General features: G+C 33.1%; 1 protein-coding gene and 2 long non-coding RNA genes across 4 annotated transcripts; 2 read left to right on the top strand and 1 right to left on the bottom strand.

Moving 5' to 3' along the window:
• Positions 1-4,591: 4,591 nt before the first annotated feature.
• so (sine oculis) lies at positions 4,592-42,485 on the bottom strand. The gene is made up of 6 exons (XM_070107983.1): positions 42,112-42,485; positions 41,815-42,025; positions 41,555-41,682; positions 40,567-40,671; positions 38,590-38,645; positions 4,592-6,475 (listed from the first exon to the last, which is right to left on the bottom strand). The coding sequence occupies exons 1-6, from the start codon at positions 42,418-42,420 to the stop codon at positions 5,830-5,832; spliced, it is 1,455 nt and encodes a 484-aa protein (XP_069964084.1). The 5' UTR covers positions 42,421-42,485; the 3' UTR covers positions 4,592-5,829.
• On the top strand, positions 14,461-53,204 carry LOC118683250 (uncharacterized). Of its 2 annotated transcripts, XR_011395903.1 has the most exons (4): positions 14,461-14,905; positions 15,617-15,822; positions 15,924-16,114; positions 52,914-53,204. It is a non-coding gene; the product is annotated as an uncharacterized lncRNA (long non-coding RNA). The 2 variants fall into 2 exon arrangements; XR_004979185.2 differs by lacking the exon at positions 52,914-53,204 and having other exon boundaries at positions 14,466-14,905; positions 15,924-16,384.
• Positions 42,325-42,672, top strand: LOC118683252 (uncharacterized). Its single transcript, XR_004979188.2, has 2 exons — positions 42,325-42,406; positions 42,463-42,672. It is a non-coding gene; the product is annotated as an uncharacterized lncRNA (long non-coding RNA).
• Positions 53,205-54,082: the final 878 nt, after the last annotated feature.

Raw genomic sequence — 54,082 nt, 5'->3', positions numbered from 1 at the left:
GAGTTGTTATAGAGAGCATTAAAGTTTTGAAATCTGATGTAAAAAATATATCAAACAGATATAAATAAATATAGTTAACAAAAAAAACTAAAAAACACACTTTTAAAGCTCTTTAAACTAAAAAGTATAAAATAATTTCTTATATAAGCTGAGAGTTATATTTACCGAAAAATACTTGTATTATTGTGAGAAAAATGTGGTATGCTCGATATACGAAAAATATGTTTTTTATTTTATCATTTTTTTGTTTAACTTTATTTATTTTTCATTTTAATTTTCACAGTGCGTGATTGGAATGACTGGGTAACCTCACATACCATATTTGGTTGAAATTGGTCGGATAGTTCTTGAGATATACGGTTCCATCCAAAGGTTGGTGGTGCCACACCCGTTATAAGTTTCAAGTTTCATTAAGATAACATATCTCAATTTATATTCCAGTTATCGCTTGCGCAGAAAAAAGTTACTAATATACAGGTGCAGATTATAAAATAAAAAATTTCTATAAAACCCTTCTCCTTCCTTAAAAAGATCAGTAGGACTTTGAAACTATAAGTAATAAAATTTTTCACAATGTGTCGTGTCTTTTTTCCGTCGCAGATTAATTGGTGAGCTAACGGGAAATTCTCAGATAAGCAGGCGTCTTCAAGGGGAATAAATTCTTAGTAATCAAATATTTAAATTACCCAAAAGTTCTACCAGCCATACAAGAGTGTAGCAAAATCAAAGAAAGCTTGAAACCTGTTGTACAAAAACTCTTTCTAAATGAGTGGCGGAGCAAGAAACCCCACTCATGTATTCATTCATCAGTTCCAAACGTCTGTTCGGTGTTAATTAATCCGCCAACCAAAGTCAAAATATTATGAAATGTGATACAAAATGATGCAAAGTGCAATAGCGAACACAGCTTTCGCGCGGAGGGGGAAGGCGCAAACGATGCGTGCGGCGGCGGTGCTGACACAGGCGGCTGTTTGTCTGCACGTGTCTGGCATTAGGCGGCCGTTGATACATTCGTCAAAATAACCGTACGTTTGTAAAAAGTCTCAAATGGACCAACAGCAACAAATAACACCCTCTAAGCAGTCCCAACGATGCGTGAGATTGAGTGGTTGGCAACGCGACAAAGCGCTGTCAGCCAACCAGCGTGCCGTATTTGGCACATGGGTTAACGGGATAATGATGATGAAAAGGTATACACAATCGACCACTAAGCTCGCAAAATGCGGCAGTGATGAATAATAACCACATAATAACAGTCAACAAAGAGAGACATTATGTCTAAAAATTCCAGCGAGATTTGCACTCCTGATGGGTGTTGCCAAGGACGAAAAATCTTGTGCCTTTGGCTGTATGTATGTATCTATTGTACTGAATTCCCGTTTTAGATAGTGATTTTATTGTTGTTTCTGTGTATTGTTGGCATGAGCCTATAACGAATACGAGCCGTTTCCTAGCAACTTCTTAATGAGATTTTTAACGCCGCTCAGAACATATTGAATATTAAGCGGATGTGTGGGAAATTTGAGTTGTGCATTTTAATATATTATTTCAGTTGATTTAATTATACACTAACTACCCATAAAAATATGCAGTAAGCTATTTTAACGCGTTTGTGCAGATCACCTCGGCCAACACCTGTCTAACACCTACCTATGTACACCTCAAAGGATATAATAATAATTAGTAGATAAATATAGGTATGTATATATGGTCACCGTTTCTTTGTTGCATAATTATGCATATTGATACATCTAGACGTCTGCGAATTTATAAACCTTAATAGTATTTGGGCTACCCATTAGCGTCGGCGATGCGTCTGGCACGTGATGAACATGATGCAGCGGTGTTGATTTGGGATAAGGTAGGTAATTCACTGTATAACAGATACATATTGTAGAAATAAATGATTTTGTTTTCAAAATTCTGAGAAACTTTGCATCCGGTGTTTTTCGAGGTTTGCCTATCAGCTAGTTGTGTAGCAATAACGGATCGGTTAGACGTTAGGAATATCTAAGTTCCGTTTTTTCTCTACAAAATAAATCTTTGTAACTTTCTTCTTTTGCTTCCAGACGTTAGCGAATATAACTATTTTTCCATCTAATAAGAAATGAATCTTAACTTGAAAAAAAAAGTGTAAAATTCCTCATACCACTGAATGTAAAGGTCTCGAACTTAATCGATACTTTTCCAGTGTCGTAAAAATCGAACGAGGATCAGAAGTAGATCCATCTAATTCCTAAAGCGGAGGTATTCGAATCGAACAAAAAAATTAGTTTCTATCTCATTTCATCGCGGAGCTGGCGTGGTTGTTCATACATATCTAACTTAATGTACAAGTATGTAAGTATGTATTTATAGATATACTTGTACATAGTAACCAATTTTAAAGCAGCACAATCTAATTCCCGGTATTTCATAAAACCTGTATACTTTCTTTCTTTATAGGTCATTCATATATCGTTTAATTCATATTTTTCATCACTCTCCAGTTTACTTTTTTTTATTATGTTATTGTTGTTTAAAAATATATTTCGACATCTTTTTGTTTTGGGTTTCCATTTTATTTTTGAAGTTTTATTACATTTTTGTTGTAAAAAATACTCGCACAAATTTTTCAGCCAAAGTCTCCTATTTTAAATACATACAAATGTACGTATGGTATATATTATATTATAAAAATGTTAGTTTAATAGTTAATATATGGAGCCTAGTTTTGACAATTGGGATACAAAGCCATTAGTATATCTGTAGATTAGTAAAACTTTCTTGCCTCAAAATCGACGACCATAATTATTTTTACTACGTCCACAGCAAATCGATTGACGTTAAGTCACGGAACCTCTGAGTCTGATGTACAGTTACCAGTTTTCTTAAAGGCAGAAAAAATATTTTAGATTTGAATTGATGGGGACATTTATTCACCACCAGCCTCCTACGATCTTCTACTTGTGTTTTCGGTAAGCCGATTCTTAAAAATTTTAGAATTGTGCAGAATATTGCAGAAAAGGATTAAAAGTAAAAAATCCTATTTCTTATAATAATTTTGCTAATGAATGAACCAAAGCAACACTTTATTCATCACAAACATTAATTGTTTATTTATAATAAGCCACACACAAAAAAGTATGACAAAAAGACAAAATAAGGCCATAAGTAGGTGTTAAGTGGAAGAAAATCCGCTTAGTGGATAAATTAACATTGATGGAAAATAGTAGGGAGAAAGGGTCAGCCCTTCTACACATGCGAGTATTCATTTTGTATGTTGTATGATTAGACCTCTCACACATTGGCATGCTTCCACACGATTAGTTGGGATTATAGTCGAGAGAGTAGCGTGAATGTTCATTTGAATGAGTGACTCGCGTTGATTTTTTCTGTCACATACATAGTATGTATGTATGTATGTACATACGAGTATAAAAATATGTATGTTTATAATGCTTTCGGATGTATACATAGTTTCACATGTTTTGTTTGTGTTAATATAATAAAAAATCGGTTTGGCTCGCAGGTTATTTGAAATATTACCTTTAGATGTCTATAGTGCCAAAAAAGGTTACTGATTTTTGAGGATTCCACAGACTATATGTCAAATAAAAAATACAATTTTTAATAGAATTACTATTTACCATTATTTATATGCAGATACAAATATTTAAATAAGAAATATTCAGATCTCTGTCGTTATTAATATATCTTTCTGCCGAGTGCACGTTTAGCAATTTAATTGATTATTTAATTTGAATTAATACCCCCTATTACCAAATCGATTTCATTGAATAATATTTTTACACAGGTGACAACCGTTTCCAAAAATATTTTTAATCTAAGCTTAATTTCCTCAGTGTGATACACGTATTGTGGTACTTTTCATCTTCCATTTTAAATTGTCTTGTGTTTTTAATTCGAAAGATCTTTGACCTTTTTGTTTTTAGTAATAAGAGAATTCAAAAAATTAATTGAGAAAATGTATTCAAATTGACTCAGCCTTCCCTATTGTAGCGCTTTTTATACTGCGACCTAGTTTACTACCGTGCATAAAGAATCTTCACTTCAAAAATATTGCTATAGCTACATATAACAGACGATTTTCTTCAGGCGATACCTCTGATTGAAAAGGAAATGAGTTGCAAGGAGTACTCTGAAAATTTTACTACTTGCTGAAATAAAAGTTTTCCGTAATTGAGCTTATATCTGCTGAATTGTTGTCTACTTAATATTGTTATTACTGTGTTCTAATTTTTGAAGAATCGAAGTTTCCATTGAACAAACCATAAAATACCAGGACAACTCATCTTTGGTTTCATATTTTCTTAATATTGTTATTACTGTGTTCTAATTTTTGAAGAATCGAAGTTTCCATTGAACAAACCATAAAATACCAGGACAACTCATCTTTGGTTTCATATTTTCGAACTGGAATTATAAATTTTTCTATAAGTAAGTCTTATATAAATTAGTCTAATATAAATTAATGAATTTTCGTAAAGGCTTGGATGTTAAATATTTGTATCATGTAATATTCAACACTAAATGCATTTTTACATCAATTAAAACCAATTTGCAACTTTTTTATAATTTAAGTTTTTATTATTATATTTCAATTTTTGAATTTTTTATAATTTCATTTTTTGTATATATGGATTTTTTTAATTTTCATGAATTTAGTTTTGAACGTGTTTTTATGTTATCATATAATAACCTTTAAATAATTTAAAATGTTCGATAGTTTAACAAAAACTAAAAGCTACTATGTATGTATGTATGTACAACTAAGAAAATATATGATTTAAATTTGCACATATTTGATTTTATGTTTTTTCTCTTAATATATTTTGAATTGCAGCTATTTACAATATTAATAAAATATTAATTATAATGATATATTACAATTATTTAAATATTTTTAATATTTTTTTGTTTCGCTAATTAAAAGTTATTTTCGATCATTAATGCGGCGATTTTTTACAATTTATATGCTATCGATATATTTTAATTTTCATTTCCGTCTATATTTGCTATACAATAACATAATATATTGAGTAACTATTATTTTATTTTCGTAATATGTATGTATTGCTAAAAAATTGCATGCAATATTATTTTCATTTTGTTTTTCACTATTGGGCAAGTTTGCAGTAGTATGTAGTATGTTAGATTAATAAAATGCTCTACTGATTTTAGTGCGAGTTTAACGCCACTGTTTCTTTCGTTCACTTATCTAAATGACAGGACAGCTGATATTTGTTTACATTTTTGGTGGATTTGCTTACAATTATTCAAAAATTTAATTGTAATTTTGATAAAAAGAAAATTCTTCAATATCTACTAGAAATAACAGTGAAATATTAACTTCTTATTGTTAAAAAAAAATGTTAGAAAAGATATATTTAAAGTCAGAAAAATACTATTTAACAACAAGCGGAATAATACTACCACAATGAAGACCAAACTTTCTTTTTTAAATTTAATTAATATCTAACTACTGCCACGTAATACAATGCAGGATGTGTAGAAAATTTCACTTTAATAGCAGCCGTGTAATTATCATTCCCATCAAAGCCTCATGCTTATAAGTGTTTAAATTTGCGCTATTTAAAAGTTTTCATCTCACTGGTTCGCTCTAAGCACAAACTCGAATAATTTCGTTTAATAATAGAAATTTGTCGATTGTTGCAATTCCTGGCGCATAGCCGCCACTGCTGTTTCTGCCGCCGTTATACCCGCCTCATTGGCCATTGCTGTATGCTCAGTGCATACAGTCGACGTCGCCGTAGCGGCTGCTGCTGCTGCATTGGCCATCCACTCTGCTGACGTTTCCAACTAAAATCATAAATGCTGATATTCACTCATATCGTAGATGGGTATCGAACCCATGACGCTGTGCAGGTGTGGATATGCGACCGATAGTGGTGCCATTTGTCCAGCTGCCGCCGCCGCCGCCGCTGCAGCAGCAGCAGCATTATTGCCATTTTTACTACTCGACGAGGCAGCGGCAGCAGCGGCCGCAGCTGCAACGGCTGCTGTGGTGAGACCACCGCCGGCACCACCCGAACCACCACTGCCGCCCGAGGTGGGTGAGAGTCCTACCAATTGTGTGGCATTCAAGCTATGCGGGTGTTGATGATGTGCCTGTTCCATACTCGCCGCTGCGCTGGCATGGTGTGTTTGTGGTAATTGTGCGGCAACGGCAGCTGCAGCTGCAGCAGCGGCAGCGGCATGGTGATGGTGATGATGATGATGATGGTGATTGTGATTGTTGTGTGTCGTAGTTGGTGATAACTGTTGTGCTTGCTGTTGCTGTGATTGCGTATGCGCGGTGGGGTGTTGTTGATGATGTGGCGATTGATGCTGATGCACTTGCTGTTGCTGGTGATGATGATTGTTATTGGCTACATTATGCGTTTGTTGCAGTAGAGAACCCTCCATCTCGGAATCACTGGACGAATCCAAATGTTGTTTGTCCGATGCGCCGCTGTAATGAATAGAGAGACACGGAGAATTTAAAATTTAATTTAAAAATCTCAATAACATAAGTGTTAAAAGTGTCAGCAGTAATTTAGTTTATTGCATAACCTAAAAAATTAACTTTGACAGTTACATTTCAAAAATTGTTCATATTTTTGTTTTGTTATTTTTGGAGCATGTAAATAGGTTTTCAAGTTCCGTTGACAGAGCGTGCGCTATGAGATCAAATCTCTGTGAAAGAAGAATCTTTAGAAAATAAATTATAGTTTGAAAAACTAAAAAAACACGCTTTAAAGGAATTTTTAAACCTCCTCCTATAAATCCTATTCCCTCTTTTATTGTATTATATTTTAACATAACTGTTATATGGGGAGTGGGCGTGGTTATTATCTGATTTCTCAGCGCATGAAAAAGTTCTAAATGGACTTCCTCTCAGCAAATTTGGTTGAGTTAGCTTTAGCGGTTTGGAAGATATATACATTAAACCATTTTAAGTCGGGGTGACACCCACCTTTAAAGTAATAGAAAGGATAGAACAATGCTTTAATATGCCAAGTCATTAACCGATTCGACCCCGTATTGAAAAAAAGCGGTCGCTTTTGGCAAAGAAAAATATGGTTTATTAATAAATTGTTATCTCTTTGGTCTGACTTCTCATTGAGTAAAAAATTTCAAACTAGCCAGAAATCGATTTGCCTGGCGTTTAAATAGGAGCCGTACAACAAATTTCTTCACACAACGCTTTCAATGAATAATTTCGTCGCTGTTAAAACCAATCAAATTGTTGCCGTTAAACAGAAAATTGCTGATGGCAATGCTTTGATAAAATCCATAGAAATGATATCTAACTTCAACATCCTTGCAACAACAAATAAACGACTTAACCACAACTACGTCGCACGTAGAGCTCCCCTGCATTCGGAATATCCCGTCTAGCATGCCATTAACAACCCATTTATCAGAAATGTATAAATATGTATGTATCAGCATGTATACATACATACGTGTATATGTACATATGTATGTACGTAAAATGAGCATACTGTAGCTGTTGTTGTTGTTTGCTTTATATGTATTCGTCAGTTTGGTTCGTAGTTAATGCTGCCGTTGCTGCTGTTTCTGCTGCTCTTTTCAGGATATCAAATTTCACACTACAATAAGAAGTATACAACAACAACAACAACACTAAACAAACCAACAACGACAGTAAACAGTCTCGGCCTCGCTTCAGCTCCGACTATGGAGACGGCTACGGCTATGGCTACGGTTGAGATGATATTATTGCCTGAACCACTGTGTTGAGTAATGGGACACAACGAGCAAACGCGAAACATTCATTCGTTTATTGCTGTTAAATTTGTTCTTGTTGTTTTTGCAGTTAACGCTACTGTGGAGTACATAATGATAATGCGGTTGACGATGACGATGCCGCCGATGCAGCGAAGAAGATGTGCCATTCTGAAGTAGGTACTCCATACAACTCTACATAGCTATACATACATACATACATACATATGTACATATCTAAATTTGTACGCATTCTCGATAATGTCAGTACTGTTTTTGATTCGCTTCTGATTGCGATTGCTTTCTGTTCTCATACAAGATCAACGACAAGCTGGCTGGCTAATCAACGTGTTGATCATCTGATCATCTGATGATCTGTGATGCGACGACAAAAGGCCCTATAACATAGTTGTCGGCGTAAATAACTAGATCTGGGTCATCAGCCAAAATATCAAGTATATGAACATTTGTATGTACATACATACAGATGTGCGTGTTTTTAATGCACTTGTAAATTGTATGTTTATATATAACAAATACATTTGAAAATTCGGAGTAATCCAAAAGAATGCAATTTGAAAGCTGCAAAACCCCTTGATCTTTTTTGAAAATCTGATTCATCGAGATTCCAAAAAATAATTACAGTGGTGGTGAATAAAGAAGTAATTCAAGGTTGCAAATATAATATGACATTTTTCCTCCAAGTAAAAGATAAATAACATAAAGTTTGCTGGAATCTGCTGACGTTGTTGTTTTAGGAGTTTATGGATAACACAAAAGACGAATATCTGTCCAAGTGAGATACATCGATATTGAATCAACCCCACGACCTAACCTACCTTACGACTGTTCATAGGTTAGGATACACCCATTATAGATATTTTCTAACTTGTGAATAGGCTTTCGATAGAACAATTGATTTTCACTTCAGTCACGACAAATTTCCAGCGATCATTCCTTTATGTCTGACAACATGACAAAGGATGGAGAGCAAGCATTTGGTGTATGAGTAAGTAATTCAAAGCCCAATTTATGCAATTTTTTGTTGTGAGTTGGTGCAGTACACATTTTGTACATAACTTTCGCATATGCATATTTTCATGAATATTTAGACGTGTTGGAAATATTTTCCTCAGATATCTCTATATTGTCGCTTATCACGATCAATCTCATTAACAGCCATTCAAAACTGGGCTTTTTGATGTTTTCGTCCGTACCGGTTTCTTTTGGAGACTGCGTTTATGAGATGTATAGAATGTACCATTTACGAATGCTTGCTTCTCCTGTCGTAGAGCTCAGATGATAAGTAATAATCAAACGCTTTATCATCATTTTTTTATTCAACTCCAGAAGAGGTTTGAAGGTGGCTTACTACAAGAACTGAAAAGTATTTGGTCTGTTTTTCATACTGTGCATTAATACTTTTTGCCATGTAGTCAATGAAAATATAATAATTTCATGGGAATCCCAAAAAAATACTGACCTAAATCGCAGAGGCTGTGTTGACGACTGTTGTGTTTGTGGGTGTTTTGGGCGATTTGCACTGGGTAACAACAATTCAGCGGACATATTTTACTAATTGCCTCAAAAAGAAAACCTTGTCACATAGGACCTTTGTTGGATAAGTACTAGATACATACCAAATAAATAAGGAGTACATCATGAATATTTAAGATTACGAAATCAGCGTTATTCAAAAATAAGAAAGTAACACTTTTATGAGAAAATGTAAAAATTAAAAAGCATACCTACTCCACGAAAGTTTTTATATCTTATCGTTCTACTCTTTGCATTAACATAAAAATACTCGAAACCTCATTTATTTCAAAATACAATAACTATCACATAAACAAAGCGACTTAAATTGGAGTAAAAGCGGACACTGGAAGAAAATTGGAGATTTCGAATACACGCTGCACTTGGACGATCCACAACCGCAAAAGGTAATGCTACATACCATATCTACACACTTATGAATTCAAGTACAGAGGTAATGAAGACATCACCATAACAGGAAAGCAAAAAGTCAAAAGTCTGGCGGAAATGGTCAACTATTTCTGAGTATGGCACGAGGCAGCTAGATTACACAGATGCGTTTCAAATTTAAAATCCCTCAGAGAGTTGGCTGTGAGAGTAAGTCTTGTTGGGGGTGTCACAGCAGCAGTTCACGTACCTGCATACTTACATATGGATGTACATTTAATCGACCCAAACACTTAGCAAAAGGCAGGGGAATACGAGAGCATCCACTTTAGGTGTACAATTGCAATATGCGGGAGAAGCGCTAATCGCATTTTAACGCGAGAGTGTCGAATTTGACTTTTATACGCAGAGGCCAATTTTTGTGTGTATTATTGATATCAACATATGTTTGGTTGGTGGGAGTGGTGGTGATGATATGTTTATATGTGAGGGTGTAAAAATATTTGACAAATGCTGCTGTATGGAATTTCACTTTGGGGAATTGGGACGTTATGTTTATATTACTGGAAGCAGTTAATTGTAATTGTCGTAGCGGACGTTATTGTTGCAGATGATGGTTGTTGATAGATATAAGTGGTTTTTCGGTTAATGTCTGTATTTCTGTGGAATGTGTGAAGATGTAAATACTCTAGAGACAGCAAAAGACAGATAAGCAACAGCTGAGATCTTGGTGTGATTTGAACTGTAGTTATGCATATCTAAATATACTACTGTACTGGAATGATATATTATGCTTGCTATGCTAATATGTTTTTAATGCAAATATTCAATAATTTTGTATATGAAATTTTTAAGTAGCTGAAATTTAATAAGTAAGTTAGTGATCATGAGCTTCTAAACACAAGCTGGATAAAATTAAAACAATTTTTTTTGTAATTTTATAATTTAAGTTATTTGAAGGTCAATTAGTCTAAATGATTTCTCTACTAAATTCGACTTAAGTGTCTTAAAGAAATAATCAGAGAAATGTTAGAAGTGAAATGCTTCAATACACTTCGAGGCAGATTTTAGGATTTTTAATGCATGTCTTGAAGCCCATATTAAGTAAACGTTACAGCGTCAAAGGTTCGGTGGTTAGAATAATCATCAGCTAGTTTTTATCAAAAAACCAAAAAACAAGAAAAAACGTTACCTTCGGCTGCATAGAAGTTACAATACTCTTCACAGGTGCTTTTTTGATAGCAACTCTATATGTATAACTAAATCTGAAAACGTAACTGGATAAGGGTATGCATTCAACCGAAAAGGTATTGCTAGCTATTTCTAGCCACGTTGTTTGATATAAATAGCCCTTAAGCCGAATTACTTTAAGCCGGTTACTTAATAAGGAAAAGGATCTTTTATGATTTTGATCGGTCAGTTTGAATGGCAGCTATATGGTATAGTGGTCTGATCTGAACAATTTATTCGGAGACTATAGCGTTGGGCAATAATACCTGCCAAGTTTCGTGAAGATATCTTGTTCAATAAAAAGTTTTCAAAACAAGGACATGAGTTTGATCAGTCAGTTTGTATGGTAGCTTTATTTTATAGTCTGCAGTTCTGACAAATGAACCACTTCGTGGGGAGAAAAAGACATACATGTGAAGAATGTCAGATCGATATCTCAAAAACTGAGGGACTAGTTCGCGTATATGTATGGTACATAGACAGACGGATATGCCTAAATTGACTCAGCTCGTCGCGCTTTGGTGCGAAGCAATAATGTCAAAAATGTTTACTATTCTATAGGACTAATGTATGGAATGACCACTATATGGCGGAATTAGAATATGAATGCACTGTCCGACTAAGTAGACAAAGGCTGCATTCGAGATCCGCTTACTAAGAGTGCTCTATTATTTTTATGTAACCCACCTTTTCAGCCTTCAGGATAAAGACCTAATCACACACACATTACACAACTCAAAACATGTATGTAAATATATGTAGATACATTACGATAATATGATGCTATATGTTCACTCATAAATAAATTTTAACCACCATCCAATTTTTTTTTAATTAAACAAAAATAATTTATTTGCAACAAATTTTGCTGCTAGCTAGGTAATTTAATATTTCAACAGGACCACCCACACTTGTCCCCCATAAATTTGCGAAGGTAAATTCGCTTACATACAAATATGTATATGCATCCATACATATATATGTATGTAAAAACTTAAATGTAAATTAAAACGCGTCGCGTCTCCACCACCACTTGACACTCGGCGTACGCGTCATTGCAGTCGTCATTGCTTACTTACATATTTCTCCCCCGCAACACTGACGCCACACAGCGCGCCGTCAAACATTACGCTGGCGTTCGTGAGGAAAGCGTCCATGCCACAAATTACCGACCAATTCTGTTTATTGTTGCTTTGCTTTATCGAGTTTTATTATACTCTCGCAACCTGTTGCTACAGAGTATAATAGTTTTGTTCACCTAACGGTTGTTTGTATCACCTAAAACTAATCGAGTTAGATATAAGGTTATATATATATAAATGATCAGGATGAAGAGACGAGTTGAAATCCGGGTGACTGTCTGTCCGTCCGTCCGTCCGTGCAAGCTCTAACTTGAGTAAAAATTGAGATATCTTTATGAAACTTGGTAGACATGTTTCTTGGTACCGTGAGACGGTTGGTATTGCAGATGGGCGTAATCGGACCACTGCCACGCCCACAAAACGCCATTAATCAAAAACAAATAACTTGCCATAACTAAGCTCCGCAATAAGATACAAGACTGTTATTTGGTACACAGGATCACATTACGGAGGGGCATCTGCAGTTAAAACTTTTTTTTAAAGTGGGCGTGGTCCCGCCTCTAATAGGTTTAATGTGCATATCTCCTAAGCCGCTAGTGCTATAATAACTAAATTCACTAGAAGCAAATGTTTTTAGCACTTCTATTGACGGTGTGAAAATAGTTGAAATCGGGTGGCAACTCCGCCCACTCCCAATATAACGGTACTGTTAAAAACTACTAAAAGCGCGATAAATCAAGCACTAAACACGCCAGAGACATTAAATTTTATCTCTGAGATGGTATAAATTGGCCTTATAGGAACCGCGTTCAAAATTAGTCAGTGGGCGTGGCACAGCCCACTTTTAGGTGAAAACCCATATCTTGAGATCTGCTTAACCGATTTCAACCAAATTCGGTGCATAAAGTTCTTTTCATGTTTCTATGTCATAGTGCGAAAATGGGCGAAATCGGACTACAATCACGCTTACTTCCCATGTAACACCATTTTCAATGCCATCTGATTCTTTCACTTTCCACTATGCAAATCAGGTAACAATGATTATATCGGGGTAAAACTTTGCGTGAATAATACAATTAAAGTATGCCACCCTGCGGCCAAAAATTGTCTAAATCGAACCAAAACTGTTCAAACCCCTAAGTACTAAATATGTGGACCCCAGTGCCTATAGTTGACCTTCTACCGAAAATATCAGTCAATCCACAAAGAAATCTCAAACGAGTATACCATTTGACTTTGCGAGAGTATAAAATGTTCGGATACATCCGAACTTAGCCCTTCCTTACTTGTTTTTCTTTGTTTCATTTATTTTGTAGCTTGCGAATTTTAATTGTTTATTGTTCTTTCTGCTTCATTTCGTTTGAATGCCACCAATGGCGCAGCGAGTACCAACAATCACAGCAAGTGAGAAGTGTAAATAGGCGTGAGTGAGTAAGTATTTAAAATGATTAAAGAAGAACAAAGGAAATTTAAGAAACAACAACAATAAAACAGAGAAAAATATTTATTTATGAAGAATTGAAGACAAACTTGCAAGTGTAGCTTTAAATTTCAAAACAAAAATGCAAAAATATTATGTAAAATGATAACAGTTAATCTAAATATTTGACTGACAGCAGTAATATATTCCTAGAAACCTGATGGCCTGGTGGAGAGGACCAAAATCAGAAATAAAATCGCGTATGCGGGAAATGTTCTACGGATCATTCTAAATAACTTTGCTCAAGAGACTACGGGTCTAAAACCGATTTCAAGGATAAGTTTATCTTTAATGGATTATAAACATTTATTCCTCAGTTTTTGAGATATCTGAATGAAAATCCAAATGTATGCTTAACTTAAGTAAATGTTATACATTTCCAAATATTGTATCAACATATTAATAATACATTTTTATACACTCAAATATGTGCATACTAGATGCTCCCAGCATAAATTGTCAGAGTAGGGCTTTTTTGAAGGCTCCAGAATAACCTAACATATGTATCTTCTTAAATTATCACTGCTTTTGTTTTTTCGAACATTTCTCTTCTTAATGGAAGCAACTTCTCTGCTAAAATATTCCAAAACGGTTCAAGATTCCATCAACTCGTTGGCAACTCTTTATAAATATAAGCAAAGCGTTCAAGTGGCACAAAGCCTAAAATAAATGAATATGTATGTATGCCACAGACAGCAACAACAATACTAGTATATACTAAATTGAGACGAAAGTGTGGAGAAAGCTGAAGCCAAGGCGCCAACAAAAATAATTATAAAAGAAAAACCTTTTCAAAATAACGGATGTAATATGATACTTTTGAATGCCTTTGTGCATTTCTTTCGTTTTTTGTTTATTTTTTTTTGCATCCATACATTTTTACGGCACTCTCCCTCAAAAGCGCTCCGCTTATTAAATAGAAATAACAGAAGTGAGAGAGCGATCAATGTTCCATGCACCTCCCCGCATTTATTCAGCTCATGCTTATTTATTTAGCAAACAGCAATGGTGTTTAATGCGATTTGAAATGCATCGCATAGAGGAGAATGATAAAACGTCAAAACGCAAGAGTTCATAAGAAAAAAGCAAAAACAGTAACACGTGAGGCGTGTGGATTGCAATAAGGTGTTGAAAAGTGGGTGGAGTAGTGGAACGAAGCTAGAAAGAGTTTCAATAGCGCCTGCAATAAATTAAATAAATCGAAAAAAAGTCGGCAAATAGGAAGTTTAAGCTGAAAAAAGGGAGTATAATGTCATTAGCATAGCAAAGAAGGGAGCGGTTGTTCTGCTTCACATATCGGTACTTTGAACATATACATACATACATACAACATACATATGTATGATTAGTGACGAGTGCAAAATTAGCCCACAAGAAAACAACAATGGCGACTTACTTATGTAGCAGTGACAATGACATTTCAAGAAAGATAAAGGTAATGTATTATATTTAGTGTTAAAGAATAAAATATAGAAAATAAAATATTATTCAAAGATTAGAAAAAGAAGTAAATTAAGTAAGTAATAAAATACAATAGCATAAAATAAAAGAAATTAAGAATAAAATTTAATAAAACAAAAAGGTGGTAAAGCAAAACCTGATAGCCTGGAGGAGAGGACAAAAGTAAATTTGCTATCGATACCATGTAATCGATTTCGAAAGTAGTATATTTTACACATTGTAGAAAAATATATTGTAGAAAAATACATTGTATGTATATCGGACTTTAATGTTATGGAAAATTATTATATATAAATTGGCTTCCTTTTAGATATAGACATACCATATGTACAAATGTATGTACAATGTATATATTTTTGTCGAAAAGGGTATTATTTTAAATTTTTTCATAAAGCCTGACGCAGTCTGGGATTTTTAATAAATCCAATACTTATTATTTGCTTTAGTGCCCTAAAAACAATATTAAATTTTTAGAATAATGATAAACTGTATTTTTCTCTTCAATCCGCTGTAGTTAACTGTAGCTTCGTAGAAACATTATCTAGTAAATCATACATACATACATACATATGTACATTAGAGCGGTCCGTCAGTTTGTATGTTGATTATAGCAATGCCTTTAACAAACATTCATGCAAAATTTCGTTCAAATATCTTATCAAATATCAAAAATTTTATCGTTCAGTTTGTATGGCAGTTATATAATATGGTGGACCGATCCTGGAAATTTTCTTCGGAGATGCTTTCGACAGCAATTCAAGCCAAAAGTCGTAAAGATATCTCGCAACAAAAAAAATCAATGCAGTAGTGGTCCGATATCAGCGGTTCCGAAAAATGAGCAGCTTCTTTGGAGAAAAGGACTTGTGCAAAATTTCAGATCGATATATCAAGGTACTAGTTCGCATATATACTCTTACAGACAGACATACGGATATGCCTTAATCGACTCAGCTCTTCATGCTGATCATTTATATATACATATGTATGTATAGTTTATAGGGTTTCCAACGCTTTCTTCTGGGTGTTACCAACTTTGTGCAAACTTAATATTCCCTGTCTTCTATTGGCTACAACATTCGGGAGGATTTGGCGACAAACAGTGCACGGGGAGGTAGGAGAGACCAACAGAGGTGGGATCAAGTAAATGCAACTTGTTACCGAATGTATTCAGACCAACAAAAACGTAAGTATGTATGATCACTGCTCAAACATCCTTTCGAAGAAATACTTGCGAGTGGTATCGGCGGGGATCGGTAGAAATTTTAGTTCGGATTAAAGTCAGTGTGAAACCACATGGAGCTCAGGCTTACACACTTATTTATAAATTTACAATAATAATATACAATAATAAATTATATTTTCACCTCGCACCTGAAATTTTTGTATAGTTTTATAAGACGTAAAAATTCAATAAACATTAACGTGTTTTTCGTTGCTGCATATCTACTTTAAATATATGTACTTATGTACATACCTAATATGTTTATGTTCATACATACATACCTAATATGTTTATGTTCATACATATGTATGTACATACATATAAGTATGTACATATATGATTTATTTTTCTGCTCTTTTATTGTTTGCACTATCTTCCTTTAAATTGTTTTCCGCGCATTTGTCAATGTTTTTTCTTTTTGCATTTGGTAATTTGATCCTGTGGACACACTCACTGCACCATTTGCTTATACCCATTATAATATAATGATGGCGGCCAGATCGGTGGCAACAGCAACAACGTGTGGTCTGGAGTGCGGTTTGCGTTGTGTAGTGGGTTTTTGGAGGTGGCATGTTATTATAGTTACGTATCAATGTGTATATGTATGTATGTATGTATGAAAAAAATTCACAAGCACGAACGCAGATACATATGCACATATATCAGCTTGTGCAAAATAATTATCATAATTAAAATTGCCCCAATTAAAAAAAATATTAATATATACATACATATGTACTTATGTATATGAGGAATTGTTAAACAAATATACAATTTATTATTAATATATTCAACTAATTATTTTAAAGTTTTATGTTATTAGATATTTTAAAACATGTCGTTCACTATTTCAATTTAACCGCAAGTCATAATCATAAACCACATACATACTTACATAAGTATGTATGCATACAAAAACACAACTCATAGCCTTCAAATTCTGTTTTAAAGTTTAAAAAGACAAAAGTACAACAACGACATGTGTATTTATTTGTGGTAAATTGTAAGAAACAAAAAAAAGTAAAAAAAAAAAATTGATACCCACAATGCGCATGTCTTTTGAGGTTTCAGAAGCACTGATCATGGCACTCAGGTTACAATTTAAACCCAAATGGTGCAAATAAAATCATTTTCATATTATAATATAATTGAAAATATTTAAAAAATTAATCCGACTAACATCAGAATAGCTTGGCTAACTTCATATAAGGCTCACTTTTTGTAAGCTAGTGTGAAAATGATTAAGTTTGAAATGAAGTTTGTAACGTGGGAGACCGTATAACATTTATATAAAAGTAAATATACCGTCTACCTGTAGGCAAACTAATCTCTCAGTTTTTAAGATATCTATATAAAGTAACGGTACAATCTCGGAACAAATTGTTCAAATCGGAAAACTATATCATATACTTATGTAGCTGCCATCCAAAACAAGAAAAATATCTTTTTACATGCTTTTATGCTATAAAAAAGGTATCTGTGAAGCGTATTCTAGCTTCGGTAAACGCAACTGTTTTCGTTTTCTTGGTTTTTTTTAATCGGTTATACCAAAAATATATATGTACATACATCGTAGTTAATTTTACTTTAATTAATTTCTAATGGGTTTTTTAATTCAAAACAATTTTATTTGCGTGATAAAATTTAGCTAATACATTTGGACATAAAAAACGTTCACCTAATTCACACGAAAACAACAAGGACACATTGCGCAAAGTGTCGAAAGAAATGAACGAAACAAAGGCATCAACGCATCAAAATTAGCCCGCAATATCGTCTATACAAATGCCAGACTATGCAATACATACAAACTGTTTTGCTAGTGCCAGCCAGCAGCCAGTGAAATGTCGTATCTACGTCATAGGCGCACACACCTCAGCGGTGAGTCAGCCAGCAGGCGATGGCATGGCATGTCCAGCGGATAAGGGTGCGAGCATACAACGAAGTAAATGTATAGTAAACAAGAGAGTTCCCTACGACGCCGATGATTCGCCATTGCGAGCCAACGTCAACGCCGTCGGTCGTGGTCCTCATTGTCAACTGAAAGCGCGCAAAACCAACAACAAATCAGAAGCCCGTATTGCGCTATTTGAATGCGCCTCGCGTTGGTTCTTGCTGCTGCGCACTGCTTCTCTTACCGCGCCTTAACAACACTTTGACGAAGTGGTTGGTAAGCTCCCTTGCGACCCCTCATTTCTGTAGTGACATTTATGTAGCTCGCTGCTGTCTTGATTTGCTTGTTGTTGTTGGTGTTTTTGCTTGTTTTCCTTTCCTCCCCACATTAGCGCCTCTGCGCGCTTCGGTAACGCTCGACTGCGCGACGTTTTGGTTCGTTTCATTTGCTTGTTTGCAGCTTTCGGTTTTATGGTGGTTGCTGCAGCGTTGTTGCGCGTATATTGATGCTGTTAGTGGTTGTTGTACTTTTCTTTATTTTTCTACTTACTGTCAGTCGTCGCTGGTTATGTTGCCCTTATTGTTGCTGTTGTTGTTGTTGACGACGGCCGGCTGCGTTAAACTCAACAACGTATCAAATTTCAATAAAATGTGCGTGTGTATGCTTAGTTTTTTTTGCTTTCAACTTCCATTTTTCATTAAAATTTCCCCTCTGTGCGCTGCCTTTTTCAGCCTGTGCTTTTTGCGTTTGCTTTCGTTGTTGTTTCTGTTGCTTAACGTAAGCATACACATACTCACTAATAATTTCCTACTTTTTGTAATTCTTTTTATTTTTGTATTTTTGTGTTTATTAAATTTCTCTTTGTTTGCGCTGTGTTCGGCTCTTTGATTGCCCTCCAATTTTCCCCACTCTCTGGTGAATAGGAGTCATTTGCCTGCCCTATCGTCGTGCAGTTATTCGCTTCGTGTTTATGTTTGGAAATTTCGTCAGCTGTTTTTCTTTGGCACGACTTGTGCCAATTTCTAGCTGTTAATTTACTCGTTTGTCATTTTTAGTTTCGCGACTTTAAGTCGAAAATGAATGACCGAGGAAGTGTGCGAGCGCATCAATGAATGTGCCCTTTCGTAACACACGCCAGTTGAAATAGATATGTGTATATAAGTATGAACATATGTGCATATGTTTATATACTTACTTTCATATGATTTTAAAAAGGAGAACTGTTAATAACGGTAAACCTGAGACAAGGAGGTAAACAATTTTCTCCATCATCAGGCCCATTGTACTCCCATCTGACCCTCCCACTAAACACCAACACGGTGGCTTTGATGTAATTCTGAAGTATTTTGCACCCTATCTGTCCAATTCCTTTGAATTGGAATAGTGGGGTTCGTGAAAGGTGTCTCGTTTCAACCGATTAAATTCCAGTAATTCGTAAAGATAATGTGAACGTATCATCATAATCCGCGCATGCTCTGCTATATTCCAGTTCCTCCTTACCAACCTTCTGAAGGTGCGATTTTAGTGTTAAGTGCCCTGTGATGACCACTGTGAAGTAAGTCAACTCTCTCTCTCTCTCTTAAAAGTGGAAGCCTTTTGGCCTATCTACTATCAACACTGCCACAAAGTAATTTTGTGCTGGAGGTGTTCCAGGATCTGAGTTGTTTCACTAACATTGCTGAGTTTTCGGCCACACCAGAACGGACTAACACTTACGCTTTTACAGTTCCTTACAACATATAGTTTTACTATCTGGTTAAGCTAAAAAAGCTTCTCATAAAACCCGCAATATTTCCATGATATCAGAAACTGATGTAACAAGTTACGTCGTAACTTTTATTCGAACTTGAAATACGTTATTAATGAGTCTCGAGTTCTTCAGAAGCATATTTCGTCCCACTCTTTCTGTCCTGTTCTGATATTCTTGATTTCTGAACATTCTTGTTTTCGGAAAAGCATGGTTTTCTCTAAGATATCTGAACTATGAGTCGTATTTTTTTCTAAAATATAATACTTCAACTGTTCGGAGTATGAAGATATGATGTATAAGGGGCCAAAAGTATGGTTTCGACAGTCGCAGCTGCGTTCGTGGCTTAAACTCACTGAGCCTTAGGCTTAAAATTCAACAGGAGCAAAATCTAAAATTTTCGTTAAGGTTTTGTTTAACAGAGAACTGAAGAGGGGGAGAGATGCAGTTCTCAGGGCCGCCGGGTGCTCTGCAACAACTTTTGGCCTATTTTTTCCTCTAAAATGACTTTACAAATAAATATGGTGCATATATATACGCGATATAGATATACATACATACATACATATGTAGAGGATAAAGTTAAGACGGAGCTTATAAGTAAAAAGAAAAGTAATTATTTATCAACATATCAGAGCTAAAATAAGAACTATATTTAATGGAATCCATTTATATATTGTATATGTATTTTAATGAATGCAAAACATTTATGGGTCTTCACGCTCGACAAGCCTATCTATATACATATCCGCCGGCCAATTGACGTATTCACACTTGATGAAACTTGCCACTAGAACTCGTTTACGACCTTCATTCAACACTTAGCCAAAGCATTGATCCACTTGTTTCTGCTTATTTTTATAACCGCCTCATTTCTTAGCTGCATGTATACATAAATATATATGTACATATTTAAGTCTGTACATATGTATATATGTACATGTATGTATATAAGTATAATAAATGGGATTCAATGTTACAACTTCTTGAATTGGCGTAAAAATATGCCATTGTTGACATTTTTCTCTACAAAATTTATGTTTGTCTGATGTGTGCATGGAATGTGTATGGGAAGAAAGAGAAAAATGCACATCCATTATTGAGTAGAGTGAAACGGCAATAAAAAGTAAAGGTGATTTTAAATGGCTTCACGCCTTTCCAATGGCAAGTAGCAATGCAAACGAAGCACTTGAAAGCGTCTATTCATTAACTGTGTGTAGAGCTTATGTATGGATGTGTGTATGTAAGTGTGTGCATTAAATGCTTATACGAAGTCCAAGAACGACAGAAGCAAGTTGAAGTTCATTGTGAGAGTTAAATTAGATAAGAAGCTTAAATATTGCTAAGAAAGGAGAGTAAAGGGAGCTTGCTGGTAAACATACATGTATGCATACATATATATTATATATGTTACATTATATTTGTATATTTATATTTATTTTTACGGTATATTCTTTATGCATTCATATGTATTTATGGTACGTACACCTGCGGTCACGCACAAATTGCCATTCAAAATTTTCATACGCGTATTTGGCATTTTATAGCAGTATCGAATTTTTATACTCTTGCAACATGTTGCTACAGAGTTGAATAGTTTTGTTCACCTAACGGTTGTTTGTATCACCCAAAAATAATCGAGATAGATATACGGTTATATATACCATACCATATATTAATGATCAGGATGACGAGACGAGTTGAAATAGGGTGACTGTCTGTCCGTCCGTCTGAGCACGCTGTAATTTCACTAAAAATTGAGAATTGGGCGCCGTAAGACGGTTGGTAGTGCAGATGGGCGCAATCGCACCATTGCCACGCCCACTCCCCATATAACGGCTTTTATTAAAACTACCATAAGTGCGATAACTCTATCTATCTCTATCTAAAATATTCAGTTATACCCGAACTTAGCCCTTCTTTACTTGTTTTATTTAGAAATAAGTATGTGATGCGTTATTTATCAAAAATATTAAAAATTAAAAGCAAAACATATTCAGTTGCAGACTAAATCATTTGAAAGTAATGAGGCTTACAAAATGAGCTCGAAATATATATGATACTGACACGCGATGAAGAATTTATAATTATTTATTTATTTTTATTTAAATTAACTTATACTATATTACAATTAATGTTTTCTTTTATTTTTTAAATTGAAATACAAAGTTTAGTCGTGTTATTAATTAAAAAACAATAAACTCGAACGCTCTTATATAAGCAAAGAAAAGCTATTTTGTGTTTAATTCATTAAAGAAAATAAATTGAAGATTATCATTTTAATTAGGGAATATAATATAGTTTACTGAAACTTACTAAGAACATTATAAAAAAATTGAAGAAAGTCACGAAAGAACGAAATGTCCGAAAGGAAAATTTAAGAATTTTTAGTGGTAAGTTCCTCGTGGCCGCAGGTGTATGTAAATACAATACATTAAAACATATTTGAAGGAGAATAAAATAAAAGATAATATAAAAGTTTGCAAAAATTGTATTATCAAACAAGTTAAAATTATGATTATTACTTTAAATACTTTTAAAAACACTACTTTCGCATTAAATAATAATTAAAAAAAAAAATACATTCTTTATGCACCTGATTCGCATTCTTTACCACAAAATTCAATCCAAGATTGAAAAAAATATATTATCCACACTTTTTCATAAGCTTGCCAACGCACCTACATATTTACATATACACCGTTGTATCTAAAAACATGCGTTCACACAACCACACATAATAAAAGTTTTAATAAATCGTGTTTCGACCACAAAAAGACATGTTACCATTCCATAGCAGTAAAAAAATTAAAAAAAAAATAAATAAGACGGAATACAGATTTTTATCAGCCAGCAAAAATCTCCAAATGAGTGTCACAGCAGCTATAATTTTTATTATCTTTGTGCATACAACCTTGCGCAGGGCTCGTTGGTTGACGGTTTGGGCTATTAAAAATTTACGAAAACGATAAAGAGCATTAAGAAACACGAAAACAAATCAGTGTTGTGTGAATTGGAAAACAATAAAAAAGACACAGCAAACAAATCGAAAAAGGTGTCGATCATAAATTTTCAAATAATTTATGTGGTTGTCTTATAAACCAACAAACTCGTACATATGTACACATGTATGTATGGTATATACAGTGACTGACAATAAAATAGAATCAAAATTTTATTCACCACAGTTCTTAGGAGGAAATAATAATTTTTTATAATTAACAAAATTTATTTTAAACACATTGTATAACTTAATACAAATTTTAGTATTATCAGCAGACAACTTTTAAAGCGACTGTCAGGGACTTCGATTGACAATAAAATAGAATCATAGAAGCTAAACTCTCATTTTGTGCATAGATTCCACTTGAGCTTTCCAGACTAAATTTGGTATTGAATTTGTCATGACATCGAAAGTACACTTTTGTTTAATTTAAACAGAAAGATAATAGTTAAATTAAACAGAGCAATTATTATGGTGTTTTAAAAGATAAATATTGTAGGATATGATTACAGGCAAAACGAATTGGAAATTTATCCGATAAATAAAAAAGTTGTTAATTATTTCAGAACCATCTTTTGATTCTATTTTATTGTCAGTAACTGTATGTACAAAAATAAGTACATATATGTATGTATGTGCATGCATTTTAGTCAAGCAAGCTTAGCACTACCATACTATTCAAGAAAATAGGAGCTTTAAGCTGAAATATGCCTCGAGGGATAAAAACTGTTGCTACTGTCTGTTTTGTTTAGCAAGAAGAGTCCATAACGTGAACCAAACCGTAGATGGAGAAGCTTAAGATCTGTATTCCAAATATTTTTAAAATTAATAAAATCTATGGGCACGGACGCTCTGAAAAAAGGAGCTTTAAATATAAGACACAATCTCAAATATCTGAACTCTATTTAACCAGAAATTAGTCGTGTTTCTGCATTTAGATATAATAATCCCAAGTTCTTGACGTTTACGTTAAGTTTACTTTAGCCTATATTTTACTTATTTTCAAAATTTTAATGAAAGATCTTTTAAGTTCTTAGTCGGTCCAAAGACTGATAGGTTTTCCGAAATTATCGTTTATGTTAGATAAACACATAAGATCATTTATTATTTCTCCATAAGTATTAAACATTTCTCATACTCAATTTAACGATTAATATCTAATACCTAATTATCTTTTTATACCATAAACAGGGTATATTAAATTTGCCACAAAGTTTGTAAAACCTAGAAGAAAACGTCGGAGACCATAAAATATACCTACGAGTACATATTTATAAATGATCAGTGAGTCGATCTAGCCTGTATAAACACGAAGTAGTCCCTCAGTTTTTAAAATATCGCTCTGAAATTGTACACATATCTTTTTCTCGCCAAGTGCTGTTCATTTGTAGGAACCGCCGATATCAGAAGACTATAGCATATAGCTGACATGTAAACTGATTGATTAAAATCAAGTCCTTGTATGGGACTTTAATATTTGACAAGATATCTTCATGAAATTCAAAGTGAAAGTCAACGGTGTAATCTTCCCACACATTTCAATTCCTAATAATAAAGTTATTTTAGCTCCTTATTATTAATATAGTAAATCAGCTTCCCTACCGTTGTTTCCAAAGAAAATGACCATTAATTTTCTTAACGCTTGTTTCATGATTATGCAATAAATTTTGAAACATCTTTATAATGAAGCATTCATTGATAAACGACACGAAGCGCGCGATTACCTTCAGTGGTTTTCAGTGAAAAAACAAAGGACCCAAAACCACTGAAAACATTTGTGAAAGCTACTTTACAGTTAGTTATCAGCAAACAAAAACACAATATTTTTTAAACAAAGAACACAGTTTTTTTGATGAATACGAGTACTGAGCTACGAAAAAGTGTTGTTGCATATACATATGTAAAATTATTACATAATCAAAATTTACAGCTAAAGTCAACTAAAATGAAATTTGCATATTGTTTTAAAAGCGCTTTTAATAAACCGACTGTATCTTAATTGAGAACCTTTTACATTCTAAGCAATAAATACATATATGTACATATAAGCATACATATGTATACGTTTGTGTGCATATTAATGATCACTTGTGATCGCATCAGCTGCAATTGTCAGCGATTGTCATTTTATGTCATCGTTAGATGCTTTTATTGTGACACATTTAAAAAAAAACCTGATTTTTTTCTGAGCAACTGTAAACTGGTTCTTTTTCGACTCGACATACTATTAAACAGAGATCGACTAGGCGATCGCATAGCGCACAAAAATTCATTAATATACATACATACAAACGTCTATATTTAAATATATACAAAGCACTTTACAATTTAAATACTTAAGTATGTGCTTTTTAAGCATGGAGACATACAGTCTGGCCACGCACAGCTCATTTGTCATATTTCACAGCCAATTGACACTATCAAGCATCACAGTCGCGGCCAAGCAGTCACATTACAGAGCAACACGATCACGAAAACTGTATGTATGTCATATGTACATATGTTAACGATTTTTTTTTGTTTGTATTGCCAACTGCACTCGACCACCACCACTGACTTGTCGAGCCCGCTGATCCTCCCTTGTGCTGTCACACCACACACAACAGTTATTGAGTAGTTTCAACACCACAATTGTCGTTGGTCAGCCCGACTCCACCGCCTCCCCCATTCATTCGCTCTTAAGCGTTATCAGCACTGATCGTCTGTCTGAGCATCACTACGCATTGTTATTTCATTGCTTGTCGCACGCTAATCTCTAGGCTCGTATCTGACAAATTCTTGATGAGTTTCCCGGCGCGTTGTTGGCTCAGTTTATTTAGTCTGCGACTGTGTCTAAGACGTAGACTGTATGCGGTTGCGCTGTTGGTGGCTTTCTCAACAGAATGCTATGCTTATGCTTTCTAGCTTGTATGAGTGGTGTTGATTGAGCTTTTAAAAGTGTGTGTCACAGTGGTGCATGCTGCCTTAGACAGCAACAAATTACAAAATTAAACTTTACATTTTTTATAAATTTTTTGTAAAGTATTAAGTTTCGTTCTTCGTGTAGAGCTGGAACAATAGCGCACAAATCGAGTCTGCTAGCAGTTTATAGCAGACTTAACTCAACAGTCAAATTTCCAATCAATCTTAGTATTTCTAACATGTTTGCAGAATTTTTCAAATCAAACTACTGTACTAATTCTCCCAAAACGTTTTCTTAACAGCACGTGCTCTGTTCGAATTCTTCAATTAACGTTCTATTATTTCTGAATAAAACGTCTTACTTAATTTAATTAAATTAAAACCATCTCATAATTGCGGTCCCTTATGCTTCCTACAAACTAGTGCCAAATATATCTACTTGCCTTCGAGAAGGATATTTAATTCTTCTCTTAAACAAGATATATTTTTCTCAATGTGGAAACAGACATTTATAATGCGTTTACTTAAAATTGGATTTAGTTCATACATTGAAAACTATAGGGGTATTGCAAAACTATCAGTTATACTTCAACTTTGTGAAGCTGTCATCGCTGAACAAATAACTTTTTAGATTTCTCCATTAATTTCTTCTCATCAGCATGGATTTCGTAAAGGGAAATCTACCCTAACAAATTTAACTGAATTTAACCATGTGTCATTGGGTTTTAGGGAATTTAACATACGGATATTCACTGACTTTAGCAAGGCTTCGGCAAAATAAATATTTGGACTGTCGAACATAAACTTGATCTTCTGGGCTTTCACTCAAGATTTCTTCAATGGGTGAGTGATATTCAATGATACTCTTTCAGATTCAATTAATGGCTTCTAAGGTGTTCCGTGCTTAGAGATCCGTATATTAAAACACTTTTTATAATTTTGGTCAGACCTACTTTGGAGTATGGCTTTATTGTATGGAACCCTAGTTACCAAATCCATTCTGAGTCTGTTCAAAAACAATTTTTACTTTTCGCCTTAGGGCATTTCCGATGGGATTCTAAGTTAAGTTTATCTCCATACACCAGTTGCTTAAAACTTATAAATCTACCTACACTTCTTAGTCGTAGGAAAATCCTTGATAAATATTCTTAGTAAAAATCTTGAATGGAATAGTTTGCAGTTCTTTTCGCTTGTCTGTTTAGATCCTTACTGTTAAAATCTTGTAGATCAAATTTTGATTTAAACGAACCATCGTCGCATATGTCATGATCTTAAATCTCTTTCCTGCACACTTGATTTATCTGACTCACTTTTTTCAAAATTAAAACACTATAAATAAAATCGTAGCAATTTATTATATCGTAAGTTTAAATCATAATTGTTGAAATTTTTGCTTCTGTAGCTGAGCAGTTTTAAATCACTACGTTTAAAAAACGCTCTTGCCTTTCATTACTCGGGTAATTCCGCATATACATATATGGAATGCGATCCTCGCGTCGGTTGGGTTTTTAATTTTGGCGACGATCCGACTTCGACTTTTTTTAACATCTGTCATATAAGCTTGACCAAAAATGTTATACACCATAAATGTATGTAGCTTAGTTTAGGTCGTGGGGTTGATCCCTTGATGAATCTCACTTGGACAGAAATTCCTTCTTTGTGTTACCCAAAAGCTCTTAAAAGGGTGATTACGAGATCCTCATCGATTGACGAATCCTTTTGTGCTTACCACAAACTTATTAAGGCGGTTAATATCAACCACAACAACTTCGCTGGATTCGCCAAAGGTGTGTCTACCGAGGAGTGTCAATCTCAGTCTAGCAAAAGCTGGGTAATAGAGAAGAAAGTGACGAAATGAGTCCACCTCGCCTTCTTCCATAAAGCTTAGGCAAAGAGTGTCCGGTAGAATATTTAGCTCCACCGCATGTAAACCTATTGGACAGTGTCCTGTCAGAACACCTATAATTGTGGCGAGATTGACTTTGCCGGGAGTCAGTAGTTAGGTTGACCTATTACAGTTCATGCCGTGCCAAAAGGATCTCACATTCGCACAAGTTTTGATTGTTGACCAGAGATTTCTGAGCTCACTGGAGGTTCAATGGTCCAACTCTAGAACGCAAGCAGTCATTGGAGAACCGACTCGTTTCCAATTGGATGAAATTGAGGAAAGTGTGCCCTACCTACCCAGCTCATCGGGTTTGCAGTTTCCAGCGCTTCCGCTGTGACCGGGCACCCATACTAATTTAATGTGGAAGAAGCCTGACGCTATTTCTAATGAGGTCATGCACTCCTTGACCAGTTTTGAGCGCACAGTCAGCGAGCTCAAAGCCAGTATAGCCGCTCGGCTGTCGGAGTGAATGCACACTTCTATGAAGGAGGCTGCACTCCCGAGCAATATATCTATTGCTGAATTGATGTGGTATGGTAGTCTGAAACTAAAGTTAATAGAGAGCTCCCTACAGAAGACACCCCCATCTACTCTCCCCCTTAACTTACACAAACTATATGTATTTTTTTTTAATTTAATTTTTTGTGTTCTCATTTTTTAAATTCTATTATTTTATTATACTTTTTATTTGTTTTTTTGGTACTTGAAACATTTTTGTAATTTCTTTATGAATATTTATATTCCTTATATTATTTCTTTATATTGTATTATTTTACTTTTGTGTAAACTTTAATTTGAAGGTTATTTTACGTATTTATTTATGTTTTTTTAACACAAAAACTTTTAAAACCCCACTGTATCTCTTTGTTGTCCTCCCATTTCTTCAAGTGTTGAATTTTATGATCTTATTTACGCTGACGCTAGATTATTACAATTGTTGCTTATGTTGTGGTTGTTGTCGCTGTTGGCTTTCTTGTTATTCCTGCTGTCGCTGCTAATGTTTTTAAGCGGATAATGTTGACCGCTGGCTGGCGATTGTTGATTGTTAATGTCGCTGATGGTGCGATCGTCTCGGCGATCTCGTACAGCAGTGCTGCCGAGCTGAAGTTGACCACTGGGGCACTGCTTCTACAATGTGTGTATTTTTGTATGCACAAATTTGCATATGTGTGTTATGTGTATATTATATATACATGTGCATATACATACAATACATACAGATATATTCATTTGCAGTAATTTGTAAGTGGAAAGGTATAGCATTCCTGTTGAAGAAGAAGCAAGGATTCATGCTGCGACTGTGGTATTCGTGGTTACAGTCGCAGTTCGCGGTTGAAGAGCTCGGTGTGAGGGCAAGGACTGAGGACACTGTTTGGCGACGTTGTGGCTGTTGTTAATGTTTCATGGATGCGTTTGTGGTGGCTGCTCATTTGTTTGTCATATTTGTTGTAGTAATAGTTGTTGTTGTTGTTGAATTTGTATTTGCATTTTATTAGCGCTTATTTAGTTAGCGTACTTTTTTTGTTGTTTCTCGCCGTTGCCTTTATTAATCGTCACACAACACACTTTTGCCTGATGATCATTTCGTATGCCACATCTCATGTTGTTATTGTGTATGTTGTTGTTGTTACAGCATAACATTAAAAAGCTGTTGGTGATGGCATATAAAAATCTACAATTACAGACGATCATCGATAACACAAACGAGCTGCAAAGGAGAAATATGTAGAAAACAATTGGTGGCGGGAAAATTGCGAACGAAGCTTGGCTTTAACGTTCGAAAAGCTACGCGATTTAAATATAATTTCTGTGGTTTTCAACTGTAATTATCTAGGCTCTAGCCTCAGGCACACATAAGCCGGTTTTCACATATGATTTGCCTACGAGCGTCTGCTTCATACTAACTTATATGTATACATAAGTATGTACATATATACTATTTAGTAAAGCCACAGCAGCCTCCTTGTTGTTTTGTTGCATTTAATTTTATTTCTGTTTATGTCAAAAGCATTTATTTAGGTTGTCGTTTACAATGGCACAGTACCTTAATAAGCCAGTGCAATTTTGCATGCCCTCCGCATTGGCATCCTATGCATTTAGCGGCAAGTGCTTCTTCCTACATATGTATATTTTGATGCTGCGACAGATCATTACAAATTGCCCGGCTATGCGCCTTAATGTTTCGTATGCGTTTTAATGTCACTCACGGCTTCGCATCATCGTTAGTACGTAAATATGTATGAATGAGCATATGCGTAGCGCTTCAAGTAAGTCAAATTCCAAACATAGCCATGCATTTTTAGTTGTTTTTGTAGTTATGCGCTCCACATGTTCATCGGCTGCGAATTGTCTGGTGACAAGATTAACACTTAACGATAAAGGGTGGCATGTTGTTGTCGCGTTGCAGCTTTGTGCTCTTGAAGCGCCCTTAAGCTACTTTTGGGTCTTTGGCTTTGATGTTCTCAATGGTCATAAATGCATATGGTAAATAAATACATATATACATATGTACATACACATTATGTAACACATATTTTATCAGCGTTTTCTGCTAGGATATGCTCTCATCGTCAACTTGCTCTGCTTAAGTTTTATATTTTTAGTGTTTTTGTGTTGTATGTATGTATGTATTTAATGAAGTATTTAAATATTATTATTAAAATTTTTTACCGTGATCAGGAGATATTCAGTTTGCCACGAAATTTGTAACACCCAGAAGGAAACGTAGGAGACCCTCTAGAATATATATATATATATATGATCAGATTTAGCCATGTCTATCTGTCCGTCTGTCTGTATATAAACAAACTAGTCCTCAGTTTTTGAGATATCGCTCTGAAATTTTGCACACGTGCCTTTCCCCACAAGAAGCTTTTCATTTGACGGATATACCTGTAGGATTAAAGTATATATAGTTGCCGCACAAACTGAGTGACCAAACTCAAGTTCTTGTATGCAAAACCTTTTTATTTCAAAAGATCTTTCCGCGAAATTTGGCATGGATTATTGCCCTGGACAATGGTATAATATCCGAACAAATTGTTCAGATGGGACCACTATAGCATATAGCTGTTGTACAAACCGATCGATCAAACTCAAGTTAAGTTATTACAGCTGGGAAAATATACTATAAAGTCTTATGTACGTACATACATATGTATGCACAGTAGTGTCCATAATAATAGATGTGCTAGTTAGCACAAGCTTTAGTAAAAAATTTTAATATTTAAAAGTAAAGTGAGCATTAATTATTTTATATGTATCTAATATAATGAAATGACACTGGAAATCTATCTAAATCTATCTCGCTCTGTCTGTGTATCAAAAGTTCACTACTAATTTTATGATTAGTTATATTAATATTATTTATATGATTTTCTTTACTATTATAATTGTATAAAATAAATAAATAGTCTGAAGAAAACTGCTGAGCTGTCAGTTGTTTAATGGAGATACATACATTCGTGTTTCGTAGCCTGAACTTATATGGGGGACGGAATCTTCTTTAATATTATATGCTGATATATTATAGTCACTTTGTTTAGGGGTGGGAATTCATTATATTTTATGTTTTTATTCAAATATAATGTTTTTTTTTATTATTTCTTTTCTTATTATATTTCGATGTATTAGTTTATTTGATTTTTATCCAGCAAAATAGTTTAATTATAAGAATAAAATTAATTTAATTTTAACATTCTCTCTTTTTAACAATTTTTTTATTATGCTCCTTCAGCTTCCTACACGACAAACACGTGACGATCATTTGTTATTAATCCATTCAAGTGTATTGAATTTTTTATTTCCAAGCTAATGCACTTGTGCCAACAACCAAAAAAGAAAAACGTAAAAAGATGCTTACAAAAAGTAAAAACAAAAACTTTCGATAAGCGCCAAGTTGCTGCAAAGGCAATGATGTAGTATCTACACACAGATTTTAAATAAGCGAAGCTTTATACGAAAGCTGTGTTCGAGAGGCACACAAACAATAACAACTACTTAACGACACATTTATGAATTAATTCCTCGTCAATGAATTTTAAACTTCATTCAGCTAAAAAAAATTTGTGATGAAGTAAGCAAATGCAAAAAGTAAATATAAACTATAACTGTTGCACATACTCTGATACATACATACATACTATATGTAGGTTTGTATGTACAACTGAAAACTTGTAATGTCAGAAATTAAAGCATTAAGAAAATAAGCTCATTAAAATCAAAGAAGGCAGGCGCACGCGACCACCCACAAAGCACAGTTATACGCTTAGCCAAGCTTTATTTTTCTAAAAGCGATTAAACTCGTTTAATAACTAAAAAGCTTTTGCTTTTATGGCTAAATATTTGTAATATAAATTTCATCAGTTCTTTAAGAGTCGTTTATAAGCAAAAGTATTCATAATAGTTACCGTTAAAAATACCCACTTAAAGAAAAAATTTGTACCATCAGCCTTTGTTTATTTACTCACTTGCCTTAAGAAACATACTCCTATGTAATTTTATTGATTTTTGTTATTAACCGTTATTCCATACATATATGCCTCAAATGTACATATATAATATGTGTGCATATTTAGCATGTTTAATTCGAATAAGAGTTTTTAGGTATATAAGTATTTTCATATGTACATACTTACTGAAAGAAAAAAACTTTCTCGAAAAGTTTGTTACAGGATTCTTGTAAAGTAAGTAAATATATCGACAGACATATTTGACCTTACCCTAACAACACTGAACAGGGTATCTTAAGTTTTCACGATGTTATTAACACCCAAAAGGAAACGTCGGACACCTTTTAAGGTATATATATATATATGATCAGAGTGAGGGAGCTGAATCGATTTAGCCGTGGCTATCAGGCTGTCCGCCTGTATAGTCCTGTCCTTCAGTTTTTGATATTTTGACCTTAAATTTTGCACATGTCCTTTTCTATAGCATTTAGGTGCCATACAAACTGATCGATCCAATTCAAGTCTTTGTATGGAAAACTGTTTTATTTAACAAGCTATAGTCATGAAAAGGTTAAGAAAAAGAAAATTTTCGAAGCTTCGTACTGCCATATATATGCTCCCTATGCTATAACTAGATTTGAGGGTAAACATATTTTGCATACACCGTATCCCACAGAATTAATTTCATGGAGTGAAATACAGTGCGCTACAGTTAAAAAATTTCGCATTAATGGAAGTTCAATCATCTCATCCAAATAGCATAGTTTCTAGTTTCTAATCTATAAGTACTGATTACTCTACCAGCCGGTTTTAAACTGCCATTAAATATGTTCCCAGGTATTGAATTTTGTAGTTCAAACCCATTTCAAACCTGTATAGCGGCCCGCGAATCCCAATCGGGAAAAATAAATACTAGAATTGTTTACGATAGGTGAGGGCCATGGTACGTAGTTTAAAACTTTGGGTGTAAATCGAAAACACAAAAGCTTCGTCTAAAATTCATCAGCCATGGGGTGTCGGTTTATGGTATCACTAGAAATACATACACAGTACAAAAATCAACTTGGACTCAAAATCAATATCCTTTGGTATTTAATTAAGCCCGCTCAAAATATTTTTTATAAAAACAATTAATTGAGATCATTAATATAGAGACGTCTTTGAACCTCACAGATCTTATGGCCTAAGGAAACATAAAGAACAAAATTTAAAAAAAATTGTAAAACAAAACGGTACAGTTTTAGATAATATGATAATAATTAGATGGAATTTTGAGGAGCACACGCTAATTTCCATCTACATTTCTAATCCGGAAACAAGGACTTTAAGCAAATAAAGTAGCAGCTAGTAAGTAATAGCTAATACTTCGACCTGCCTTGTTTGCTTTTTTTTATGACTTTATTTCTTGTCCTTTTCGTTTAAGTTCATTTGCCTTACTCAACTTGACAAAACGTCATTATGAGCATAATACATATAACAAAACTCACCTAAATGGTATGTATTATGTATAATATTGCAGTATATGCATATACAAATGTACATATGTGCAAAATAACAACTGGAAAGGACATTCAGTCATATCGAGCTGACATAAACACTCGAATATTGACTTTATATAATATATAATATATGTAAGTATATTACATAAGTGTATATAAAAAAAGCATATAGTAGGGGCTTTGTGTGTGTACCACATTTATGTACTAGAAAATAAACTTTTGTTCATCAAACTTCTACTTTTGTCACTCTTTTTGCCCATTTTCGCTTTTATTCCACTTTATTCTTGCTTTTGTGTATACTTTTAGGAATCAACTTGTGTACATAAATTCATATGTTTGTATGTATTTTTGTAGTTAATAAGTGTTGCTGAAAACGTAGACAAAATCGTAATTCGATATCCAATATGCGTTGTGCTCATTTTTGTTTGTTTTGTCTTTTATTTTGTTGTTTTTTGCTTTTTGGCAGCTAAAGTTCATATTATATTGGGAGGAAGATTTCATTGCTTTTGGTGCTGCTATTTATATAGTAATACATACATATATACATATATGTATGTTTGAAAAAATATATCACACAAGCTTTAATGTTTTTATACTCTTGCAACATGTTGCTACAGAGTATAATCATTTTGTTCACCTAACGGTTGATTGTATCACCTGAAAATGCATGAAATCGTATTATAATCCCGCTCCCTTCCCATATAACGGTTTTGTTAAAAACTACTTAAAGTTCGATAAATAAATAACCAAATTCGCCAGAGACATTTTGCCCCCGTGATTATACAAGAGGCATTTATAGTAGCCGGGGTCAAAATGGGACAGTGGGAGTGGCAACGCCCACGTATAGATGATAATTGATTTCGGGACCTACTCGACCAATTTTACCCAAAAAATTTGTATATAACATAAACCTGACGGTCCTATATCCCATTGTGAAAATTATCGGAATCGGATTATTTTACTTTCCAGTACACAAATCATACACCAATAAATATATTGGGACAAAACTTTGCTTTTGAGGTACCCTTGCACGTTACAAGAGTGTAAATGTTCGTTTACACCCGAACTTAGCTCTCCCTTACTTGTTTATAAATATATATCTCCAAAATATACCAGCCAGTTCCTAGACTCTTAAAAATTCTACCTTACCGAATATGGACAGTTTCGGTTATATTTGAAAAAGAAAAATTATTTCTAGTTAAATTTTCGAAATTTCGAAACTGTACAAGCGGGAGGGGTCCGACATGTACTCATCCTCACCGCCCAATGGCGCCACTATCATAGCCGGCTATTGTTAAAATATTGTTGACTTCTATTGGCCGAATCAGACTTTAAAAAAATGTAAAAACAATAATATCGGTTAGTGATTTGATTTTTATTTTTTTTTAGTCGATTCGACGACGAATTGCAGAAAACACGCAATGACAACGCATCGACCCACACTTATATCTTTAAAACGACAAAATTAGTCAAATTAAATTAATTAGTTTCCAAAATAGAAAAAGCCACTTGCTGGGCAGAAATTTAAACATATTTTAGCATAGTTAAAGCTAATGAAAAATCGAATATTTGCGTTTGTAGAAATAAATTTTCTACTAAACAAATTTGCCTATTGAATTTGCCGCCCTTGCAAGACGGCGCTAAACACTCCTTTGCGCCAACCAATTGCCGGCATACACGCTGGCAAAAGTGCGCTCAAGTGCCTGCAAACAGTGCAGTCAGGAAGTCAATCAACATAGACAATCAGCAGTGCTGCTTTTATTTCTAACTTCCAGCAGGACATTTAAATGCAGTGAAACGCAACACACACTCACGTAAACAAATATACACATGTATAAAGAAAATGGCCGCTAAGTGCAAGAGAAGAAAGTCCGCAACGAACAATACGAAAACTGCGAGTACATATTAGCAATTACTTTAAGTATGCTCATATATTTGTTCTTAAGTGTATTTATCATTGCCGTCGGATCTGTTTGACGCGCACTCGAAAGGACGTCGGAAAGCGGAGTCAAGTCAATGCATTCTTCGCTGTTTGTGGTTGTTGTGTGCGATCTTTGATACTTTTTTTTGGATTTTGTTGCCTCTCCGCACACATGTTTGACCCTAGTTTGCAAATATTTATTTAGATGTGAAGCAAGCAGATGTTTTATTTTAAATAAATATTGAAAGGGAAATTTTATTTTTGGTAAAAAAAAACCGATTTAGCAATTACATGGAAATGGAAATTGTATTGGTATTTTAAGGAATGTGAGAGATATTTTCGTGCTTACTTGTTTGCAAAGATTTTTTTCGAAAACATCGATGAAGCGAGAGTTATTTAGGCGGCTAACTCGTTTTATTCTGACCGCCATGGGTGCACAACTATCAATATGGAAGCTAAAGCACAATGAAACAGAAACTTTTTAAAATTCGATTTTTTAATAGAATAAAATTTGTTATGATACAAAATTGCGTACCGTTATAAGTTGGCAGTTTAATCTAACTATCGCTGTTAAATTGATAGTTTAACTTAACTTCCCCAATTAAGAAGTAATCTTTTAATATTATATAATAGGTATTAGGAGCAAAATGTTGAGTACTTCTGAAAATTCACCGAAATAACAGATAAACAGTTATCTGAGAGCCAAATAAATAAAGTTTTTGGATGTTCGAAAAGTTTGAGGTTTAGACTTAGTTTTTAACAAATTTCTATGTTTCATTAAAATTTGTAAAAATATTTAAATATTTTCCGAAAAAACTAGAAACTACTGAAGTGTTGTAACACAGATAGAGAAAAAATAAATGGAAGGACGTCGAATAAATGGAGGGAAACTCACGCAAAAACGAAAAATATTTTTAAGAAAAATAAATTGATGTGTATATCAATTTGAAATTTATTCCACTATTTTTGTTTAAAGGAAAACTAAGGACATATTCAAAATTTCAGATCAAGATCTCAAAAATTAAGAGACTAGTTCGCGGACGGAAAGACAGACGGACATGGTCGTCACACTGATCATTTACGTATTAATGTGTTTTAAAGGGTCTCCGACCTTTCCTTTGGGATGTATCAAACTTCGTGGCAACTTAATATACTTACAAAAAAGTAATTGAATTAACATTTGAATTCAATTTTTATTTATTTTGTAATCCTAAATACGAGAATAAGGAAAAAATAAATGTATTCCCTCATACCGGATTAAAAAAAAAAGTAATAATTATTTTAATCCTAATTATTAAAAACTAAAGAAAGAATTTCTTTTAGAATTAATATTTTTTCACGTTAACGTACTTCATTCAAACCAAAAAATAATATTTTAAATTTTTAATCCCAAAAATATTGAATTATTGTAAAAAATGGAAATTTAATTTTTAATCCCACATTTTTGAGTTAAAAAATTCTCAGCTATGCCAGGAATAAATTTTTGTTATTGTGCCTATTAGTATTATTTTCGTAAGGAATCTCAGCCTTCTAACAACAAAGGAATGCTCGCTAAATTTCAACCATCAAATTCCATGTAAAATAATTCAAGCTCAACGAGTTTTTCGGAGTTCAGCAGTTTGATTAAGAAATATGCGACTTCAAACAAGACAAAAATATTCTAACTACTATAGAATTTTCAAACCCTATACAAGAACAACAAGCGAAAACGATCAATTGTTTGACAGTTGAGATGTTACCAGTGTTGTTAAATATCATCATTTGAGATAAAAAATATATAAAATTCAATTGAACTGTATTTTTTTAGAAAGTCTTCAAGAGTTTTTTCGGATAAATCTGAATGTACCTATGTAGGTATACAATCGCTAGAATAAATTTATAAAAATTCAGATTACATATACATATACACATTTTAGTCATATAATCTAAATACTATTCAAGTTTTTTAACGCATTTTTTCATAAATATCCAATGTTAGCTGCTGTGCTCATATCTCTACATTTAATTGCTCATTTATTTCAAGTATGCAACATTAAAAATATGCTTGTTAGAGAAATTATATTTAATTTAATATAACACAAATACTATATATTGGTTATATGTACAAGTATGTTGACATATGAGAAATATTAATATTTTATGAAATTTGAATTTCGTAGTACTCTTATACGTACTTAGAAAATCTGACGACAAATATGAGAACTTTATTAAAACACGCAAACACACACACTTCCAAACATAATATGAAGTAGCAAATAAATAAGATTGAATTTTTCTGTTTTTATTCCTCCACGCTTTTCTCTGCCTTAGTCGAACAAATTTGACAGCAGCGAGAAGAAGAAGAGCATGAGAACAACTGACCACCAGCAGCGCGTTCACAGCTCGTGCAATGTTATTTTCTTGACATTATTATTGCTATGTGTTTCACTATTGTTGTTGTTGTTGTTATTTTGATATTTGTTCGTTTGTTCTTGTCCAAAAAGCTGTTTTGTCTCAAATACATGAAAATGAATAGTTTTTGTGACGGCTCGCAAGCAGTCGGCGGCAGCGTTCGAGGTGTGAGCGACCGCTGCTTATGTGGGCGTGTGCACAAGTGTATGTATATATGTATGTACATTTGTACATACAAGTATGCATATGTAACTGAAGCTTTATGTTTTGTTTTTCGTGTATCGCTTATTGCCAAGGTCATGCAGCTTGTACTGCCCGCGGATGCAAATATGATCTTGTGGCAAATTTTCCATGCGCTTTCTTTCACCGCATTTCGTAAAAACCAAAAAGCGAATTTTACATATTTTTACAACCCTGACACTAATTATACGGTTATTTATTTTAGTTGAAAATTGCATATGCAAATATTTTTTGTTGCATTTTATTTTACAAAAATTAAAACGTCTGTAACATAACTGTCACATTCAGGGTTGCATCCCTCAGCGCCATAGTAATGACATCTTAATTTTTTTTTTTTAATTTTCGTGTAATATTGTTGAAAAATGATGGCAATGACACGCAACGTAATTTTTAAAATAAGTGTAAACAACAAATCAGGGAGCTTAATTTCAGCTTTTTCCCTTATTTTTCTATATATTTTTTCTGAAATAGATTTTTCATATATAATTGATTTTACTTACTCTTTGTGTTCAGCAGCACGATCCCGTTGTCTGCGGTTTTTAAACCAATTTGAAACCTGAAAACAAACAAATTTTAAATCAATAAAAAACATAAAATTTTTAACTTTTATACTACAAACAAAATGTTTTTATCTTTTCAATTTTAATTTTTTAATTTTAATTTTTTTACAAAAAAATTATTAAATTTACTAATGATTTTGTTTGCTTTTATTTTAATTTTTATTAATTTAAATATTTAAAAAAATTTGATAATTAATTTATTAAATAATAATATTTATTAATTTTCTTTTATTATAAATATTGTACCTTCTCAACGATTTATTTTGTAAAGTTATGTATACGTACAAAGTTTGAATCAGGTCATCTAAATGAATAATTAAATGTCTGCCATTTGTTAAAAAGTACAACTTAATTAGCTGCATTCAAGCGAGAAACAGAGAACGATTAAGTGGTGAAATTGATAAATTGATACAATGCAAAGCATATGCTACACAAATGCTTAAATACCACGTTAATATCTATGTATGTATGGACATACACATCTACGTTAAGAAAATAGTGGCGATTTTGACATTGAAAATTTTGAAAATTTCAAAAATGTGAAAATTACGCTAAACGTTGAAAGCGAGCAAAAATATTTAAATAAGAGAACAAATTACACTGGGTGATTAAAAAATACGAAAATTCGTTATGAATGTGGAAATTAGACTTTTAACTTTTTTTTTGCAGTGTACTGACAAAAAGTTGGTTCCTGCAAAATAGTTTAATTGAAAGAATCAAAGAATTTGAACAAAAAATAAAATGTCAAAAGTTTTGGAAATAACGTTATTTCTAAATATATTTTTTTGCTAGAAATTGTTTTTTTGTAGTTTAACTTTTTTTTTTTTATTGTGGCTAAACTTTTGATACGACCCCCCCTCCGATTTGCTTTATTTTCTCAGAAAATTTTCTCTACAGGTTCCTAAGCATGCATATTTTTCATTTTTTTATATAAAGAAATATCATATTTTTATGTTTTATTAATTTGGTATGAACTTAACATAAACTTTTCATTTAAATAATTAATAGTATTAATATTAATATTATTGTAACGGATTTTTCGATAAATCATCTACCTTGTAACTCACTCTTGAGTTCGATCACTGGATTGTTAAGTAAAAGTCCCAATTTAATGGCTATACACTTATCTTTATTTCTAATTCTAACAACTTAACACTTATTGCTCGCCATTCGAGTTTACAACTTCTTGCTTATGTCTCAATTGCTCTTAACACGACAACACTCTAACTAGAACTGTGTTTGCTGCACAATCCGGCAGCCCTTATATAGTAGATCTTTAACAAAACATCGCTTCTAGAACCTTCTAGTACCACTAATTCGTTAACTGGTTGCTTCTGGCAATTTATCGTCGAAACGATTTTGTTCTATCATTCGTGTTCGTCACATTATTTTATAATAATTATTATTATTTTATAAATAGTTTTTTATTTTAATCAAAAATTTTATAGTTTGACCTTTCTTTGTTTGTAATTTCAGTCATTTGAATTAAACACATTGTTTAGCAGTAAACAAATAATTGAATAATTTTTTTTATTTTGTAATCCTGAAAATCCTCATAAAAAATAATGCTTAAAGTATTAATCGCAAATAAAATAAATCTCAAGAAAAACTCCCAAAAAGCGGATTTAAAAATTATTTTTAATTCCAAATACCGTGTAAAAAAAAAACAATTAATCCCAAGCTTATAATGAAGAATTAAAAAAATAAATTGTTTTAAGATTTAAATTTTTTTGCGTTTATGTTCTACTATTTTGGTCATCTAAAATCTAGTTTTTAGTCCAACATTTTTGAATGAAAGAATTCGCAACCCTAATTATGATTTTAATATATTTTGCATACATATATACATACATTTCATAAATATATTTAGGGTAAAAATATTTTTAAAACTTTTTTTATCAAAATTTGTTTACCGACCTGTGTAGTTGTCAGTCCTGTAGCTTCTGCTAGTTCACGTTTCTCACGCGGGGAAGGATATGGGTTGTGGGCATACCAGTCTCTTAATACAGATCGAGATTTCTCCTGTGGGAAGAGAAATGTTTAGTTTTTAATTATACATTTTTACAATAACAATTTTTAGCAGTTTAGCATGAAATTTTATTTAGTTTTTACACCTCACTCTAAATAAACATTATGACTCAAACATGTTTTAATTTAAGATCAAATTTATTTATTTATATTTAAAGTCACGTTCGTTTACTGTTGCTCACTTTACTAATAAGGTCATGTTTTCACTAAAAATGAAATTATGAAATGGCGTGGTGTACTTTTGTCGATATTACAAGAATTTTCCACGAAAACTTATGTACTTATAATTTAACTTATTTTATCAGAGAATATTCTGTGGCAATTTACAAATTTATAAATTGAATTATACATATATTCGGAAAGAGTTGGAGAAGAAAAACTAAAATTATATACTTATGCCTGTACATATATGTAAATTTTTACCCATACAACTTGTAAAGGTCATAAGTTAATCAAATGAAGCCATTTAAGTAACAAACATTACTGCAAATATCTTTCCATAACCACCCAGTAGCTTTAAAGAGCTGCCAAGCTGTTGTCTTTAAGCCAGCTTAATTGTTGCTGATTATCAATCCAACTTAACAACCTGCAAAAGCACATACAGAATGCCGCAGGACACGTAAAAGTTTTAACTTCATTTCGAGAAACAAGCTCCGACACTACTACGATTTCATACAGAATTTCCCCCTTTTTTGAAAAGTAGAGCAAACGAAGGCTCATGTGTGTGAAGAAACTTTACCGGCAGCAGCAATTAAAAAAGTTACCCTTACTGTGAATAAATAAAGTTTAAAATGCAACGCTGTTTGCCTCCTCGTCTTCCGAAATTCAACAAGGCACATACACAAACGCGCACACATATTTAGATACACTCACTCACCTTGAAGCAGTAACTCGTCTCTTCGCCATCCCAAATTGTGCGTGGCAGTGGAAATTTGCGACGTACGCGATATTTACCAACAGCACCTAAAGGTCTTCCGCGCAGTTTCTCGGCTTCCACATAATGCGCTACATTTCGAATAAAATAAAAGTGTTCAAAATTAATACAAAAATCAAAAAAAAAAAAAATATTGATAATATACAGAATATAAAAACATATAACATTTTGCGTTAAGTAAATAAAATGACATGTATATTCACCTTTCAACCATAGCGCCTGCAATTTAGCATGATTATGTGGTGAGAATTGATGATGCTCGAGCAGACGATATAACTCCTTATACTGTCCACGATGGAAAGCAACAACGGCCTTCGCTTTCAGCACAGACTCGTTCAATTGCAGTTTATCACATTGCGGTAAGGACCATAGGAAGCGGCCCAGTCTTTCGATGTTACCAGCTTGTTGGAGTACCTAGAACCAATATAAATATAACGAAACAAAATATAAAATTATCAAACTGTTAGTAACTTAAACACTTTTATTGCCGCCTCACTTACCTCACACACGCAAGCCACTTGTTCCTGCGTGAAGCCAAAACTGGGCAACGTTTCACGCCCATTACTGCCACCATTCGTATTGCTGATATGACCACCGCCACCACCACCGCTGATAGGTCCAATAATACTGCCATTGTGTCCCAACATGTCTAAATTATTATTGCTTGAATTGTTGTTATTGTTATTGCTAAGACCTGCTCCTACGCTGATCAAACCCGTCGGACTGTATGGTGGCGTTTGACGCGCACTCAATACGGCAGCATTGGCGGCAGCCAAGTCGTAGAAATCTGTGGCGGTATGTTGTAGCATTTTGTTGTTGTTTTTATTTCCTTTAATCAGACTTTTTTTTAGTTTTCGATAACAAAAAAAAACTGTTTACAAGAGTTAATGGAGCAAGCGACGCATTGCTTTAGTTATTGGAAAACCTGCAAAAGAACAAAACAACACACATACATATTTTAAAAGGTCATTCAGAAAATTCATATTTTTATATATTTTAGAATTAAAAATATTATGTAATGATTTAATAAATGTTTTGCTAGTTTTGACTGGTGCACTTAATACAGCTGAGCACAAAAACATTGCCCAAATATATTATGTTCTGGTGCGAAGTGATAGAAAGTGTTTACCACTAGTAAACGTGAAAGTACCATAATTATTCAGTTTTCCCAAATCACTAGAATTTTCAAACATTGTATTAAGCCACAAACCCATCGTATACATTTTTCCATGAAGTAGAAGATATTTATGAGTCTAAATACGAGGTGTGTTAAAAATATAACGGAAGTTTTAAAATTTCGCGGGTTTGTGGAGAATTGTCAAAATGTACTCATTGCTTTCTTTGTCTGTAACCGCCAAGCTTAGACGTGAAAGCTTACACTTCGTTGCATGTTCGTGAACTTTTGGCCAAAAACAATAATGTAACGATGCCCCAGCCTCTATATTCCCAGACAGGCTCCATGTGACTTTTTCATATTTCCAGAAATTAAGAGAAGCATGAAGGATCGTCGTTTTACAAGAGAGATATGCCAAAAATCGAGTTTGTCACATGTTTCGACGACTGGAATATGCGCTAATATAAGTGCATAATATCGAAAGGGGAGTATACGTACATGTACATGTATGTGAAAGCGAAGAGCAAAACGACTATGGACGAAAATAAAAGCAACAAATAACAACATTTGTGATGACTTTATAAATAAGTATGATAAAATAGACTCTCCAAAACAATTCTGCAATATTTTCCATTCAATTCCGTAACTGTGATTCCATTGAAAACACAAAATGTCAAGCAAATTCGTTGTTCAATTGTTTTTCAACATGGTAAAAATCGCCAGAGAAACTTTTTGCACCGTAAACAAACAGCTACCAAACACCCACTAATTGGCATATGGAGATCAAACTTCAAACGAACCTAGACAAAGGTTGTACCAATAAAAAAAAAGATTTTTTATCGATTCGGTTCGTACTTGGTATATATGGAACATTGTCGATTGCCTATTGTAATAGGCTTCAATATTAAAAAAAAAATTTTTGTAATGGATGCGTGAAGTCACTATGGAAATATTTTCTCAGAAAAGAACTGTGTAATGAAAGTTAATAATACTCGATAACAGTAACGTAAAAGAACAGTTGATATTGTCAAAAGAGCAAGAGGAAGTTTTACTAACATGAGCGAAAGATGCCTGTGTTCTCTCGATTTACACTCAATTTTAGTTTACTTATAAAGTGTTTGAATTTTTTTTATGGTTTTGAGAAAAGTTTACTTGATGTTTATTTTCATTTATCATATATTTATTCATATAAATCCCAAAACGAGTGTAGATCTGGCAGTCGATCTCAAATTACACCTCATTATTGCCAATAATAAAAACACACTTTTTTTACATTCAATCCTAATCAAAAAAAAAAAAACATTGGTGTTAATCTTCCTCTTGGTTTTTCTTCTCTCTGTCGTTCTGTCTCTCTCTCTGTATCTTTATCTTTCTTTGTGTCACTGTAGTGCTCTGCTCTGCAAGGTTTTCTCGTTTTTTCATACTTGTACTCGCTCTCATGTGATATATTTTCACTCACGAGCGTGCATCCCAATTTGTCGTGCCTTTCGAAAATTGGCCGCCTGCCAACAGTAAATTCTCAAATAACGCAGATCATTTCACTCAGCACAACACAAGTAAGCAATAAATAGAAGTTTCGTATTTCATTTTTAGAAATTACTAAATGTTTACATATAATTCGAGTATTTTTCCTCACGAAAATAAGGCAATCAAATGTTTAATTATGTAAAATTTTAATTTTTTTTTAGAAATCTGTGTGTTATATGTCGCTTGTTTTATGTTTACATATATAAAATATTTAAGTTGAGTGACGAAAACTAAACGCTCTGTGTGTCAGGAGGTGAAGAATGTGTGTGTAATTAGGCACGAAATTAAAATATTATTTTTGAGGCATTAAATTTTTTGAGACTTTTTAAATTTTTATTGTAGACCTTAACAAACTTTAGCACATATCTATACATAATTCATTTTTAAAAATTAAAATGTTTATCTTAATACAAATTTTCTATCCGGTCAATTTTAAAAGTTGTAGCAAATTTCCGTTCATTTTATTTGCTACATTATGAGGGTTTCCCTTTATATTTCGAAATTAGAAATTAGAGAACAAAAACAAATATTTATTATCGAAAATCGCTTTATTGTTTTTAAAAATATTCTCCACTAAGATCTTAACAGTTTTGTATGATATCTCCAAAACCGTGAACCGCCTCTTCAGGTGTCGAAAAACGTTGATCTCTTAGTTTATTTTTTACGTACGGAAATAAAAAGAAGTCATTCGAAGCCAAGTCAGAACTATACGATGGATAACTCATCAAGTCGATATTTTGCGTGCTCAAAAACGCAATTGTTTCAGTCAATGTGTGAGAGCTAGCATTGTCGTGGTGAAGACTGATCCGTCTTCGACGGTTAGTTTTCATGGTTTCTTGAAAGACAATTTGCAAAGAAATGGTTGTATATTACTCAGAATTTACTGTTGTACGTTGTTCTAGTGGTAAGTTTGTGACATGTCCAGTTTTTACAAAATACAACAATTTGCTTGGAAGAGCTTCATGCGCGAACAACTTTTGTTGGATTCGGCTCTTCTTGAAACACCTATACGGTCAACTGCTGTTTACTTTCCGCTTCATACACGATTTATCAGCTGTCACGATGTCATAGACCTGTTTCGAAGCACCGCTGTTGTATTTTTCTAACATTTCTCTCGACGAATCGACACGAGCCTTTATTTGAGCGTTTGACAAATTGTGTGGGATCCAACATGAACACATTTTATTTACAGTTAAGTGTTCATGCAATTATACTGGTGACGCTGGTGCCTATAGTAATCGCGCGAAAATGTTCGCGATTTAATTCCATTTTTTGGCCGAGATTAATATTTTAAGTTACTGTCAAACTTCAAATTCTGTAGATATCTTTGAGGTCATAATTTCGAAGTTTTATGTTTTTTCTATTTTCGAAGTAAATATATTTTTTTGGTGGTTTTATACGTATGCAAAACCATGATGAACAAATTTATATGATTTTCGCCCAAAGTTTTATATATAGAATTTGAAAAAAATTCCATTACAAACCCTGCTCTATTAAAATTATGAAAATCTTCCATTAATTATGCTTTTTAACCTGCCATTAGCATAATAAAATTAAGTTTTTTATTGCAAACTCACTTCCGCCCATAAATTTAGAATATTAATTTGCTTGCAGCTCATTAAAAGTGGCAACAAGCTGAGTTATTTCTATTCATTTTTATCAAAGCAAGCAATTTTCTTTAGGCTGGAAAATTTGCGTGATTCTTTACTTCTCAATAAAAATAAACTCACATTAACAATTGTGTAACAAAAAAACGTATGCAAGCAGGTGTACATATGGTAGAATACGAATTAAAAAAAAGATTATCTATAGTGTATTCGAAAGCTTACTAAAAATATATACAAAAATTCTGTTCATATTTCCTTACGAATTTTTAGGTAGATGTATAATTATTTACAAAATTGGTTTAAAAATATCTTTAATTACAGAAGATATTGTCTAAATATCTTAATTAGCTCAGAATTAAACTTTTTTTTTTTAATTTCACATTTTACACAGTAAAGTTTTTAATAAAAATATTTTTATAATAGCATTAAATAAAATAATAATAATTTTTAATTAAATTAGCATTTTGTCTTATCGTTAAAACCATTTCCTTAAATAAAAATATCATAAGAAATATTTATTTTAAAAATTTCCTCAGAATTTTTAAATATTTGTAGATATAATTTTATATATTTAATCTTTTTGTATTTAAAATAATTTGTTATCACCTCAATGAAGACATTTTCTAACTTCATTATTATTTTTAGAAGTATGATAAGAATTTTTAACTGTTTTTTAGTTTACATTTGTTTTATTAATTTTTTTTAGAATATATTTATCAACGAAGAAGTAATATATTTAATATCATGTTAATAATAACATCTTTTAATTCACAATTTTTCAATAATAATCATATTTCTTACTTCTTCCGATATAATATTTCCATTAAAACTTATTCCACACTCTCGTTTACACACTTGATTCGCTTTCGCTTCCTTTAATTGGTTTTTCTTTGATTTCTCGTATACTTAGACGCACAATCGCTTGAATCAAAACACTTTTTCGAAAATACACCACTCATACATTATTAAGAAGAATTCTAAAATTACACAACCTACGTCGCACGCTGCTTAAAATCATTCTCTTCCACTGCCACACTACACAAAACACATGGTATTACTTTCCTCAGAGGGGTCACCATAACGTACAATTCGGATCGTATGTTTTGGCATCACACAACGTTCGTGTAAACGCAGAAATCAGCAGATCGTATTCACTTTCAGTGATCTCGCTGCTGCACGATCTTTCCAATTATATTGGCTGTTATTATTATTTACATTTTATCGCATTATTATACATACCTATTTTTAGATACATACGAGCATGTATATAGGTACATACATACATGAAAAAGTGCTTATTTCCACTAGGTTATGAAATAAATTCGATACTTTGACTTTCACGCGCAGAATTTAACTAGTTATAAAATGTGGAGTTTGATACGAAAGTGTTCACGAAAAGAAGCGTTGAAAGATGTTGAAAGTTTTGAGAATTTTTAATACAAATACTATAATACATTTTTCAGACATTAGCCGGTTCTGATCTTTTGTCAAAAAAATTACATGTAAAAACAACAACAAAGTTATCGATTTGAATTCGTGCAAGAGAGTATACGTATGCCTCATTTTGTTTTGCATATTTTAGATCAGTTTTACTATTGTAAATCAAATGACAAATGAAAATACAGATTTCTTTTTTTTCTTGTATTTTTAAAACTTAAGACTTAAAATTCAATTATAATAAATTATAGAAAATAACAAGTAAGGCAGAGCTAAGTTCGGATGTAACCGAACATTTTATACTCTCGCAAAGTCAAATGGTATACTCGTTTGAGATTTCTTTGTGGATTGACTGAAATTTTTGGTAGAAGGTCAACTATAGGCACTGGGGTCCATATATTTAGTACTTAGGGGCTTGAACAGTTTTGGTTCGATTTAAACAATTTTTGGTCACAAGGTGGCATACTTTAAACGTATTATTCACGCAAAGTTTTACCCCGATATAATCATTGTTGCTTGATAGGCATAGTGGAAAGTGAAAGAATCAGATGGAATTGAAAATGGAATTGAAAATATCCCATATAACATATGGGAAATAGGCGTGGTTGTAGTCCGATTTCGTCCATTTTCGCACTATAACATAGAAATATGAAAAGAACGTTATGCACCGAATTTGGTTCAAATCGGTTAAGCAGATCCCAAGATATGGGTTTTCACCTAAAAGTGGGCGGTGCCACGCCCACTGTCTAATTTTGAACGCGGTTCCTATAAAGGAGATAAAATTTAATGTCTCTGGCGGGTTTAGTGCTTGATTTATCGCGCTTTTAGTAGTTTTTAACAGTACCGTTATATGGGAAGTGGACGGATGGAGTTGCCACCCGATTTCAACTATTTTCACACTGTAGGTAGAGATTATAAAAACATTTGCTTCCAGTGAAAGTTGTTATTATAGCATTAGCGGTTTAAGAGATATGCACATTAAACTTATTAATGGCGGGACCACGCCCACTTAAAAAAAAAAATTTTAACTGCACTAAATAACAGTCTTGTATCGATTACGCCCATCTGCAATACCAACCGTCTCACGGTACCAAGAAACATGTCTTCCAAGTTTCATAAAGATATCTTAATTTTTACTCAAGTTAGAGCATGCACTGACGGACGGACGGACGGACAGACAGTCAACCGGATTTCAACTCGTCTCTTCATCCTGATCATTTATATATATATAACCCTATATCTAACTCGATTAGTTTTAGGTGATACAAGCAACCGTTAGGTGAACAAAACTATTATACTCTGTAGCAACAGGTTGCGAGAGTATAAAAGTAAAGGGTTACAGCAACGTTTTTTTTTTTGTGAACATTTTTTTTCTCTATTAAGAAAGAATTATAACATTATTTCGGATGAGTCAGAAGACATGTTACCACAAGGTTGTACAACAAGTGCTGCCCGTTTGTTTGGGCATTTGGTATAGTTTGTTCGATTAGCTGGAGAGTAACGCTTGGCGAATCGAAGACAGGTATTATAAATTATGGGCATATTTACTATTTTTACTAAATATTTCTTATATTTATATTTGCTATTCTTTGAGGTAATGATCCTGTAATCTTATTTACTTATAATCTAATCTATATCTATTCCTTAAATAAATAAGAAACTAGCTCTCGGAATTTGCGGAAATGATCAGCATTAGACACTAACCAGTATAAAATCCTTAGACTGTATCATTATTTTATATACTTAAGGGTTGCACCATTCTATATAGAAATCGGAAACATTTTACAGAAACCCTTACACTTTTTTTTTATAAATTTTTAATGAAGGAAATTTGAAATAAAAGTTCCACTGCACTTAGGTAAACTGATTACACCGACCATGTGTTTAGCACAATTTAAGGAAACTACTATTTTTTTAACCTACTTCTTTTAATTGTGCCCAGCTCACAATGACATTTCACAGACTATTTTTATATGAACTTGGGTTTGTCCTTAATCAAGAATAAAATAAAAACAGGGATGGTTTTCAAAGCAGCGAGACAATCTCCGAAGAAATTATTCTAATCAGACCACTATAGCATAAAGCTGCCTTACAAACTGATCTATCAAAATTTTGTATTGTTGAAGGGTATTAACATATAGCTTCTGTGCAACCGAAGTTAACATTCTCTCTTTTTCGAATCTCAAAAAAACTTTCGGCTACATATTGTTAATATTAAATTCTATATGCATACTTATTTATATGAATAAATTATAGGCATACATATATATGTACATACATGCACTATGCAACACAACAAACTTTCTGCTCTGGTTTCTCATTACGTTTACGCATTTTCTATAATACACAAACACATAACGGTTTATACTAGATAGCTAGCTCTTCCGTTTGTTATTATTGTTGTTCATACACTTGCCGTGGCTGCATAGTTGGTGATTTGAGATATTCTTGGATCTGTTTTCAGTTTCATGTGTATCTGTAATGAAAATACCAACGCAAAGTTTTTCTTTCTTTGCGCATTTCATCGTTTTGCTTTATTCATTTCAATTTCACATGAAAATAGAACCTCAACCGCCGACAGTCGTCGACTTGTAGGCAATAATAGTCCGAAGTCTGAAAGCAACGAAAGCGCCAAAGTGCATAGTTATATATATTATATGTATCCAGTAATGTTTCCTGTGCGTACATTTGTTTTCATATTTGTATGCATAAGAAAATTCGTTATAATTGTTAACTTTTCATACGAAATATTTTGTTTATAGAGTTTTGCCGGCAATCGAACTAATTACATTCTTCGTTGAATTCGTATAAACTTCTAAATTTCACATCGAAAAATAAAATATAGCGTAGAAAATAATTTGTGCCGAGTCCGATTCCGATCGATTACCACCAGCCGACATTCTACATGTGTAAATATGCATAGGTACATACATATATGTATGTAAGTGTGTGTGCTTGTTGTTTGCTACGATATGTTGTGATCCAATTGCGATCGTGTTGTGATGCGCTGTGATTTGATGCGGTCGTCTGCGCGTTTCAGCGCAACTGTTTGACGTAATAAAATTTAAGGAAAACAGCTGTTGATTGGTACTAAAAATTATTTGAATAAAGTCCAAATAGCTTTCGAAAATCCACAATTCAAAATTGTAGTGCAATGCACGAAAAGAAAACAAATAGTTTTTTCTATTTTTTAATACCTGTGGGACCTACTATTAGGAACCCTTTATAGAGGGTTGTGAGGAAAAGGTATGAAACTTACCATTATTTGCTTATGGAATGTGTTTTGATATATTTTGAAACGATCTTTTCCATTTCTCAGAATTTTTGAGACGCGCCTGCTTAGTCGGATTAAAAAATGTCCGATGACGGTACAAATTATAGAAAGCTTTGCCCTGTGAAGCATGCAAATGATTTTTACCAATTTATCCGCCATTCGGAGCGTGCTTAAAACTCGCAGAATCCTTTCTTTGCCAACTAATATCAAAAAATTTAGAGCCAATACGAGTGGAAGCTCGGTTAAACCTACGGGTATCTGCTTTTGTAATAAGTTTACTGCGGCTAAACTTGACAATTTGTGATAGCAGACTTTTGTGGGTTAGAGTTACTTTTACACTGCGTACATTGGCAGTATTTTAATAGGTATGTTTGTATATATATACTTATCTACCTATAGATACCTCATTCTTACAAGCTTAAACTTCGTATATCACTAAAATAACGGACTTTAAACTTGAACAATATTTTCACATTAGAAATTTGGATTAGCTCAAAACTTTTAAAAAATATTATACCTTAGTTTATTTATATGAATTAGGTAACTTAATATTCTTCTCTGTTTGTATTTTATTATTATTTATTAACGTTTGTAATAATTTAAATTTTTACATTAAATATTTATTTATTTAGGCTAATATAATTAAAAATAATATTTTTTTAAATATACATATACATACATATGTATATGGTACCTGCATATATAATTTCAATTAGTTTGGTTTTGCTTTATATTTTTACTATATTTTATTTTATATATCGATTAAGAAAGAATTAAATCATTTCTTTTAGTTTTTTCATATTTTTCAAATATTTTTCCTATATAAATATAATACAAATATATGTACCTATAAAATTAAACAATGACATACTTAATATCAACCAATTTCCTCAATGAAAATTTCTATAAAATGTTTCACCTTTGCAAAACTCAACGTTTTCCGAATTTATTGGCGTAAACAAACCATTTCTAATACGTCTGTGTGTACAATATACATGATGTATGTATATGCATAACTGCTTTTGAGTATTGTCCCCATTACGACAACAACAAAGCTGAAGAAAAATTGATAAAAATCTGTCATTCACCTGCTGCCAGCAATGCTGCTGCATCATCGCCTACTTATATAAATAGCTGTGCCTAACTCATTGTACTGCGAGTAGATTTGAACATACATATAAAAGTATACATAATATATTAGCAGTGAATATACGGCATTTCTTGTCGTAGATATGTCATGCGATACGAAACGATGCGATACAAATGTGAGGCGACACGCCTCAACTCTCGTAAAACGTACAAAGCGTAAGAACATCAAAAAGATAAACGACACACGGTGGCAATAAACAAAATGATGCAGAAATAATTATAAAAAGACACGCATGCACGCACACATATACACATAAATGCGTTCGAATAGTATATATATATAGATAAGGGGGTATGTAAAACCGTAATTAATAGCATGTGCATTCATACATACATACAGATATTTTTGCATATGAAGTGCAGCACCGTGCTAATGCTTACAGCAACAACGCATAACTGGTGACAGATCACTCATACGCCATGTCGGCTACACGTTCTCACACAAATGTACATACTTACCTATGTGTGCTGAAGGCACCTGCATATCGGCATGTCTGCACACATTCGCTGCTGATTTTGATTAAATTGCTTAAGGAGACATGCTGCATTGCATTTAAGTGTAGAATTTCTACACGAGCGACGAAAAAATGTTACAACAGGTAAAAACTTTTGGAAGAAATTCGTTTGAGATTGTGCTAAAATGTCGCGCAAATATAATTAGTTACGTATGTATGTAGGCGCATTTATAGATATTTGTGTAATCTAGCTACGCGGAAGGTGATCAAAATTTTATTAGAACATTTTGTTTTTCAAATTTGTAAATAAAATGCTTAAATTAAAGGAAATTTCTGTATGTTGATAATAATTGTAGTGGACATTTTCGTTAAATTTCTGCATTAAGTGCAAAAAAAATATTTATTAGAACATGAAAATATTATTTTAAGCGTTTAATATCGCTGCATGTGTATACCTACGCATTTATCTATTATATAATATAGATTTTTATAGTACTTACGTTCAACGAAAGGCAAGTGCTCTGCTAAATTTGCAACAACCTTTAACCAAATGCATTAAAAGTTAACAATTTGAGAAGGAAATCATAATTTCATCGAAAGAGAATATTTATGGGATCCTTTTATTCATCTACGGGATCTATTAAAGTGTTTAAGCAAACTTAAAGGTTAAATCGTTTGAGTTGTCAAGTCAGACGCTCGAAAAATACTCTTTTTAGGATACTAATTCTCTTATTTTTAGTTTCAGGTGTAAACCCATAGGCTGATTCCTGAGTTATTGATATACAATACTTGAGAGAATAATAGTGCTTTTGAATAGATAAGATCCTTGCTGCTACAAAACAAGAAAAGCTACAGACCTCGGCCTCGCTCTCCTTCTTTCTGCATCATCAGATCGTCAATCAAAGCTGGACATCCTGCTTGGAATTCGAAATTGCAAAACAAGAAACTTCGATCGTACACGCCTTTTTAGAAGATCCAAATTTTAGAAAATATTCTAATACAGCTTAGGACTAATAAGGATTACCACTGATGGTATAATATCTTAATATTTTGGTTTTTTTAAGTAATTTTTTTTTAAATTTTTTTCTAATATAAATATTTTTTTTAAATTTTTTTCTAATATTTTTTTTAAATTTTTTGTTTTAAGCTTTAATTATTTAGTTTTGTCCCAGACAGAGATGCAGACACTAATTTAATCCAATTTAAACTAAATAATACTACAAAGGAAACAAATTTGCAAAAAAAAAATATTTTAAATTCTCTAGACTAAAAGCCCACTGGTAGTAAAAGCTCACTGAAAGCCAACAGTGTCTAAATTAATACTTTGCAGTAATAATAAAAATTTAAATAAAAAAAAAATTTGTTGAAAAAACAACCGTATTTATGTAGAACAACAATAACAAAAAGACCGGAGAGATGACATTAAAACAGAGTAAATAATTGCATTTAAAAGCAAATGTTAATGCACTTCAGTCTAGCAGGCCACACACATATACACACACAGTCGCACAGCCTTTCAGTTGGTTGGCCATATGCGGCGCAATATAATTCATTGCAACAGCTAAATTTGAATATGCATGCTGAATGAAATTTCTGCAATTACGAATTTCACAAAAATTAAGTCATTAATTTACAAAAACAAACAGCAGCCAGTCTGAGTGGAATTGTTTGTGTGTGTGTGCGTTTAATCGCTTGTGTCACAGTGAGCGATTGAAAGTCGCAACGCGTCGCACCAACAGCAAACATAAGTAACCAACCAAAGACCAACAAAAACAACAACAAACTATATTTGCTTATGAATGCAACAACATTTTTCTACATTCACATTTTAGCGTAACACACTCGTCGTCTGCTCCTTTGCTTGCCAGCGACGCATGTAATGCTGTCAGCAACAAACATTTTTCAATT

The sequence above is a fragment of the Bactrocera oleae genome, chromosome 4, assembly GCF_042242935.1.
Source record: "Bactrocera oleae isolate idBacOlea1 chromosome 4, idBacOlea1, whole genome shotgun sequence".
In the NCBI taxonomy this organism is placed as follows: Eukaryota; Metazoa; Arthropoda; class Insecta; order Diptera; family Tephritidae; genus Bactrocera; species Bactrocera oleae.
Note: the sequence above shows the minus strand (reverse complement) of the source record. Positions and strands in the feature narration are given on the sequence as shown.

Bases quoted from the DNA above. Each gene is read 5' to 3' on its own strand.
- so (XM_070107983.1), bottom strand. From the start codon at position 42,420: ATGCTACAACATACCGCCACAGATTTCTACGACTTGGCTGCCGCCAAT. The intron at 42,026-42,111 runs GTAAGTGAGGCG...TATTGGTTCTAG, and splicing joins AAGTGGCTTGCGTGTGTGAG to GTACTCCAACAAGCTGGTAA. The intron at 41,683-41,814 runs GTGAATATACAT...TTCGAAATGTAG, and splicing joins GCAGGCGCTATGGTTGAAAG to CGCATTATGTGGAAGCCGAG.